Source organism: Vombatus ursinus, unplaced genomic scaffold (genome assembly GCF_900497805.2).
Source record: "Vombatus ursinus unplaced genomic scaffold, bare-nosed wombat genome assembly UNPS02000580.1, whole genome shotgun sequence".
NCBI classification, from domain to species: Eukaryota; Metazoa; Chordata; class Mammalia; order Diprotodontia; family Vombatidae; genus Vombatus; species Vombatus ursinus.
In genome coordinates, this window is record NW_020940358.1 from 11431685 (window position 1) to 11503773 (window position 72089).

General features: G+C 39.1%; 1 protein-coding gene across 1 annotated transcript; it reads right to left on the minus strand.

Annotated features, from left to right (window-relative positions):
- Nucleotides 1–1675: 1675 nt before the first annotated feature.
- On the minus strand, nt 1676–37796 carry LOC114034689. The gene is made up of 5 exons (XM_027850443.1): nt 37698–37796; nt 32760–32784; nt 7720–7813; nt 7540–7675; nt 1676–2713 (listed from the first exon to the last, which is right to left on the minus strand). Exons 1-5 carry the CDS (start codon nt 37794–37796, stop codon nt 1676–1678), a joined length of 1392 nt encoding a protein of 463 aa, XP_027706244.1.
- Between the last annotated feature and the right edge of the window lie 34293 nt (nt 37797–72089).

A 72089-nucleotide genomic window follows, 5' to 3' on the forward strand; every position in this document is an offset into this window, starting at 1 on the left:
GGTGCCATGATATAAATGTATAATAGGAGTCAAACATTTAATAATAAGCACATCATGACTTTGTGAATGTTGCTTGTCTGAGTTTGGTTTTCCAATTCAGACTAGTCTTTTCCAAAAGTAGCTGACATTGTATATTTTACTTTTGACATTCCCTGCAATCTTTCTCCTAGGTTGGAGGAGGTAGAGTAGGGAAGGTACAAGAATTCCAACCTGAAAATTTGGAACAAAGAAAAATATTATGATTAGCACCATTTTTTCCCTTCTAAAGAACTATGTGAAAATGTATTCAATGAGAATAACAGACATGAACAACAGGTTATAAATGTTATCCGAAATAAATGTGTATATTCCTTTCTCTCTTTATCCCTATTCTAAAATCCTACCTGTCCGGTTCTTTTGCCGGACCCCGAGCGAGCTCCTCTTGGTGGGTTCCGCTTCGGACGTCTCCGGATTCCCTCCCCGGGGGACGGCGGGCAGGGACTCAGTCAGACACTGCTTCGGGAGGCATATGTTTTATTAATTGCGGAGGAATCCCCCGAACAAGCTGGGGCGTTGGTCTATATAGGGTCTGTCTTCCGGGTGGCCACCCCAATCCGCCCCAAGGGCGAAACCTGCCACCTGTATGGAGCAAAGAGTCTCGCCCAATCCCATCCTTACACGTACCCCGTGTAGGGAGCCGTGTCTTTCTGGGATTGGGGGCTCTCACTCCCAGGGAGGTTCCTATCCGCTCAGGCGTCTAGGGCCGACCGCCCCTAACAACTCCCCCTTTTTGTTTACGCAGGAATATATCCGCTTTTACTTGCTCTAAGACCATACGCCAAAGCCGTACCACGTAAGATAGCAAGCAGGGGAGGCATATACACATGACCAAGAGAAAGAAAACCATGCTTCCCATACTCAGTACATAATTAAGCCAATTAGACAATTCAAGCTGGTTAAACCACTCGGGGAGAATGCCATGGTCCTTTTGTATCTGCTGCTTATATTGGTCTGTCTCATTCTTTATCTGTAGTACTATATCTTCTAGGCGTCTGAGATAGTCAGACATATTGCTATGCTCATTCAAGGTCCGGATTGCCTCATCCAGCTCCCTGGATGCGTTGTGCACGGCGGCCGTCATGCACATTGGCCTGGGTAGTACATGATGGCAAGGGAGGCCCTCTAGCACGGAGTTAACCTGTATGAGGGTGGCTAAGGCTTGCACGGCCAATGTAAGGGCCAACAATTCTATGGTCACCAATTTATTAATGTCTTGTTGGGCAATCCAGGCCTTGGTTGTGAGCTGCATAAAATCCCTAAGATTATCTTCGACTAGGCCTACTCGCTTGTAGAGGGTGCTAATCTCCACTTGTTCTATCAGACTGGCCACTAGCCCAATGAAGTCCACAGCAGTCACTTCAAAGCCCCTCTTACCCCGGTTCAGGACAGCCCGAAAGAAATCCGAGTCGGCAAAAGGCTTGTCCGTTCCTACCGGCAAGAAGGTCAGAGGGGGTGTCGTGAGCACGAACACCCGGGTCTCATTAGTTATGTTGATGGACATGAGTGTGTTGGTGAGCTTCCCCCCATTTGGGCAAGTCACGTTAAGCCCAAGGGAGGTGTTAGTTATGGTGGCATTCTCACAGAGGAGGAACATGTCCATATTTCAGACAGTTTGTGTATGAATTGTGAAGTTGTTTCAGTGTCCCTTGTGAAGGTGTTCGGTGCATGTGTATCCTTCTTTAAAGAGGCGGTCAAACCACGCTCGGTTGATCGTGGCATTATCCGCTAAAGGGGCGGAATTGTCCGTCATGTGGATGACCTCTCCGAAAGCAGCGGCGGCCTTCCACAGGTGGAGTTGCGTCTGCAGGGTGGCGTTATGCAGCACGTGTGGTACGGGGGCAGGAAAGTAGGGTCCGGGGAATCCATCCATGAAGTACACCTCAGTTTTCAATGTTGTGTTAAACTCGGGTCCCCACACCAGATGCCCTGTAGAACATACTTGCATAACATCAAACATGTTAGGAGTGGGATGACAAGGGGGTAATGGGGAGGATGGAGGGTCACTGTTCTCAAAGAGTGAGCCGGTGGCATTAAGCCAGTCCTTCCTGTTACATGGGACATCCGGCCTGGACTTATTGGACCCAGAGCAATTGCTCCCAGCAGCCTGCAGCAAGCGCTGGAAGGCTGCCGATCTATTCTTAGCTGCAATGGCCCACATATGTAAGAAATCCCCCTGACCAAGGTTGGAGTGGGGCCCGTGTGGCGTCTCTCTGATGGTCATGTTCTGTACCTGGGCACACCACGGGTCGGAGACAGCCTTGGTCAGGCATATGGGGAGATGCTTTGATTCCCAGGTAACTGTCTTATTAAGTACCCTGGCGACCACTGGGCCAAGGCTGCTATGGCCGCCCAGGACCAGGGAGCCTGATCCCGCCAACCTCAGGGGCACCGGGTCACCCACCCATGTCGCTGGTGCCGCATGGGGAAACCCTGGGATGACTGTCCAATACACATAGGGTGGTGTGGAGTTGGTGGTTCGGAGTAGGGGAATATGGGCCCCGGACGTTACCTGGAGGCTGCCAAGCAGCCCCAGGAGCAACATCAACTTATCCATTCTCCTTTTCTTTTCCGTGCGGTTCTTCCGACGCCTCCTCTTTTGACGGTGTCTCCTTCTTCGTCGGTTCGTCGGTGCACAATCTTGTGTTTTTCGTAGGTAGCCACTGGGGACCACGATCTGTTTGGATACAAATAAACCCCTTTCCCCTTATTAGGACCCTATTTGGGCCGTGCCACCGGCCTTCAGGGTCTTTCCACCAGACTGTGACCCATTCCTTTGCACCTGGTGTCTCCAGCGGAAGCGCTGGTGGACTTTCTGAGGACACGAGCAATTGTTTCATGGCAGGGGTAATGTGGTCTTCTCCTTCAATTAAAAAGTTCCTCGTAAACACTGCTTGAGCCAGTTGGGCGGCAGTGAGCCTCCCTGGCACTCCCCCTTTTTGTTTAATAAGGGTGCGTTTGAGGGACCCATTGGCCCGTTCTACGATGGCTTGCCCAGTCGGGTTGTAAGGAAGGCCCGCAATGTGCCGAATGCCAAAGCGAAGGCAAAATAATCGGAAAGCGGAGGAAGCATATGCAGGGCCATTGTCGGTTTTGATAACCTGCGGGAGGCCCTGACTGGCAAAACAGTGAAGGCAGTGAGCGATCACATGCCGGGCTGCCTCCCCAGGTTGGAGGGACGCCATTATTAATCCCGAGAAGGTGTCAACACAAACATGTATGAGGGAAGAGTGGAAATGGGTTACATCCATCTGCCAAATCTGATTGGGTGCGAGGCCCCGGGGGTTGCTGGGAGCCTGGCTAGGGGGGGGCCGGAAGGGGACACAGGCGCGGCATTGCTGTACTATGCGGCGTGCTTCTTCCCTGGTGATGCCATAAAGGCAAACTAGCATTTTTGCAGGTAAATGGAAAACATGATGGGCTTGTTGAGGGTCCACCTGCATAAGGAATAATGGATTAGCTTGGAGGGCAGAATCCGCGATATCATTACCAGAGAAAATGGGGCCACTGGCGGACTGATGAGACCGAACGTGGAGTACATAAAGAGGGTGTACACGGCATAATAGCAAGGCCTGAATATCCTGAAACAACTCCCTAATTGCGGAGGTGGAAACGGACAGATCTGCAAGAGCTAGGTGTTGTAATGCAAAGTAGCAATAATAACTATCAGTAACCAAGTTAAAGGGTTCTTGGGCACAGAGAGCGAGCGCCACCCGTACCGCAAAGAGTTCATTTTTCTGTGCAGAGGTGTAGGGGGTGTGGAGAACTTTGAGAAGGCGCTTATCGGGGATATAAATGGAAGCCTTATTCTTCTTTGTTGCATCAGTGAAGACATTGCACCCCAGAATGGGGTTTTGCATCACCGGGTTGGAAGGGTAGCGGAGGGGCAGCTGGACCCACCCCCTCATAGATGGGGGTAAGGTGCCCTGCGTAACCGGTAGTGAGGTGAGTAAGACAGCCCAAGGTTCGCTGTCCTGGGCGAGTTGTTGTAGCGCAGGCAGGGGCTGGGTGAGGAGCAGTTGTGGTTCTTGGCCACTAAGCACCCGTGCCAGGGAGGAGGCTTTGAGTAAGAGGAGGCCATCCGCCTCAAGGCGACTGGGTAGGCTCCCTTTTGGGCGGTCCGCATGGACCCACTGAAGTGGTCCCGTGACCTGGAATATAACGGCAGCCCGCCCCAAGGTATGGTGGTGTACCAAGGTGACATACAAGGGCAGTGTGACATCTACCCTCCTGACAGTGGCTTCCTTCACTATCTCTTGAATGTGGCGCATGGCCTCTAGGGCTTCGGGGGACCACGTGCGTGGGGAGGTGAGCTGGGAGGCCCCTTTGAGGATGTTATATAACGGTCTCATGAGGTTATTGGTAATGGGGGCAGTGTTCCTGAGCCATTGAATGGCGCCAATTAGCCTTTGAAAGTCATTAAGGGTACGTACCTGGGAGGTGTCAATGTTTGGGAGCTTGCTCACCCTGTCCTCCCAGACCTCGTACCCTAAATAGTGATATGGGGGCCCAGTTTGTATCTTCTCCGGAGCAACCTTCAAACCTTGTTCGGCCAGGGCAGCAGTAAGTTGGCCCAGCAACTCTGACACCTCGGGTTTGGTAGGTGCGGCCACTAGGATATCATCCATGTAGTGGATGATCAAAGCCCCTTTGTGTCTCTTCTGGACTGGTGCCAGTATGCGCGCTACGAATATCTGGCACAGGGTGGGACTGTTGGCCATTCCTTGTGGAAGGACTTTGAATTGATATCTCTTGTGGGGTTCCTGATAATTTATGGAAGGAACACTAAAGGCGAAATGCTCACAATCATTGGGGTGCAAGGGGATGCTATAGAAGCAGGCTTTAATATCAATGACTACTAAGGGCCACCCCTTAGGCACTGCGGCTGGGGTTGGTAGTCCGGGTTGGGTGGCCCCCATGGGCTCTAAGACTGCATTTACCCTCCTCAGATCCATGAGCATTCTCCATTTCCCTGACTTCTTTTGAATGACAAAGATTGGTGAGTTCCAAGAGCTAGTGGAGGGCTCAATGTGTTGGGCTTTAAGTAGATCACTTACTATTTCTTCTAAGGCCTGTAATTTGTTCTTGGTAAGGGGCCACTGATCCACCCAAACGGGTTCAGTAGTGCGCCATGTTAGGGCGATGGGTGTCGGCCCACCAGCGGCCCTCAGGGGTTTTCCGGAGCGTCGGTGGTAATGGTGACGCCCATGGCGGACAACACATCTCTTCCCCATAATGACGTGGGGATGGGGAGGCACAGGGGGCGGAATCTCCCTGACTGTCCCTTGTGACTCCATTTCAGGAATCTACGGGACTTTTTGGCTCGGGTTCCCCCCGAAACCCCTGTGAGGTTAAGTTCCTCCTCTGAAAGTTCCCAATTCCTGTCCCAATCTTCCATCGCTACGACTGAGACGTCCGCCCCGGTATCTACGAGCCCTCTTATTCTCTTTCCTTCCACCTCCACCACTATGGTGGGTCTGCCTGTAGTTATCGCTTGGGTCCAAGCTACAAAAGTGTTTCGGTATTGCGGTTCCTGCCAATTCTTATCAAGCCAGGGGAGTGAGATGGCGGTGGCAATGGGCTCTCCTTCTTTTAGGGGAATCGGGAATGCATGGGGGTTGGTAAGGGTTATAGTGGTCTGACGGGGGCTCAGCACCTGAGTATGTACAATAATTTGTGGCGCTTGGGCGGTGCCTATGATTAGACGTGGCCAATCTCTAGGGGGTACTTCAGCCGATGTAGTGGTCCATGGTTCCAACTCCTTCCCTTCTCTCAAAGTCAGAACCGCCGAGGGATTTAAGAAGTGGTTCTCGGAGCCGGTCCCTCGGTTTTCCGGCTCCAGTCGCCGTTTCCCGGCCCTTGCCTGGTCCCCTTGACTAGTCCCTTAATCCTACAGTGCTTCGCTATGTGTCCCGGGCGTCCGCAAACAAAGCACTTTATACAACGTTTGTCTTTGCTACGGCACTCAGATTGAAAGTGCCCGGACTTTCCACAGCTGTAGCATTTTCCCTGCCGCTCTCCTTTTCCCCCTTTCTCCCTGGCTAACATCACCTCTGTTAAAGTCTGAATTGACGTTTGTAATGAGTCTTGAGGGGGGCCCTCATCCAGAGCCTTGTCAATTATTTCTTCCAGTGAGGGGTCAGCTGGTAGGGTCGCCAGGATGCCCTTAGAGTGGGTGAGCCCTCCCTTAACTAGCTGGATGATCAATTGTTGGGTGGCGTGCCCACCGCCAAACTTCCCCTCTGCCGTGGTCTGCACCCTGCTTATAAATTGTAAGGCGGTTTCCTGGGCCCTCTGTTTTAGTTGTTGGAGGGGGAGAGCGGTACCCTTGGCCAGTTTTCCGAGGGCGCCGAGGCCACAGCGTTGTACTCCCGCTATCACCTCCTCTGGCAACCGCAATTGTGCGTCTATAGCTGTGTACTCCCCAAACCCTGTCAGTTGATTAATGGTTTCATCAATGTTATCTGGGGCTAGCCGTTCTGCCTCAAGTTTGGCCTCACGGCGCCAGTAGGCAGCCCAGGCTGTGAAAAGAGCCGGATCTAGTATAGCCTGCATGGTCTCCTCCCAGTCACCTGGGAGCCACGCTGCTACTGTTACTGAGGAGGCGAGTAGTCGTTTGACATAGGCTGAGCCCGCGCCATGAGACTTTACAGCCTCCCTAAGGTCCTTTATAAATTTGTAAGGCAGAGGTCGACGTACTCGGACTGTCTGACCATTCTCCACTTGTACAAACACGGGGAAGGCGGAGGGAGCTTGTGTTAACAGATCTAAGTCCTCCTCATCTACTGCCTCACCTCGCTCCAAAGCGGTATGAATGGCCTGATGGAGCCGAGATCGATGAGGGCCTGAGGGGGCCCCCGGTACTGGTGGTGTCTTAGCCTGAGAGCCACAGCAGCTGCGGGCCCCGCAGCACGATTTTTCTACAGCCAGCGGCTCTTCGGTGTTACTTTCGTTTTTGAGCGCAGCCGCGGCCGGCGCGTGGGGCTTGTCTATGATCTGCAGCGCCCGCATCTCTTGCCATGGATAAATAGGGGGTCCCTCCTCCAACCCTTCTAGGCCCTCCGGGCCCGGGGGGGTGGCCATTCCCCCTCCCCGCATAGTGAGGCCCCCGTCTGTACTTCTTGTGGCACTAGGCACGGAGGCGGTTCGGGCTTCAGAGCAGCTGCCACTGTGGCGTACAAAGTGAAATCCCGGGGTATCAAGTACTCGGGATCCACGTGGTGAAAAGAGGACATTTGGGTGCCCACTACTTGCCATTCCGTTAGACCTACCCCTGTATGGGCGATCCAAGGGGAGACTTTCAGGATCTTTTCCACCCACGCCCTGCACTCCTTTATATGTATTTTTATGCCTGAACTCTTACACAACGTAAAGATCTGACATGCTAATACTCCCGTATCCTCCGGCTTAAACTGTTTCACTACTCTGTTTCCCATGTCTACTTCTAGGTGCCCCGTAAACCTAGGGCGTCTGACTCTTCCCCTCTTAGCTAAGGGGGCTTACCTCGCTCGGCGGGGACGGAGGTCCCTGTTCGGGCGCCAGCTGTCCGGTTCTTTTGCCGGACCCCGAGCGAGCTCCTCTCGGTGGGTTCCGCTTCGGACGTCTCCGGATTCCCTCCCCGGGGGACGGCGGGCAGGGACTCAGTCAGATACTGCTTCGGGAGGCATATGTTTTATTAATTGCGGAGGAATCCCCCGAGCAAGCTGGGGCGTTGGTCTATATAGGGTCTGTCTTCCGGGTGGCCACCCCAATCCTCCCCGAGGGCGAAACCTGCCACCTGTATGGAGCAAAGAGTCTCGCCCAATCCCATCCTTACACGTACCCCGTGTAGGGAGCTGTCTTTCTGGGATTGGGGGCTCTCACTCCCAGGGAGGTTCCTATCCGCTCAGGCGTCTAGGGCCTACCACCCCTAACACCTACCTGTTGGGGGAATGAATTGAGATTATACCAAATTAGATTAGGCAAAGGTACTTGTAATTTCAAAATGTTTCCTGCTAAGCCTTTTAGAAAGGCTTTATATTAAGAGTATGTTGACCAATGTAGAGCTAAGATGGCAGATCAGGAGTGGCCACCCAGCAGAATTCTCCCAACATTTCTCTCCAAACAATATTAAAATAATACCTCAAATCAAATTTGAAAGCAGCAGAGCCAACAAAAGGTGAAGGTGAGACATTTTTCTGGCCTATGAAAACTTAAGAGGTCAGAAGGAGAAGACTAACACAGGGTGAAGGCTTATCTAAAATTGTGGCAACAGTGACTGCAGCAGCATAGCAGAGTCTTTAGGAGCTCTCAGCCCAGAGATGATAAGGAGGTCAGACAACTTGTCAGAAAGAGATTACAGGGGACCCTTTTCTGGCACTGGGTACATCTGAGACTGATTGGCAACTCTATTGCCTATATACAGTTCTAGATCACAGTTCCAGGGCAGAGAGGATCTCTAATGATCAATCACAAGGGAGCAGGAACCCTGGTCACAGTTCTAGAGCAAAGAGAAGTACTAGCACTTCTGCCTAGAGGGGAGCAGGGGCCTTTCCTGGGTAAAGACCAGAGCACAGACCAGAAGAACAGTGACCATGCCTCTCTCAGGATCATATTCCCTTAGAAGTACTAAAAGCTTTCAGACCCCCAAAACTAGTTCTGAAAACAGTAGCACAAAAAAGTGAAGCTTAGAACAGTGCTTTCCTGCCCCTAGGTGAGTAGAGCCCAACATAAAATTCAAAGTCAAGTAATAGGATGGGAAAATCAGCAAACAACAACAACAACAAAAACAAAAAGAAATTTATTATAAAAAACCACTAGGGTAGCAGGGAAGACTCATAAATAAACTCAATAATAATAATAATCATAATGTGAAAACAGTTTTAAAAACCCTCAAAGAAAAATGCTAATTGGACCCAAAACTACCAAGAATTCCTGAAAGAGTTGAAGAGATAAGGATAATAAAAGAAAAATTTGGAAAATAAATGACAGTGATGCAAAAAAATTATAAAAAGGGAATTAACAGCTTGGTAAAAGATGCACCAAAATACTGAAGAAAATTAACACTTTAAAAAACTAAATTGGTCCAATGGTAAAAGAAGCACAAAAAAATCCATTGAAGAGAAAAACTCCTTAAAAAACAGAATTGGCCAAATGGGAAATGAGACACAAAATCTCATTGAAGAAAATAATTCCTCAAAAATTAGAATTGAGCAAGTGGGAGCTAATGACTCCATGACACACTGCAAAACAATCAAACAATCTGACAAAGCTGAGTATAATCCTTCAGGGGGAAAAAATGATTTTTAATGAAATAGAGAATTTTCAAGCATTCCTGATGAAAAGACCAGACCTGAGTAGAAAATATGACTTTCAAATGCAAGACTCAAGAGAAGCATAAAAAGCTAAATATGAAAGAAATATCATAAGGGAATCAATAAGGTTCCAATGTTTTATATTCCTATATGGGAAGATGATACATGCAACTCCTAAGAACTTTATAATTATTATGACAGTTAAAAGGAAGTTTCATAGACAGAGAGCATGGGTCAATTATGTTGAGATGATCTCCAAAGAAGTAATGTAGGGTTGAGAAAGAGAAATGTACTGGAAGAAGGGGGAAAGGGAGAGGTAGAAAGAGAAATTTTTCTCAGATAAAAGAATCACTCAGGGAAGAGCTTTTTACAATGGAGGGGGGGAAAAGGGAGTGACAGACCATTCCTGAATCTCTCTTTCATTAGAATTGGTACAAAGAGGGAAAAATACTATACACACAGTCAATTGTGTGTAGAAATATAACTTGCCCAATCAAGAAACAGGAGGAGAAGGTGATAAGAGAAAAGGGGGGATGATAAAAAGGAAATACACTGCAATCATAACTGTAAATGTGAATGGGATGAGTTCACTCATAAAATGGAAGCAGATAGCAGAATGAATTAGAAACCAGAATTCAACAATAGGTTAAATAAGACTTGAAACACTTGAAAGACACATACAGAGTTAAAATAAAGCGCTGAAGCAGAATATCATATGCTTCAGCTGAGGTAAAAAGGCAGGGGTAAGCAATCATGATCATCAACAAAGCAAAAGCAGAAATAGACCTAATTAAAAGAGATAATCAGCTGCTACATTATACTAAAAGTTACCATAGAAAATGAAGTACTGTCAAAAAATTTTACAGCAAATTTCTTTGATAAAGCCTTCATTTCTCAAATATATACTGAGTATAGAACTAAGTCAAATTTATAAAAATAAGAGCTATTCACCAATAGATAAATGGTAAAAGGACATAAACAGGCAGTTTTCAGTAGAAGAAATAAAAATTATCTATAGTTATATGGGAAAAATGCTCTAATTCACTATTAATTAGAGAAATGCAAACTAAAACAACTCTGAGGTATACCTCACACCTATCAGAAATGACAGATGCTGGAGGGGATGTGGGAAAAATAGGTATGCTACTGAACTACTGGTAGAGAAGTGAACCTGTTCAAATATTCTGGAGAACAATTTGGAATTATGCCCAGCTGGCTCTAAAACTGTGCATACCCTTTGAGCCAGCAATACTACTACTAGGCCTATATCCCAAAAGAGAACAAAGAAAAAAGAAAAGAACATATATGTACAAAAACTTTTATAGCAGCTCTTTTTGTGGCTTGAGAGAATTAGAAATTGAGGAGATGCTCATCAATTGGGAAATGGCTGAACCAGTAGTGACGTATGATTGTGATGGAGGATTGCTGTGTTATAAGAAATGATGAGGGAGTGGTTTAAGAAAAAACATGGCAAGAATTATATGAACTGATGCAAAGTAAAGTAAGAGGAATTGGTTGTACATGGTACATTGTACACGGTAACAACTATTATGTTGAATGTTGGAAAACAATGAAAGACTTGGCTACTCTTATCAATACGATGATCCAAGACAATCTCAAAGTACTAATGATGAAAAAATAATATCCACCTCCAGAGAGAGAACTGATGAACAGAGTGCAAATTGAAGTATATGTTTCTCACTTTTTTTGCAATATGGCTAATATGGAAATGTTTTGCATGATTTCACATATATAACTGATTATATTGCTTGCCTTCTCAGTGGGTATGAGGATGGAGAGAATTTGGAACTCAAAATTTAAGAAAGAAAAGAATGTTAAAAACAAATTTTTAATTTAAGTATATATTGATGGATGATGGCATTAGGCCTGTGATTTCATGAGTATAGCGAATTCCAATGAAGAAAACTCCTTCTACCTATACAAATTACCACCCTCTCTACAATTTAACAGTCTTAGAATTTCCTGTGGCACTAAGAACTGAAGGATATGCATAGGATTGACATAGCCAGTAGGGGTCAGAGGTGGAACTTGAACCAGGTTTTGTGTCTCTGTGACCTTTACACTCTATTCCACAGCCTCTAAAGAAAGGATAAGAGATGATTAGAAATTCAGGGAATGCTAGTCTCAAAAGGGACCTCTGCAAGGGACCTTATCTAGTCCAAACCCTACCTATATGCAACTATTTGTATGCAATATTTCTAGCAAGTGATGATTCTAGCCTCCTTTTGACTATATTAAACACGAAGCTACTCACTGCTTCCTAAAGTGGGTGATTACTTTTCTGTAGGACTCCATTTACTGTGACATTTTCCACATACTGAGTAAAAAAAAAATTATCAAAGAATATGAACAAGCAGTTTTCAGATGAAATCATCAAAGCTATCTATAGTCACATGAAAAAATGCTCTAAATCACTATTGATTAGAGAAATGCAAATTAAAGGAACTCTGAGCTACCACCCCATACTTATCAGATTGGATAATATAACAGAAAAGGAGAATGACAAATATTGGGGGATGTGGGAAAAAAAAACACTAATGCTCTGTTGGTGAAATGGTTTACTAATTCAACCATTCTGTAGAGCAATTTGGAACTATGCCCAAATAAAATCATGCATACCCTTTGACTAAATAATGCCACTGCTAGGTCTGTATCCCAAAGAGATCTAAAAAAAAAAAAAGGAAAAGGACCCATATGTACAAAAGTATTTATAGTAGCTCATTTAGTGGTGGCAAAGAATTGGAAATTGAGTGGAAGTCCATCAATTAGGGAATGACTGAACAAGTTGTTAAATATGTTTGTGATAGAATTCTATTGTGTTATAAGAAATGATAAGTAGGATGCTCTCAGAAAGAACTTGGAAAGACTTACATGAAATGATGCAAAGTGAAATGAGCAGAACCAAGAGAACATTGTATACTGTAAGAGCAATATTGTACAATGAACCCTGAATGACTTAACTATTCTCAGCAATACAACGATCCAAGACAATTCTGAAGGATTTATGATGAAAAATGTTATCCATCTCTAAAGAAAGAAACTGATGGAGTCTGAATGCAGATCAAAGCATACTTTTTCTTTATTTTTCTTATGGTCTGTTTTCTTTCACAACATGACCAAAATGAAAATATGTTTTGCATGAATGCACATGTATAACCCTATATAGAACTGCTTACCTTCTCAATGTGGGGGTGGAAGGGAAGGGAGGGAGAGAATTTGGAACTCAAAAAAATTTTAAATGAATTTTAAAAATTGTTTTTACATGTGATTGGGAGAAATAAAATATTAAATTTTAAAAGTATCATGGTTTTTACATGTTAAATGGTTAAGAAATACATAAAAACTAGAACAAATAGTGGCCTAGTTCGAGACCTCAGGCTGCTGCTCAGCCTGAGCCCAGGGCTGCTTAAGCAAGCTGAGCAGTAACCTGAGCTATAGTCCACAGGCTAGAGAGAGTGGAAAGGGCTGATAGGGGTGGTGGTGGTGAGAACCAGCCCTTCTCCATCCACAGCACCTACTGAACCAGAAGACATATAATAAATATGCCCCTTCGCTTTGAAAATGATGTGAACAACAAGGGTGCTAGTGTCACTGGATCAGAAAGTAAATGGAGGGCAGTAAGGTATAAAAAGAATGGAAAGGTACAAGGAGGCAGGTTGTTAAGGGATTTAAATGCCAAACAGAGAAATTTTATCTTCAGTCCTGGAGGCAATAAGGGGCCATTGGAGTTTATTGAATAGGAGGGTAATCAGACCTGCACTTTTGAAGGCCAATTTAGAAGCCGAGTGTAAGATGGATTGGAGAAGGGAGACATTTGAGGTAAGGAGAGTAACCACAGGTTATTACAATTGTCCAGGCATGATGTCAGTGAGGTAAGGATGCCTTCACCAGAGTGACTGAACTAGCAGAGGAGAGAAGGGGGCACATTTGAAAACTATTATGAAGATAGAGGTAACAAGGCTTGACAATTGATAGGATATGGGAGTGAAAGAGAGTGCGAAGTCCAGAATGACAGGTAAAATGGGAGCTTAGGCAATTGGGATGATGGTTGTGTGCTCAACATTAATAGGCTATCATGCTTTGGCAAGGAAAAAGGTCACTTCTTACATGAAACGGGTGAAAGAGATAATAGCAGAAAGCATCTGCATAAGAGACGTAGAGAAGGGGAGAAGAGAACTCTAAGCAAATGGCACTCAATTTTTTCTCAGTGAAATATGAGTTAAGCTTCTCAACTGAGAGGGTGGAGGGAAGGGAAGATCAAAGAAGTACTAAAAATTAAGAAGTCTGGGAAAGTTGCTTAGATGAGTGGGAGAGTGAGTCAGCTGGGGAAGTATAAAAGGATTACCTTGATATACTGAAGGCCCAGTTGAGATTATGCAACATAAATTTATACTAGACCCAGTATGTATAGGTTTGGTTTGGTTTGGTTTTTCAATTTTCTTTAGCTTCATTCCTCAGCATTTAAATAAGAGCAAAGGAAGTGCATAGTGAGAGTAATCAAGGCTTAACAGGGCAAGATTCATGATAGGATAAAGAGAAGAGGAAAGAATGTAGAGTAAAATAGGTTCACTAACAACAAAAAAGGGAAGAAAGTGAGTTCATGGCAAATGGCCTCTATTTTCTCACTAAAGTATGAGGTTGTCTTCTGAAAGAATAGGGGAGGATGCAAAAGATGCCATGGAGTTAGGACTGATAAGGTCCGACAATTTTTTCCATGTGAATGGGAGGAAAAAAGAGTTTGAAATGCCACCCAAGTTGCAAACCTAGGTGAGTGGAAGAATAGCAGTTGCATTAATACAATGAGAGAGTTTGAAGGAGAAACTAATTTGCATAAAGGAATCCTCTAGTAATGAGAAAATTGTGAAGTAGCTCATTCCTTTTTTCCCCCCTAATGGTTAGGGAGCTCTTCCTTATATTGGGCTAAAATGTGCTGTACCCATTGACCCCACAGGTATATATGTATATGTATGTATAGATATATACATGCACATGCTTACACATATTTTAGCATGTAACATTGGTGGACAAGAAATTGGGCCAAGAATTAAACAGAAGGTTGTACTACATTTGGGATACTGTGCAGTGTTTCAAAAGATTGTAGACTATTTGCTCATTGCAGTAAAAGCCTACCCTTTTAACACCCATATTTTCCCAGTGAAGCTACATAGTAACAAATCATGGAAAACCATAATCTCTACAGAAGCAAAAAAAAAAAATTATAGGGAGTCTTAAGGGCAATGGAATGATGCAAGATAGGTGCAACATACTAACAAATAGGAGTTGCCTATGCAAAAGAGAATGAGAAAAGGTGTCATGTAGCAAGAGTACATACACATACACATAGACACAAAGTTATCTACTCCAGTGGATTTTTGATCTCATGGATTTTCCATCAATAATGGAAAAAAATTGCAATAGATACATTCCTGTTGACCCTATGTGACTCTCATCCCAGTCATCCCATAAATTCACTACTGGGACTTTCCTTGTGCTCTCTTGACATTTCATAGATGTCAATGAAGTGTGTCTTTAATATACAGAGACTGAAGAATTCAATGTAATTGTCAGCATAAAGTTGTATCAGGATCTCAGCATCTTTATTTGGCCTAACGATATCTTTTCCTTATTCGTACTTTTTCTTCCACCGTGGATATCTGAGATCTCGTTTGCTATATTACACAGTTTCAGAACTTTGTGTTTCCATTGTGTTTGCATTCTAAACTTCATTTTGACCCTGCCTGTTGCTTATTTGCACATGTTGAAATGAATCATTTCACTAATAATTTATTCTATCTGGGGTGAACACAGCATATGGTAACAGAAAGCATTGCCCATACCTGGCAACTGACAGCTATGCTTTATTAATCATATGGCATCCTAGTAACACGTGAGCAGCTCTCTCTCTCTCCTCTCTCTGTCCATCTCTCTCTCTCTCTCTCTCTCTCTCTCTCTCTCTCTCTCTCTCGTTTATCACAGTCATGGCATGACATGGAAGCCAGAAAGGGCAGCATAAAAGATTCTCAGTAGAACACATTACAGTAATAAAATGTTTTATTAGTCCTACACACATGCCCAACATCAGTCCGGACTTCTGTTTGTTAACTACTTCAAGGAACTGATCTGTCTATATGACAGAAACAGATGTTTTAAGAACCTACCTAGAGTTCATGAGCCTATCTATCTAAATTTTTATGACTTCAAACTCAGTATTTTTGTTATAGATGTAGGTATGACTTCTAAATTATGTGGCAAAATGGAAAAATCACTACGATTCAGTCAGAAGATCCAGGTTTGAATACTACCCAGTTCTGTTATTTACTAGCTATGTGACTTTAGACAAGTCCCTCACCCTTTATGCGTCTCATTTTCTTTATTTGTAAAATGGATAAGACAACAGCTATAGAACCTATCTCACAAAGTTTTTGTAGGGATCAAATGAAATCAAGGATATAAAATGCTTTGTAAAACACAAAGCACCGAACAAATCCCTGCCATTATTGTTGTTGTTTCCATCTTTTGTCTTTGAAAAGGACCAATGACATAATGGTGTAATGTCTTGATTCTCAGATGAATTAGAGTTAAGTGAGGCACAGTCATCAGCCTCACTCTCTCTTCCAAAATCATCAAAGTTCAGTGGCAAGACAGAAGTCGAGACAACTGGTGATGATCCTACATGCAGGGAATGGCCTTGGCATCTTCAATGTCTGACCAAGCTCTAAGCACTCCACAGCACCTGCTTCAGTCACCTTCATGGCCCTTGAAACAAACTGTTCTCATCCTCACAATCCACTGGGGAAAGTCTTCACATGCTTGAACTGACATTCCCCTACCTCACTGATGGATTTGAGGCCTACTAGTTACCCCAACCTGGTTTAGCCCTTCTGCAAAGATGGTTTTACCAGTGCTACAGCTTCTTGGAGTCACAGGTGAGAACTGAGTGCCAGGTGGACACCAAAGATGGATGAGCAGCCCTGAAAAGGATTCTGTAAGCCCTCATACCAGAGCATTTATGGTTGAGTGGTCCATCTTGCAGTTAAAAAATACTGATGATGATGATGATGATGATGATGATTAATTGAAGAATCAATTAATTTAATGCTTAAGTAATCTGACTGTGACTTTCAGGTTGCAAAGCTTTCATCTACATAATTCAGTCTGGTTTAGAAACTGGAAAGACTAGAGAATTTGATTTTTATTTAAGTGAGAAAGGTATTACTAGTGTGTATAGTAATCCATAAATCTATGATAAAGGACTAAAAACTTGAACAATCCCTGTTATGAAGCTCATTTTGGTTAGGTTCATCATATTTTTAGGCCATATTTTCTTTGGGAATGATACTCCCTAAGTAGGGAGTAAAGAAGTGAATTGCCAGGTTAAAATAACAATGCCAGAGTTGTCCCAGAATTGGTCTATATCTCTGTCCCAAGGCTCCAAGAAGCTGTAGCATGGCCAGGGGCCACACCCAAGTAAAACTCTCTCAGTAGATGGGCTAAACCATCTTGAGGGTGACCAACAGGCCTCAAATTCATCTGTGAGTTAGGGAAATGTCTAGCCCCCAGTGGAATGAGTAGATGAGAACAATTTGTTCCAATGGCCATGAAGGCAGCTAAAACAGGTACTTTGGAGCACTTGGAGCTTGGTCAGACATCAAAGACACCAAAATCATTCACTGCATCCAGACGCATCCTGAGTTATCTTGACTTTTGTCTTGCACTGGACTTTCATGACTCTGGAAGAGAGAATGAGGCTGACAAGTTTATACACCTCTGTCTCACTTAAATCCAATTCAGACACAAGTCCAGACATCAACCTATGATATCATTAGTGCTCTTCAAAAACAAAGGATGAACAACAATAACAAGGAGAGAGAGGCTAAATTGTCCTATGTTGAAGAAAATGTGATGTGTCCCTAATTCCCATTCCCATTAGTCTGCCAGGGGCTAGGACAATGTGGACATCCCTAGTCAGGGGACAGTCTCCCTCCTCCCACATAGTGGATATATCCCCTCAAAAGCTTTTGAAGGGATGATGTTGATTCTACTGTTCCACAGTGACTAGCAAGGCATAAAAGAGAACGGATCTCTTTAACAACCAGAGAATTGCAGTCAGGACTAAACCAACTAAGTTAGCCTGAGGCTTTGAGGTTAGAAAATCTCAGTATGCCCTCAGAAGCTGTCAGAACAATTTTACTGTTAGGGAACTATTCCCCATACAGAAATGTAAACTGCCATTGCCTGAAGCTCTTTCTGACCCTATGGATCAGAGCTCCTGCCTTTAAGGTTGGCTTAGGGCCTTGACCTACCTTAAACTTTGTTCTCCTTACACAAACTAAACCCTTTGTTCAGCTTTTTGCCTTGACCTCAATGACCCCTGGTACCAGCCACCTCTCTGGACCAATGGCCTGCCTGACCTTAACTAAATCTTGAGCCATTTGTATACCCTGAAAGTCATCAAGGAGCCAGTGAATATTTTTGAGCAGTGATATAAAATGATTAGGATTGTTGTCAGGAAAACTTCCATGCCTGGCAATATGAATGGGATGTATGGGAGGGGAGAAGAAAGAGAGAGAGTCTAGAGGCAGAGAGATCAGTTCAGAGGCTATTCCAACAGTAAAGGCAATATTTAATGAGGGCACAAAACAATTAAAAAATCAGCGCTCCAAAATTACAATGAACAAACATGGCCTCCAAAAGGAGATATGAGAAGACAACCTGATCCTCTTCTTTGTCAGCATAGAAGACCCACAGTTGTAGGATATTGTATATGTTATCCAGCATTTTTAATGTGTTAGTTAATTTTGCTGATTTTTTTTCTGCTTCCTTTTTTTTTAAGAAAATTGTTTTTATATGATATAACTCTCTGGAAGGAGAAGGGTAGTAGAAGAGATTATCCTGATTAAAAGCAAAAAATAAAATCTTGGGTATAGAAAGAAAGAAAACAAGCATTTATTGAGCATCTACTATGTGCCAGACACTGTGCTAAGCACTTTACAAATATTATTTCAGTTTGTCTTTACAACAGCTCTGAGAGACAGAAGCTAGTATTAGCCCCATTTTACAGTTGAGGAAACTAAAACAAACAAAGGTTAAGTGACTCGCCCAGAATGTGACAGCTAGTAAGTAGGCCAGATTTGAACTCAAGTCTTCCCCACTCTAGGTAAATACTCTATCCAATGTGCCACAAAGTTGCCTCATTATTAAGAAGCCTTCTGATGTAAGAGATTCTGTAAAGGAACAAGGTGGGCAAGAACTGGATTCTGAATGGAGGATCTAAAGATAGGTAGGTCCATAAAAGGTTCATAACTGAACATAAATGAAGACAATAGCTAACTGCCCCCTGTCCTGATATCTGGTGTCCTGGGCATGCACATACAAGAGTTCTCAGGGATATATTGGGATATAAGGAGGTTTATTTTACTGTTATCCAGGTGATTATGATGGCAAAGAGGATGGTGGCCATAACAAAAAGTCCATTTTTAGTTTTTTTATAAACCCAGAGCTTATCCTGCTACAGAGGCGAAGTCAAACAATATATTCTTATGATTGATAACTGTCCAGAAGAATGTCAAAGCACACTACCAGTCAGCTACATACTCAATTCACCCAAAAAAGCATAAGGCCGCAGCACCAAGAGAATAATGGAACTTCCAGGAGCCAAGATGATGGAGTAAGTAGTATCACTGTTACTCTCCCATATTTATCTCTGAGCAAACATAAATAACACCCTAGAACAAATCCTGGAACAGTAGAACTAGCAAAAAGATAGGGTGGAGCAGTCTATTAGCCCAGGAAATTTGGAGGATCAACAAGAAAGGTCCAACTCACTTGAGTAAAAGGGGAGCACGTTCCAGGACAGGAAGTATCCCAGAAAGCCAGCAGCAAGACCCACCTCAGCAAACCAGAGGGAGATCCTGAGCCCCAGTGTGGTGGAGCAGCAAAATTCCAACACCAGAACCTGCCTTAGCATAGCCAGGGGAACCAGCAGACTCCAGCTCAAAGAACCATCACATGTTTTAGTACAGCCCAGGGCAATCAGGCATCATCTAGTTGCTGTTCCTCCCCATGCTTTGGCACAGCCCTTGGTCAACAGGCATCCTCCAGTGGCCAGACCTCCATGTGCTTCAGTATAGCCCAGGGTAAATAGGCATCCTCCAGAGGGCAGACCACCATGTACTTCAGCATAGCCCTAGGGAAATGCAGAAAAACCCCTATGTGGCCTCAACACACAGCAGAAACATCACTAGGACCCAGCTCAGCACCAGGTAAGCTGCTACACATCTATAGCATCTAGCTGCCAGCACCTGAGGCCCCAGCACATAAAGCCAGTGACCAGACACCTGCCCCCAGCACAAGAAGCTTAGGACAGTGCCTTCTGTGCTCTAGCAGGAGAGATCAACTTTAAAAGCCAGGAAATAGGCAAAAAGATGAGCAAGAAGCAAAAACAAACATTGACCATAGAAAGTTACTACATTGACAGGGAATATCAAAACACAAACTCAGAAGAGTACAACATTGTCAATATACCTCCATCCAAAACTGCAAATGGAAATATGAATTGATCTCAAGTCCAAAATCCTTCTTGGAAGAGCTCAAGAAGGAGTTTAAAAGTTAAATAAGAGAGGTAGAAGTAAAACTGGGAAAAGAAATGAGAGGTATGCAAGAGAGAATCAACAGCTTAGAAAAGGAAGGACAAAAATTGACTGAAGAAAACAATTCCTTAAAAAATACAATTGGCCAAATTGGGGAGGTGAGAATCCACTGAAGAAAACACCTCCTTAAAAAGTAGAATTGGCCAAATAGAAAAGGAGGTACAAATGCTAACTGAAGAAAATAATTCCTTAAAAATTAGAATTCAGCAAGTGGAAGCTAATGACTCTATGAAACATCAGGAATCAGTCAAAGACTGACGCTGAGTGAAGTGAGCAGAACCAGGAGAACACTGTACATAGTAACAGCAATATTGTGTGATGACCAGTTTTGATAGACTCAGATCTTCTCAGCAACACAATGATCTAAGACAACTTCAAAGAACTCATGATGGAAAATGCTATTCACGTCCAGAGAGAGAATTATGGAATCTGAATGCAGATCAAGTTTTCTTTTTTTTTGTTTTTTTCTTTCTTTCTTGTGGTTTTTCCCTTTGGTTCTGATTCTTCTTTACAACATGACTAATGTGAAGATGAGTTTAATATGACTGTACATGTATAGCCTACATCAGATTGCATGCAATCTTGGGGAGGGGGAGAAAATTTAGAACTCAAAATCTTATAAAAGTGAATGTTGAAAAATAAAAATAAATAAATGAATTTTAAAAATGAAATTAAACGGGAAAAATAATCAAACAAAATCAAAAGAATGAAAAAAAGAAGAAAATGTAAAATACCTCATTGGAAAAACAACTGGCCTAGAAAACAGATCCAGAAGAGACAATTTAAGAATTATTGGACTACCTGAAATCCATCATAAAAAGAAAACCTGGACAGCATCTGTCAAGAAATTATCAAGGAAAACTGCCCTGATATCCTAGAACCAGAGGGTAAAATACTCATTGAAAGAATCCACCAATCACCTCCAGAAAGCGATCCCAAAATGAAAGCTCCAAGGAATATTGTAGCCAAATTCCAGAATTATCAAGTCAAGGATAAAATACTGCAGCCAAAGAGAAACAGTTTAAATATCGAGGAACCACAGTCAGGATTAAGTAGGACTTTGCAGTTTCTACATTAAAGGATTGGAGGGTTTGGAATATGATATTCTGGAAGGCAATGAACTTGGATTACAACCAAGAATCAAATAACTAGCAAAATTAATCATAATCTTTCTGGGAAAAGATGGATATTCAATGAAAAAGGGGAGTTTCAATCATTCCTGATGAAGAAGGAATAGAAAATCTGATCTCAAATACAAAACACAAGAGAAGCATAAAAAGGTAAAAAGGTAAATGGGAAAAAAAAAAACATGTTATTCAATGATCTTTATTATGGCAGTTAGAAGGTGTATACATAGACAGAGGGTGTGGGTATAGTTAACTTTGATATGATGATAAAAATAATTAATTAATTAAGGGGTGAAAAAAAGGTTGTACTGGGAGAAGAGGGAAGTAGAATAGGGTAAATTACATCACATGTAGAGGCACAAAGACCTATTACAATAGAGGGAAAGAAGGGAGGATGACAAGCATTGATTGAACCTTACTCTCATCGGATTTGACTCAAAGAGGGAATGACATACACATTCAGTTGGATATAGAAATCTATCTTACTCTATAGGTAAGTGAGAGGAGAAAAAGGAAAGAAAAGGGAGGGGTAGATAGAAAGGAGAGCAGAAGAGAGGGAGGAAGTAGTACGGGAAAGGGGAAAGAAAAGGGGGCACTGATGGAAAGGAGGGCAGATTGAGGAAGGTGGTGGTCAGAAGCAAAATGCTGGTAAGGAGGGAAAGTGGGAACGGGAGAGAAAAGTATAAATGGGGAATGGGAAATAAGATGGAGAGAAAGTTAGTAATCATAACTGTGAATGGGATGAACTCTCCCATAAAACAGAATCAGAGAGCAGAGTGGATTAAAAATCATAATCCTACAATATATTGTTTATAAGAAACACATTTGAAGCAGAGAGACACTCAGAGAATAAAGGTAAAAGCCTGGAAAAGAATATATTATGCTTCACCTTAAGTAAAAAAAGAAAAAAAAAGCAGGAGTAGCAATCCTGATCTCAGACAAAACATAAGCAAAAATAGATCTTATTAAAAGAGATAAGGAAGAAAACTACATCTTGCTAAAAGATACCATATACAATGAATTAATACCAATACTAAACATATATGCATCAAGTAGAGGAGAAATAAAGTGAATTACAGAAGAAATAGACAGCAAACCATACTAATTGGAGACCTCAACATCCCCCTCTCAAAACTATATAAATCTAACCACAAAATAAACAAGAAAGAAGTTAAGGAGGTGAATAGAATTTTAGAAAAGTTAGATATGGTAGACCTCTGGAGAAAGTTGAATGGTAATAGAAAGAAATATACCTTTTTTATTAATTTATTTTAATTTATCAACAATCACTTCCATAAGCTTTTGAGTTTTAAATTTTTCTCCCCCTCCCTTCCTGCCTTCCTCCCCAAGATGGCACGCAATCTGATATAGGCTATACATATACATTCCTATTAAACATATTTTCATATTAGTGATGTTGTAAGGAAGAATTAAAACCAATAGAAGGAGCCATAAGAAAGAGGAAACAAAGCAAAACAGAATTAAAAAATAGCAAATAGTATGTTTCGATCTGCATTCAAACTCCATAGTTCTTTCTTTGGAATTGAATAGCATTTTCCATCATGAGACCTTTGGAGATGTCTTAGATCCTTGCACTGCTGAGAAGGGTTAAGTCTATCAACATTAGTCATTGCACAACTTGACTGTTACTGTGTACAACGTTTTCCTTGTTCTGTTCAGTTCACTCAGTATCAATCCATACAAGTCTTTCCATCTTTCCAGGTTCTTCAGAAGTCTGCCTGCTCATCATTTCTTATAGCACAAACCACAACTTGTTTAGCCATTCCCCAATTGATGGGCATTCCCTCAATTTCCAATTCTTTGCCACCGCAAAAAGAGCTGCTATAAATATTTTTGTACATGTGTATCCTTTTCCCATTTGTATAATCTCTTTGAGATACAGACCTAGAAGTGGTATTACTGGATCAAAGGGGTTTTATAGCCATTTGGGCACAGTTCCAAATTGCTCTCCAAAATGGTTGGATCAGTTCACAACTCCACCAACAATGCATTAGTGTTCTAATTTTCACACATCTTCTCCAACATTTATCATTTTCCTGTTTTGTCATATTGGCCAATCTGATAGGTGTGATGTAGTACCTCAGAGTTGTTTTGATCTGCATTTCTCTAATCAATAGTGATTTAGAGCATTTTTTCATATGACTATAAATGGCTTTAATTTCTTCATCTGAGAACTGCTTGTTCATATCCTTTGACCATTTATCAATTGGGGAATGACTTGTATTCTTATAAATTTGACTTAATTCTCTGTGTATTTTTGAAATGAGGCCCTTATCACAGACACTGGTTGTAAAAATTCTTTCCCAATTTTCTACTTGCCTTCTAATCTTGGTTGCATTGGCTTTGTTTGTACAAAATTTTAGATTTTAGAGGAGATTCATGCTTCGAATAAACATCGAACTAAATGACTTTTGAGTGGCCTTCTGCTTTTAAGATTATATCAGTCCATAAATATTTTATTTACTTTGGTCACAAAGATCAGGCTTGAGGGAACTGGTTTAAGTACCAAGCTCATGTGTTTCACTCCACAAAGGGCCAGGAGTTTTGTTTCTTACCTGCCCCTGCTCAGGATGGGCCACAGTGGGAAAAGTTGATGTTCTAAGAACAAGCTATAATAGAAAATTGCCATGCTAGTAGTTAAATTGTGTGATCTTATCACAGGATCGCACTAAAGTACTCAGAATGAATAATCTAAATTACAGCCCAATTTGTAATTTTTTACAAACTGGGGTTCAGGCTGTGGGGATAATAAGTAATAATCATTTAAGATCAGTTGAGCCCCAATAAGGGCCAAAAGCCTGAATTACTTGTTTCTTCCTGAGTGAACTAAGAATGCCCCTTCCTGTGTCAACAGCTAAAGCTGATCCAAAACATTCTTCTGTTTATGACCACTAAGGTGCCCTTAACCCAAACACTACCTTGATGGTGGTAAAGGAAACACAGATATCATGGATCTGATGTTTGCCTATCAATTAACACAGACATCCTGAGTCAGGGTTTAAATGTCCTGCTAAAAGTTCTTGTTCAGTCAGAGTTAAAGCTCTGGCTCCATGTACATGTAACCCACTTAAGGGACTAAGCAATATGGATTTACTTATCACCTACCTTGTCTCTTTAACCAACTTTCAGGTCGACAGTAATGGTGCCGTGACTTTGGATGGAACTGAAGAAGTAGATGAAAACAACAGCCCACCCTGGCAATGCTAGTGGCTCAGGCACCTCAGGATTTGTTTTTCCTGGAGTCCTAACCTTGACGGGTTCAGGTAAGTTTCTCCTATTCACAGCTTCCATGGACCTCCCACTAGTTTAGATTAAGTTCAAAAGAAAATTCCCTTTAAACTAGCTCTGGAGTTAGGAATCAAGTCGAGGTTCAGAAACTCTGGCTACTGTATCAATTAGATCCCCTTTAGTAAAGATCAATCTAGAGAAATTGGTTATGGGTCAGTCAGAAACTAAAACTAGAAATCTGGCTAATAAGACTGCCACCTCTTATATGTCAAGCCATTTTCAATCTGGTGATCACAAGTACTGCCAGCACTGATGTCAGCTAACTACAGATGCCCCAAATTATGTTGGCCACAATGGGGTTCTTTTGACAGCTCAAAGTTCCAAATTAAGTGTAAAGGCCAACCAAACGTCTAGCCAGGAGTGGGAATGTTTTCATCATTGAGTTGCTGAGATGGCTGAGGGAGAAGGAAAGGCAGAAGGCTCTTCTCTTAAGGCTCTCAAAGCCACTTCAGCACTCTTTCCCAGGCTCCAAATAATCCCCTTCCCCCTCCCTTTTTCCCTTAAAGGCTGTGGTCCTGACAGGGACTCAGATCCCTAAACTTAACTTCATTGGGAATTCCCTTTAAATCTGCAACCTCAGGGGCACTTTGAGGAAAGCTTGCAAGATCCAGTTACACTATCAGGTCTTGGATCCTTGCAAAGTCCCCAGTCCCCTTCCTCAGAATAATAATAATAGATAATTCATGATGGGGGTTTTCTAACAAGCCTCTAATTCTCTGTGTGTGTGTCATTAAGTGTGCACTATGTTTGTATTTGTCCTGTCAGTATGTCCTATCAGTGTGTGTCTCTGTGTCTGTACCTTCCAAGATTTTAAATGCAGCCAGAGACTTCTAAGGGCTGCAGCTAGGAAAGCAACAAACCTGTAAAACTCCTTTCCTTGTGGTCCCAGGCTTGGAAAACCTAGACCTAGAGTGAAAAGTTAGATATAGCTAAAGACATTTTAACAGATTCTGGAGGTTTTGAAATTAATCATTAAGAAGTTGGGAAATTGATCATTTTGGGACTGTTGGAGAAAACTTCTGAGACTGGGGGTAATTCCAGGAGCTCACCCTCTGCTAAAATGCCTCCTCCCAATCCTGATTCCTCAACATTTCCCACTCCCTCCTCAGAGATAAGTATCTCAGTATGTGGATTGTAAAAGAGAAGAGAATGCTGCAGAATTATAGGGAAAACTTAGATCAGCCTTCCCCATTTGGCAAAAGGAGGGGAGGGGCAGCTATCACAGACTAGCAATGATAGTTTGCTATCAGCTCTGTGCCCCACGGCACCTTGCAGCCCACCCCTCTAGGCAAAGCCTGGGAGTTACATCCAGGTTCAATACAGTCTGCCCACCCTGCCTCAGCAGCTGCAAAAGGCACCAGCCTCAGTAAATTCTGTAGCTGTGGGGAGGGGAGAGGTGGACAGGTCAGAACTACGATGAGATTCCCTAAGCCCTGCCACCAAGAATTATCACCACTGGGAAGGTCCTGGCATCAGCCACCCAAACCCCTGGAAGGCCTGGCAATAGCATTATGAGGCGAGAAGCCAACTTCTACTCTTGGTAAGCCCCATACTTCTCTGTTCCAGTTCTGGAATTTATGGCAAGTTATTTTATCTCTGTTTGCCCTGTTTCCTGATTTGTAAAGCGAAAAATAATAATGGTTGTTGTCATGGTATCAAAATGATATAATGATTGTAAAGTGCTTAAAACAATGACTGGCATGCGTTAGATGACATTATTATCTAAATTAATGTAATTGTTCCATACCTGATAACTTTGAAGTGGTTTTTAAATAACAAAAGTAATGAGATCAATAATTTCTATATGTGATAATCTGGAAATATAACTAATGTCTTCTAAAGTTTATTGTTTGTGTTGTTATTATGTTTCTAAATTGTATTGTATTTCTAAAACTCTCTTAGATTGTAAAATTTGAGAGACCATTGTGAGGTAGAAATGGTGCATATGGATTGGTCTTTTACAAGGATGTGATAAGGGGCAGCTAGGTGGCTCAGTGGATAGAGCTCCAGCTTTCAAATCAGGACAACCTGAGTTCAAATCAGACCTCAAACACTTGACAATTACTAGCTGTGTGACCCTGGGCAAGTCACTTAACCCCAATTGCCTCACCAAAAATCCAAAAAAAAAAAAAAAAGGATGTGATAAAATTTGATAATTTGAAAACTTAACATTTAATAAGGTATATTTGGTTATAAGCAAGTAATAATAATACTAATATTTACTATGAAAGCAGATTTTTTCATTTTAAATCTTGACTATTATAAAATATAAGATGGTTTAAGGTTATGCTTTCAACATATTAATGATGAGATGAATGATTCTCTGTGCAAAGTGATTTGGAAGTGCATTCATCTAATGAGTTGTTTCAAATTTTATTACTATTGTGGAAGTAGTATCTGTTCATACTATGTGTCCTTTGGTACAAACATATTTTATTGTGAACAACTTATTGATATGCACTGTTTTGGAATTAATTAGCTATTCTCCCATATATCAGGGCCTCAATTTTTAAAAAGTGTGAATTTATGGATAATAATCTTTTCTTTTAAAGTGCTAAGAGTATTGGGCCTTAGAAATTAAAATTGTTACCATCAGTGATTATAAATCCAGATCTGATTTGCTCATCCAACTAAATTCAGGTCACCTGATGGTAATTTATTGGTTCTGTTTCAACTTTTAAACATATAATAATTGCTTATGGTATGGTTATATTTCTGAAATTTCTTATATGGTATAATCTAGTAAACAAATTGTATCAGCTATGTTGTTGAAAAAGCAATTTCTCTTATGATCTAGAGATGTTACATCAAGAATTGCACCCCTTCCAAAAAAATAGAGGAGAATGAATGGGTTAGAAGTCTTATTTACCTTTAAGAGGAAGTTTCACCTAAAATTCTTATCAATTCTGTGTAAAAGTTTCCTGTATTGTGGAATTTCTGAGTAAATGAGAATCCTGGGGACACATTAATTTGGAGATTTACAGACTACTATATTCACTATCTATGTGAGATTCCAGAATGTAATAGTTTTTCCTAATTTCTAGAGATATATTTAAAGACAAAGGAGAAAAAAATAGGGTAAATTTTTAAAGGCTTGATAATATTTGTTATTGTGATAAGTTTAATTTAATTCGGTATGTTCTTCATGCATTATAAAAACTGAATTTCTTCTCTATTACAAACACCTTTTTGACTAAGGAACTTGGTGATGTCTAGGAATTCTGTAGTAACTAGGAATTTAGTTTGTTATAGTACTTTGGGAATTTATTTATGTTACCTGAGGGCATCTTACACCAACTTAGTTTTAATGAATTCCAATTTTAAAGGTTTATTTTTACTTTAAGGTGGAAAATAGAGATATCTATCATTTTGAAAGTTTCCAACTAATGTTCTTCATAAAAGTTTAGTGATTATTCTTCTTAATATCAGGATAAATTTTACTGTTTTTAAAGAAGGGAAATACTTTTACAAGAAATGTCTTGTTTGATTTTTTTGAAGGCCTACTAAATTTTCATTTGCAAGATAATTTATTGCTAAATTGTTGTAATGAGCTGTAAAGCAGAAGGAATCTTGCTGTTTTCATCTGACTCTGTAGTCATCCCATGGCCTAAGCAAGAGTTAAATTAGTGTTTGAACTTATATGTTTAAGGTTCAAATCCTGAAGTATCTCATTCTTCCAAAGTGAGTATAATTAGAAAAGAATAAACAAGCTTGTGAACAAGGACATAAATCCATCAACTTTTGAGGTTAGTTAGGAGTCTCTTTGTTTTGCTTAAGGAATGAGATTCCAATACAGATAGTCATGTTAGTGAAGAGTAGTAACTTATGAGCTTCTTTGTGTTAACTTAATGGGAAATCTAATATTATTTTTAATCTGGAATTAGAACATGTGTAGAAATTATGCAAACTGCTGAAGACTCACCTTAAGATGTTCCCATTGTTTAAAGGAATTATGAAAGCAGTAATATTTTTCTGTGATCAGTCTCTTACTGTTACCAATGTGAGATTAAATTCTTATTATCTAGGATATATGACTTTATGGGACAGCAATTCACTATTGTTTTGAGCTTTGATTACAGGGATAGTTGTCTGAGCTGTTGTGAAGCCAATAGTAGAATGACGTGTGCTGCAGATGAAGAACTGCTAAAGGTGGATTTCTGTGCTGGGAAGAGTTTTGAGGACAACCTTGGACAAAGCCTAGGTAGGATCTTCCTGACTCTATTTCCCAATTGTGCTATTTCCTTTCTGAAGAGGAAAATTCCTCACCTGATTAATCCTGAGGTCTGCTTTTAACATCCAATGACTACATGATTGGCTATCAGATATGACTCATTCCTGGAATCAAATAGAGCTAAGGAAGTCTTTTCCTTCTGATGTGATATATGACATTGTCCCTCTTTTTCTTTTATTGCAAATTTCTATAATCAAGAAGCTCTGTAAGCATAGTACTAAATTTATTTAAAAAATAGATGGATACTGGAACATCTGAGTTATCATAATAGGATGCAAGTCTGAATAGTTTACAATTTTAACTTATATTCATGGCCAAATAATAATAATATAGGGATAACATCCTCCTAAGGAGGAAATGTTTAGACAAAGTAATAAGACAAAGATATAATGTGACAGATGTCTAAAAAGGATAGCGGGGGTGGAGCCAAGATGGCGGAGTAAAAGCTGTGACTTGCTTGAGGTCTCCCCCAAATCCCTCCAAATACCTATAAAAATGGCTCTAAACAAATTTTAAAGCAGCAGAACCCACAAAAAGACAGAGTGAAACAAATTTCTAGCCCAAGGTAACCTGGATGGTTGATCAGAAAGGTATATCATGCCAGGCTGGGAGAGGAACGCAGTTTGGCGTGGGCACTCAGTGACCTGGAGCAGGCCTCAGAGGACTGAATTGTGGGCAGCTCTGGCAGTTTCCAGACTTCTTAACCCATGAATGCCAAAGACAACTTGGAAGGTCAGTGGGAAAAGTCTGTTTCTGCAGTGAGAGAGAAGGATGGATCCCAGCCCCATTCCCCTAATTGGTCCCAGGCCAAGGAAGAGCTCAAAAAGGATTTTGAGAAGCAAGGAAGAGAAGTAGAGGAAAAACTGAAAGTGATGCTAAAGGAGACGCAAAAAAATACTGAAGAAAATAACACCTTAAAAAATTAGCCTAACCCAAATGGCAAAAGAGGTCCAAAAAGCCAATGAGGAGAAGAATGCCCTAAAAAGGAAAATTGGACAAATGGAAAAGGAAGTCCAAAGGATGACTGAAGAAAATACTTCCTTAAAAATTAGAATGGAACAACTGGAAGCTAGGGACAATTTGAGAAGTCAAGGCACTATAAAACTAATCCAAAAGAATGAAAAAAATAGAAGAGAATGTGAAACACCTCATTGGAAAAACAGCTGACCTGGAAAATAGATCCAGGAGAGAGAACTTAAAAATCATTGGATTATCTAAAAGCCATGATCAAAAACAGAGCCTAGACATTGTCTTTCAAGAAATTATCAAGGAAAACTGCTCTGATATTTTAGAACCAGAGGGCAAAATAGAAATTAAAAGAATCTACCTATCACCTCCTGAAAGAGATCCCCAAAGGAAAACTCCTAGGAATATTGTAGCCAAATTCCAGAATTCCCAGGTCAAGGAGAAAATATTGCAGGCAGCCAGAAAGAAACAATTCAAGTATTGTGGACACACAATCAGGATATCACAAGATTTAGCAGTTTCTACATTAAGCGACTGGAGGGCATGGAGTATGATATTCTGGAGGGCAAAGGAGATGGGACTACAACCAAGAATCACCTACCCAGCAAAACTGAGTATAATCCTTCAGGGTAAAAAAATGGTCATTCAAAGAAATAGGGGACTTTCAAGCATTCCTGAGGAAAAGACCAGAGCTGAATATAAAATTTGACTTTCAAATACAAGACTCAAGTGAAACATGGAAGAGGTAAACAGGAAAGACAAATCATAAGAGACTTATTAAGGTTGAACTGTTTACATTCCTGCAGGGAAAGATGATATTTGTAACTCATGAGTCCTTTGTCAGTATTAGAGTAGTGGGAGGGAAAAAATTCTATGTATGTATATATAGCTAGCTAGCTAGATAGATAGATAGATGGCACAGATTGAGTTGAAAATGAAGGGATATCTGGAAAATAAAATTTAGGGGTAAGAAAGAATTACACTGGGAGAAGGAGAAAGGGAGAAGTTGAATGGGTAAATTATCTCACATGAAACAGACAAGAAAAGGCTTTTACAGTGGAGGGGAAATGAGAGAAGGTGAGAGGGAATGAGTGAATCTTATTCTGATAGGATTTGGCTTAAGGAGGGAATAACATACACAATGGAGTATCTTACCCTATAGTAAAATAAGGGGGTAAGGGGACAAGCAGGGGGTTGATAGAGGGGAGGGCAGATTGGGGGAGGGGATAATCAAAAGCAAACACTTCTGAGGAAGGACAGGGTCAAAAGAGAGAATAGAATAAATGGGGGGTAGGATAGGATGAAGGGAAATATACTTAGTTTTTCACAACATGACTACTATGGAAGTGTTTTGCATGACTATACTTCTATAACCTGTATTGAGATGCTTGCTTTTTCAATGAGGATGGGTGGGGAGGGAAGAAGGAGAAAATTTGTAACCCAAAGTTTTAAAAACACATGTTAAAATTTTTTTTAAATTTAAAATTTAAAAAAATAAAAATAAAAGGATAGCGAATTTTGAGATAAGCAACAGGGTTAGACTGATTCCTCTAAGAATTATATACATATATACATAAATATATATATATATATATATATAATTGGCTTCCAAAATGTATCTGTTATGGAAATCCAAGTTTTAAGCATGGTTTGGTAATAGGATCTCAAATTTAGATTTTTTTACACCAAAAATTGTATGGGATAGTGGTAAAAGTAAGTAAAATTATTTCTCCTTTATTAAAGTATCTGTCTGATAATTTTAAAAGGCAAAAGAACTCATTTTATGGTTGGACCTCACATTTTAAAAGATTCTGATACCAGGTACAGGATTTAGGTAAGAACAGAAGCAGTAGATGATATATAAACTGAAGTTTCAAAAATGGAGAACCAAATTTAAGTGACTATATTAATGTATACTAAATCAGAATTATCTGGGAAATTCTAGATCTAAACCAAAGAAGCAAAATTCCCTTTATGAACTGCCTAAGAATAAAATCTATTGTACATGAGCAAGGAACTTAATGTTAGTTAACCTTGGTAATAATGATTATATTGATTTGTATGGTTCATGTTTAAGGTTTTCTTGGTTATCTTGGTAACATGTAAATAGCCCTTCTCAAACTAGTCTATTGTGAACCCTCTAAGTAGTTTAATCTGTACCTGACTTGATGTAATTACACAATTTTTTGAATTATGAGAAAAACTTTGCTGTATTGTTTGAACCTAGCCCTGCATGGCTGGGAAAACTGAACCATCTCTATGTGCCTTTAACTAAGGACTTATTTTATGCTGTTTTCTCTCAATTATCAACTCATACATCTTCTAAAAGCCTCGATCAGATCTATGTGACTACTCCCATAGCTGCCAACTTCTGAATGTGGAGTCTGGGATCATCTGAAGATGCCTATTCCAAGTGAACATCTCTTCCCACCCCCCTGAGGAAGAGGAGGGTTTTTCCCATACCTTCCTTAGTCTGTAGATGAAGCCTTCAACTTATCTTTGACCAAAAGGAGGAAATGATAATCATTTAAGATTAACTGAGCCCCAATAAGAACCAAAAGTCTGAATTACTTGCTTCTTCCTGAGTGAACTAAGAATGCCCCTTCCTGTGTCAACAGCTAAAGCTGATCAAAAGCATTCGTCTCTTTATGACCACTGAAATGCCTTTAACCCAGACACTACCTTGATGGTGGTAAAGGAAACACAGATATCATGGATTTGACATTGGCCTGAGTCAGGATTTAAATGTCCTGCTAAAATTGCTTGATTCAGTCAGAGTTAAAGCTCTGGCTCCATGTACATGTAGTTAACTTAAGGGAAAAAACAATATGGATTTACTCATCACAAAGCTTGTTGTCTCTTTAACCAACTTTCAGGTCAGCACAAGCATAGAAATCCAAATGAAGTCACGCCACCAAGTTTTAGCTGAGAAATAGAACATTAGATTAAATGCATCATATCCCCTAAATTGTCAAGATGCTAGTGATTGAATTAGTCTAATGTGGGTCATGATTTGCTTTTTTTTTTCACTTTTACTTATACTTTCCCAATGAATAGTTTTACACTTACAATGATGCCACTGAAATAATTCTTTGGAATTTGTGCCTTTTATTCATCTACCCTTTACCAGCATTCTCTTCAAATGCCACATTCTAAGGGTAAAGAAGACCCCAGTTCAGGGGTGGGGAGGCCACAGGCTCCTCACCCCTGCCTTGGTTTCTCAAGGGCTCCTCCAGGATATTGTAAGAAATGATAGGTTCTACCAAGCTCAAGAAATAGAATATGTGATGTGCACAGTTAGACCGGCAATTAGTCTTAGAGAGATTCATCACCACAGGGTTGAATACCAGTGATGAATTATTTGGCTAGGATAGCTCTTGAAAGTAGCTACAGTGTCAAGTAAGAAGCATAATCTGTATTAGTGAAGGGGTTACCTACAACAATGAAATCCCAGACTTAAAGTATTCAAATTTTTAGAGGGAAACATTAACATGTCTTAGTTAATTCAAATCATTAAACATTTACTAATTTATTATCATTTACTCATTGTATTCCTATATTATAACATCAATAAATGCTTATTAAATTGAATTAGTCCATTAGCTACATTTAAAAAAATAAAAAGGTTGAGAAGCTGTTAAGTTTGTCCAAAAGATCTGCAGAGCTGGAACGTAGTAGTAATTCTCTTGGTGACAATGCTCAGTACTGATTTTTTTCTGTATTTTATCAAGGACAGCAGACTTTCTCTTGCCATATAGGTTTCTAGCTCCAATTTAGAGGTGACACAGTAGGTAAATTTGTATTCAGGCAATATAACCATGCTGATGGGAACCTTAGGGGTAAGTGACCATTCCCTCTTAGAGTTTATGATAGAGAAAATGAAGGAAACCAGGTATAGGTTAACATGTACTACAGATTTTGGAAGAGCAAAAGGATTCAGAGTAACTAAAGATAGAATTCTAGAGATTAAAATTCTACAGGGTAAATCATCCCAGGAGAGATGGGAAGAATGAAATTCTGATGACACTAAGAAAAGCTATGATACTGAAGAGGAGAAAGAAAGTTGCCTGAAAAAAAAGTCAAAGTGTAAGTGTATAAACAGTGAACTCCCAACCAATTTAGATGTTAAAAAGACGTGTAGAAAATGGAAGCAAGAGAAGGTAACTGAGTATGCTATGGTCCCAAGAATGATAAAGCTCAGTAGATGCTAAGGCTGGTCAGAAAAGCTAAGTATCAAAAAAGGGAAGTGGGGAAAGGAATTTTATTTTTGGTTTGTTTTGTTTTTTTAGCTTTACTGGAAGGAAAGAAGACCAAAGTAAGCATAAGGCTACTGCTCAGGGTGCATGGAATAATGATAACCTTTGACAAAGATAGGAAGCACTGCTCAATTCCTATCATGTTGTTTTCTCTGCCAAGGAGAATGACTTTTAGGCCTGAAAGGACTGGTTGGAAGTTGGTTCTCAACTTCCTAAAAGGAGAAAATGGAGATAATAAGAGAGCATCTATGTATTATAAATGTTTTCATTTTACCTGGCATATCTGAACCATATCCTTACATAGTGAATGAACAGACAAATTTGGTTTCTCAGCCACTGTCAGTGATGTTTGGAAGATTGTCAAGAATGGGAGAAGTGCCACAGGAATGAAGAAGGCAGAGTGTTTAAACACATATTTGATCCAAGAAAGCACAATGGGGAAAGTTACAAAGAAGACAATTTAAGCCTGATGTAAAGAAAAATTGAGCAACTAGAACTAACCAAATTTAAGTGGGATGCAGTAAGAGGGGATGGGCACTACCTTCTTAGAGGTCTTCAAGTACACTGGTCGGTGAGCTTTTATTGAATGTCATGATTAGGCTTCCTTTGTGAGTATGAGTTGAACTAGTTGGCAACTGAAATCTCTTCCAATGCACAATATTCTGTGACTCCATGAGTATTACACAGTTCTCATAATACCACACCCAGAGATTTTTCCACTATTCAGCCAGGCTGCTGAAATCATGAATATCAAGGGCAAACAACAATTACCATATCTATCACTTTAGGTTAAAAGTGACTATAGATATATGTGTATGTATACACACACATGCGCACACACGCAGACACACACACACACACACATATCATATCTTTGGATCCTCTTAGCAATCCTATAAGGCAGATACTACACTTACGATTTCTGTTTAACAAATGAGGAAACTGAGCTCAGAGAAGTCATACAAAAGCAAACCAAAAGCTGGATTCAACTCCAGGAGCTTCTTGGCTCTGTCTGAGTCCAGCAATCATTCCACCATTCCATGTTGCCTCTCTTAAAGAGGAATAGACACAACAAGTATAATGTTAGATGGAGGAGGTATTTCATATATGTTATTTTGGTATTTTCCACTAAGCTTCGAAATTCCATTATAGTATGGACCATGTGTTTCCTTCCTGTCATGCACATAATAGGTCCCAGAAACCCTCCCTGATAGATGATTATGTTCTATAAATAGCCAAGCCTACCATAGTGAAAACAACCAATTTTGTTCTCATTTAAGCAAATGGGGTAGTTGTTTCAACTGCCATTCTCTTTATACTTTATATCTCAAATGAATATTGTCTATTTAGAAATCTGGTTTTGATATATCTCTTTTTAAGTGCTCTCAATGTCTCCAAATTGCTTATGTTTTTTTAATTATCAAACTGTATTTTTTTCAATTAATAAGCATTTCTTTTCTCCTCCTCCAACCACTTCTCTCACTAAAAAAAATAATAAAAACAAAACCTTTATAGTAAATAAAAACAAAATAAATTCCCAGATAGTCTATTTCCAAATAGTATGTCTCATTATTCATACTGAGTCCATCACTTGTCTCTCAGGATGTCTGTAACCTTCTTCATCATCTGTCCTCTGTAATCATGGTTGGCCATTCTGTTGATCAGAGTCCTTAAGTCTTTCAGAGTTTTTCATTTTTATAATGTTGTAATTGCATAAACTGTTTTCCTACATCTGCTTATTTTATGATGCATCACTTCATACAAAGTCTTCCCAAGATTCTATGAAATTGTCCCTTTCATATTTCTTATGTCACAATGATATTCCATTACTTTGATATGCCACATTGCTTATGGAGTTCAAATCTGGCAACGTAGAACTTGATCTGGTACAATCTGACACTACCTTTCCTTTTATCTTGCCAATCCCTTCCATATATTCTGCCCTCCAAACTGGCATAATCACTGTCCTCCCCATATACACTCTGTGCTCTCCCACCTCTGTGTCTTTGCTCACACTGTTCCCTAAGCCTGCAATGCTTTCTGTTTCCCATTGTCTCCCTGTCCTCCACCTCACCCTACTGAATAAATACATGCTTTTTAAATTCCAAATAAAATAGTACTTCCTCCAAAAAAAAATTTCCTTGGCTCTTATTAATTGATAAACACTCAGATATCACAAAATATGCTTTTTTCAAATCACTTTTGTATGGCTATGTGCCATTTCATAGTATGCCCATTTGTATATGTCAAGGTTTGTGTCTAATCTAAACCTTGTATCTCCTCAAGGATCTAGCATAGTACTATGCTCACAATAGGCACTTAATAAATGTTTGTTGAATTGCAAAAGCATTTAATTGAAGGTGGCCCAATACCTTTAGGTGGTTTTAGGAAACCTCTTTCCCTGAATGAAACCAATTTGGCACAGCTATGATGATTGAGCCTTCCACGAAAGTCCTCTTCTGATGCCTCATCTTAGTATAAAGATGATCCTGGGTCCTCAACAGCTATTCCAGCAGAGCACAAACTCTGGGAGTATCTATAAAGCTGGGAAAGAATGTTGATTATACTTGCACACTGATGAATTACGTGTTTTTGGTCCATGTACCAATCCAACTAATACATGCAGAGATGTTCACTACCCAAACTGGCTATGAAATGATGATTTTTTTTGGCCATGGCAATTCTCAATCACTTTTTACTAAGTCATGAAAAAGGTGTTATTTTCATTACTGGAGGGACTACCCTACTCCATTGAAATTAGAAATCCTTGAATTTAAGGTTGCAGTGATAGCACACTTTGCCCGAATACCCAAACTTTGCATGCTTGAGTACAGGCAAGAAACATGGCAGATGCAAAAGAAAGTAGGGTTTCCATGTGACATTTGAGACTTGGCCTCTGAAACTGTCCCTTCCCTCTCATCCTACCAGCCCAAGTTTATTCTGTGAGGGACTATTCCTACAATAATGCTACTATACTTACTAATTCATAGTCCATGAATATTTGGGGGTGGCAAAGTTTGGGAAGGAAATTAATTTTGAATTTTAAAACTGTGTAAATTTAGCTTGTAACCTAGTGACCATGTCATGGATTGTGTCACCTCTACTCTCTTCTACTTTAGAAATAACAGACATCAGGTTCTGCAATCAGGATTCTCAAGCAAATTTAATGCTTTGGAGACTATTGGTTGTTTTTTAAATAACACCTGCAGAACAGCCATTAGAACCTTGATTAATTCTGCTGTCATATGGAAAAATGAAAAAAGGTCTTTGAGAAAGCTGCAGGGTTTTTAGTGTGAATAATTTGTTGAATATTCTAAGAAGGGATTACTGTGCTGAATATGCAACACTGCAAATATTAGAAAGAGATTCTTTAATGAAAAACTTTTGCTTCATTGTACATGACTAGACTATAAAAAATTAAGGAGACTTGGTATCTTGGTCCTAGGATGAAGCTATGCTGAATGACAGCAAGTATGTCAGTATAAATAGATTGTTGAACCTGGGGTCAAGAAGATCTGGGCTGAAGTCCCACTTCCGCATTAACTGTGTGACTAGGGCTATGTCTCTAGCCTCTCAGCATCAGACAAGGATTTAAGACTATAAGTTATCCAGGATTGTGTGTTCACAGGTGGAAGTTCTCAGACAGACAAAAATCTCAGGTTCTCAATATTATTATATAAAAATACACCAAGTTCTTTAATTCAATGATGATTGGAGAAGACTGGGGTGGGGGAGATGGATGAGGGAGGGTAGAAAATTACTACTTTGCCTAAGAGGACCTAAGCCTCTCAGCTATGGAATTCCCCTACCCTGGGACCATGCTCTCGTGATTCATGAGAGCCAGCCCCAGACATGCCTTTGCTTCTCCCTGGACGTGTTCTTGCCATCTTCACTGACACCCTGAGCATCCACCCCCTCACTAATCCCTCTCCAGTACCTCTTGCTCTTGAAAGGGTAGACTACAATTGCTTCAGGAAATTGTGTCAATTTCCTGCCCTATTGTTTCACCTACAACCCCCATGACTTCTAGAAGAGGAGGAAAAGGAGGAAGAAGATCATTATTAAAATTAATGTTGTTCAGAGATTCCTTCATTGGGTGGGTGATTGGAATAGAAGAGCTTTAAGGTCCTTTTCAACTCTCCCATTCTATCTAGAGGAATACAAGAGACTAAGGTGTTAAATGCACACCTTAACAAATACAAAGGACTAGCCAATACGTATAAGTGTAGGTATCAAGTATTTAACCTGAGATATACATGCATAGGGTACAGATATAAAAATTTCAGGTCCCCAATATTATTGTACCACAATAAGCTAAGTTTTTAATTCAACAATGATTGGAGAAGAAAAGAGTGAAGGCCGAGGAAAGGTGGAGATACTGGTAGTGAAGTAATCCAGGTTATCTTCTAAATTGGGTGTTCTGTGCATTGTGGAGAATTTACAGCCACAAAGTAATTTGATAAGTTTTTACTGCACTCAGGAACCCAGGCATTAAAGGGTCATGTTAGAATTATTCATTTATTCTAACAACCTTTCAATGTTTCATCAAGATGTGGAAATAATAATAATATTAGCTGATGTTCATTTAGTACTTTAAAGTGTTGAAAAATGCTTTATGTATTTCATTATCTAATTTTATTCATGTTATCTCCCATTTGATGTTCACAACAACCTTGTATGGTAGGTGCTATTATTTCCCCCATTTTACAGATATGGAAATGGAGGCTGACTGAGGGTAAGGGAAAACAAGCATTAATTAAGTGCCCTCTATGTGCCAGGCACTGATAAGCATTTTATAAATATTGTCTTATCTGATACAACAACCCTGGGAAGTAGATCCTATTATTATCCCCATATGACAGTTTAGGAAACTGAAGCAATCAGGTATTAAGTGACTTACCCAGGACTACACAGGTAGGACATATCTGAAGCAGGATGTGAGATCAGATTTTTCAGCACTCTTCTTACTGCACCAGCAAACAAGCTGGGGTGCTTAAAACCTACGCAAGCAGATAACAAGCTGAGTCAGGGCCTACCAGACTGGAAAGTCTTTGAACATGAGTCTGACATCAGATTGTGGAAAACCTCATCACTAAAGGTAGTCACCAGACAATGAAGGCCTTGACCACAGGAACTCACTAAGTATTGAAGCATCACATTTTCTGGCTTTTGATGGAGTAACCTACATCAATGAAATCATAGACATTTTGAATTCTTGAAGAATCTTAACAATATATGGCTTTATACATTCCAAAATGGGACCAAATGCACATACTGCAATCAATAGGTAACAACATTTAGCAATCAATAACACTGAGGAAATGTAGGAAGTGGTTCAATGCTTGTTGACTTGACATGACTTGACTTGGATTTGAATCTCAGTTCCACCATTTACTGGTAACATCATCTTACAAGCTAGTCAAATTATATCTCAGAACCTCAGTTTCCTCATCTGTAAAAGAGACAATGATACTTGCACTCTATACTTCTACTGTAGCATGTATTATAGGAATATAGGGAGGAAAACAATATCAAGTGTTAAAAACTATAGAATTGGAAGTTCTCATTTACTTCCTTCCTTTGTTACATGAGTTGCCTTAGCCAAATAATTCATCAGGAAGGGACCAGTCTATTGGTGTAGTAAAGAGCTTTACACAGGAGGGGCAAGTATGACTGGGTTGTGATCTGGACCACTGATGGGAATGCCCATAATGATGAGATCCCATGTTCATTGTAGTATAGGGGTATTATTTCTTCCTAGTTTCTCATAAACTAACAGAATAGGATAAACATTTTCAATCCCTTCTCATGCCATACTATGAGCTCCATTTATCCATAGCTACCTTAGGCTCTGCTACCACAGTTCATCTTTATTTTGCATGAGTTATATACTGATTCCAAATTTAAGAAGTTAAATGCCATTGTGCTGATAATCACTACTCCATAGTCTCCTGCAAGGTAAGCCTACCCAAGCCCTCTGGAAAATGTCAGATATTTCATTAACTATGCTAATGTGAGTGTACTACATGATGGGGGCCTGTCTTTTCTTGAATGAAACTTCCACTGATGAATGCAAACAATAAGGATAGGATGGAGGAGGGTTTTAAAACACCTTCCCTTTCAATATCCACACAATTTCTTTGTCTATTTGAAGCATTTGAGAAAAGATACTGATTTTCTTTTCATTTTTGTTGTTGAGTCATACCAGTCGTGTCTGACTTTCTGTGACCCCATTTGGGGTTTTCTTGGCAAAGATACTGGGGGGCTTGCCATTTCCTTCTCCAGCTTATTTTATAGATGACAAAACAGAGGCAAACACAGTTAAGTGATTTGCCCAGGGTCACACAGCTAGTAAGTGCCTGAGGTCAAATTTGAACTCAGGTCCTCCTATCTCCAGGGACACTTCTCTATCCATTGTGCCACCTAGCTGCCCCTTTCTTTTAATTAGTAGAAGTAATATGTCATCATGGCCTACTAGATAGAGTGGTGGCTTTGAAGACCCGGATTCAATTCCTGCCTCTGATATTAATAAGATCATCTCTATCTAGAGAGAAAAGACACATAAATGATAGATCAATAGATAATAGATCCAATGTTTATATGTCTATGCTTTAGGGTATAAGTAACTGATTTTCTCAGTGTGGGAAATATATACCAGTGAAGAAATGTCATCTATGTAGAATGAGGCACATATATGTGTGTAGGTATGCACATACACACATATATTGTTTTTGTTGTTTGTCCTTCATACTTGAAGAGGACCAATGACATCACGATGTTGGGGTCAAGATGCAGTATGTTCGACTGTGGCTGATCAGTTCAATACAAGCTCTGAAGGCTCTAATACAGATTGGGCACAAATAGTCTGTTTGAACATTTGGGATGGAGGTGTCTTTACATTCGTCCATGTCACACTTTCTTTGTGCTACTGCAATTCTGATTTTCTCACGGAATACAGCCCCTTCTTTGAAGTGGGCACACCACACTGGGCAGGCCCATACTAGTATCTCCCATGTCTCACAATTGATATTCAAATTCTCCAAAGAGACCTTGAGAGTGTCCTTGTACCACTTCTTCTGACCTCCATGTAAGGATTTGCCTTGTGTGAACTCTCCATAAAATAGCCTTTTAGGTAAACATATGTTTAACATTTGGGCTACATGGCCAGCCCATAGGAACTGTACTCACTGAAGTAGAGTTTGAATGCTTGGCAGTTCAACTTAAGAAAGAACCTCAGTGTCTAGTACCTTAGCTTGTCAGGTGATTTGCAGTCTTCCTAAGGTAATTCAAATGGAGGCAGTTCAGTTTTCTGGCATGGTGCTGATGGATTGTCCAGGTTTCACAGGCATACAACAATGAGGTCAGCACAATGGCTCTGTAGACTTTCAGATTGGTAGGCAGCCTAATACCTCTTTTCTCCCACACTTTCTTTTGGAGCCTCCCAAATGCAACACTAGCTCTGGAAATGTATACGTCAACATCATCATCTATGTGGACATATCTTGATAGTATACTGCCAAGGTAAGTGAACTTATCCACAACATTCAAAATTTTTCCATTTGCTGTAACTGATGATTCCACATATGGATGGTATAGTGCTGGCTGGCAAAGAACCTCTGTTTTCTTGGTGTGGATTGTTAGGCCAAAATTAGCCAAAGGGGAAGAGAATCAATCCATACTCTGTTGCATCTCAGCCTCAGAGATTGCATTGAGTGCACAATCATCTGCAAACAAAAAGTCACATGCCAATTCTCCTTCCACTTTAATCTTGGCTTGTAGACTTTTCAAGTTAAGTAATTTATAGTCAGTGTAGTAGTTGATCTTTATGCTCTTTTCCTCCTTATTGAAGGCATCCAACAATATCTCTGAAAACATCATGCTAAAAACCATGGGAGCAAACATATAGCCCTGCTTCACTCTGTTGGTAACTAGGAAAGCATGAGAACATTGTCCCTTATCCAGAACCCATGCAAGCATGCCATCATGAAACTGACATACAATATTTTTTTGGAGAACCAAGCTACTCTATGATCTTCCACAATCCCTCATACCTGACAGTATCAAAGGTCTTGATTAAATCAATGAATGTTGTGTATAGACCTCTGTTCTGCTTCTGGCATTTCTCCTGGAATCGTCAGGCAGCAAACACCATGTTGACCATTCCTCAGTCTTTTCTGAAGATGGTAGATGACCATCTTCCAGGTGAAGGATCAGTCTATTAAGGAGAACTCTGGCAAGAATCTTGCCAATAATAACTAATAGAGAGATCTTCCCTTTTTGTCACAGGATAACCTATTTCCTTTTCCTTTACAGAGATGGACAATGGAGTCATCCTTGATCTCTTGGGGATAATCTCCTCTTGCCATCTAACCTGGAAGATTTCAGTCAGCTTTTGTATGAGCAGTGAACTCCCTCCCTAGCAGATCTCTGATGAGATGCAATCACCACTAGGTTTTTTGCCACATGAAAGGCATTGAATGGTATTCAAAAATCTTTTTCAGATGGAAGTTCAGCTAGAGAGTGACTGACTTGAACCCTCAGTATCTAGTCAATGGCTTCAGCATTAGTTGATGAAGGTCTGTTGAGAACACTATGGAAGTGTTCAATCCATCTGTCCAGGATCATGTCTTTATGCTTATCAGCTTGACTCCATCAGTGCTGAATAGTTCAGATGCACAAGAGGTCTTTGGCCCATGAATAATCTTCAAGGCATCACAAAGTGCTTTCGATTGTTGCTATGGCTGTAAAACTGAATCTTATATACCTTCTGATTAAGCCAAGAATCCTGTGCCTCTCTAAGCTTCTCTTGGACTTTACTTTTGATGGAGTTAAATGCTGCTTTCTTAGAGAGAGATTAACTTTTCTGTGGAGTTGTTTTCTGTTTAGCAGCTTCTGAATTTTCCCATCATTTTCATCAAACCAATCCTGATGTTTGCAACTACACATATATAACATGTGTGTATGTGTTTTCATATAAACATATGAGTTTGCATGTTTAGAAAACTGATCTTGGTGTCAGGAAGCCTACTGTCTAGTCCTGTCTCTGACACACATTGGTTCTAAGACCATGGTGAAGTCATTTAAATTCTCAGTAACTCAAGTAACTCTCTAAGATTGTAAGTTGAACAATGTCTGCTGACCTGCATTGGTAGAGGTAGTTTCCTCACCATGAGTACTCTACACAGATAAAATCACAAATTTGAACCAAAAGAAAAAGTATGTTTATGTTTGTGGCTTTGCGTCTATGTGCACATGTTTAAATACTATTAGAAAGACAAGGACAGAGAGACAGAGACAGAGACAGACAGCGAGAGAGAAACTATGTGTGTGCATTGGCATGGATCCAAATAGTAGATATTTGAATCAAGCATATTTGAAGGAACTTCCATGTAAATTAGGGAGGAAAAAGGTAATAAGTGGGGATAGGGCTAGGAACCAGACTTTTGACTTCTTTCATATAGGGACCTCTAAAATGAGGAGACTCCTTCTACCAGTGCAAGTTGAATTAAGCCACTGAGAGGTTAAGTGACTTGCCCAAAGTCAAACAGGCCAATGTATAAGAGGCAGGACTTGAACCTCAATGCTCCTGACTTTAAAGCCATCTCTTTATCCACTACTTCATACTGATAATAATTACTGAGAGATCAGATATATACATATATATGTATGTATGTATACATGTGTGTATATGTATATGTATGTGTATATGCATGCATTATGTATGTGTGTATATGCATACATACACACAAATACACCAGAAATGTTGTGAGAATATAGGAGAAAATGTAACAGGAAAGATGGACACACCTGAAATAAAGGATGTATGTATATATTCAAAGTCTCAGAATAATTATTACAATCTGCTCAACATGGCAGAGTCCTTGCAATATGGGTTCATAAGTTAAATCATAGGCTTGGTAACTCTGCCAAGGTCACTGGTATTATATAACATTGTATAACATGCATGCTGATGCAGAACATAGCATATATGCATATATATACACATTTCAAATCTCTAAACCATTCTGATTTCCTGTTCTTCATCAAGGCCTTAACCAAAGGATCATACTCTGCTAGTAGACATGAGCTCCATGGAGTTCAGTGCTAAATTTTGATAAGTAAGGCATGAGACAGAAGTGGGCTTGCATGTTTGGCCTGCTCTGACTAGTTCAATAAATAACTATAATGATAAAATGATAAAATAACTATAATGATAAAAATGATGATACTTTACCTCTATGTCACACTTTGCAGTTTATAAGATGGTTCCAAATACATTATCTCCTATGGCAGTTATTATTTCCATCAAACCAACAGAAGACAATGTGGTATAGCAAACTGAGTCCTGAACGTTGAGTCAGGAAAGTCTGGGTTCTAATCCCATCAGCATGAATAGGGCACAATCTTCATAGTTGGAGGGAATTTCTGAATTGATGGGATCACAGATGCATTCAAAAATTTGGATGCAAAGCATGGCACTAGGCAATAGGATCAGAAAGACCAGAGTGAACCAAAAGAGACAAAATGGACATACATAGATACATAAAATCTATACATTTTTATAAAAATAGATGCATTTAGGTAATGGGGGGAGGGGTCAATTGCAGCTGGATAGATTGTGATTAATTGTTCCATGGTTTAGGGAACTAGACTGGCAGTCACCAGATAGGAAGGAAGGTCCCAGGGAGAAAATACTTCCAGGAAGTGGTCTTTGTTGTGGGTCATTGAGGAGGTTATGGAGGCTTCATGTAGAAGTTGGCATTTAAGTTAGAGCCTTGAAGGAAAGTAGGCATTCTCAGAGGCAGAGGTAAGTAGAGAGTACATTTCAGTCATTGGGGAGAGCCATCAAAAAGGTGAACAAGAGAGAGATGGCATGCTACTTATAAAGAGTAGTAAGAAGGTCAGTTTGGCAGGACCATTTTAAATATGAGGAAGCCAAAGCTTGGAAAAGTAAGCTAAGGCCACCCAACCTAAGTGATACATCACTCTGTTGTGGGTCAACACACAGGCCAGGAAAGAAACTTTTCTGATTCAAATCCCGGCATGCTTTCTGCTACTTACCACCCCCTTTGGAACAAAAAGAGAATGAAAGACTTCCTCTAATTCTACTTCTGGTTTGACTCTGATATCCAGTTTGCTCAGACTGAGCGGGTTTCTGGGATTCCACAGACTCTGCGAGTTTTCAGAAGCCCCTGACTGCTTAGCATCATTAATGAACTTAGTTGTCTGAGTTCAGAGCTCTTCCAATCAGACCCTGAAGAACTCTGTTCTTCCATCCATATCTCACTTGAGGGTGCTCGCTCACAGGGAAGGGAGATTTGTTCTCTAAGACTTTTATGGAGCAATTAGTGTTGTGAGGGACTTTCATTGTGCAATTAAGATGAATGTTCTGCCACGTTAGTTAATTACCGACACACCAAAAGACCATAAGAGGCAGAACATTCCATCTTGAAAATAATTGAAGATTCACTTAAGCTGGAGCTTCCAGAACTGGAAAACTGACAGCCCTAAAAAATAGACTTTGTCTCTGATGTCTAGTCTAAGGAATTAGATTCAATAGGAAATGGTTTTTCTTTCTGCTTTGAAAGTTACATTTAAAAAAGAAAAAGAAAAAAGAAAGATAAAGAAACAGGCCCCAAGCTAAGAGGGCAAAGGTGGTTATTTTTTTTAATGATTCTTCTTTACAAGATGTAGTTCTTAGGTTAGGCTCAAGGGATTGTCACTAATCTGCTTCATGTAGCATCTCTTGACATTTCTAATCCTGCCCAGAAAGAGAGGGAATAAAGTTGTTAAAATCAGAAAGTGCTGAATATCAAACAAGGAAAAAAGATCCTTAATCTATTCGCTGATAAAATGGAAAGCTCACATATATATTGCTTCAAAGTCATCTCCTCACAATGCTGTGGGGTGGGTATTAAATGAATTATCCCCATTTTACAGATGAGGAAACATGCTCACAGTGACTAAGTGGCTTGCCTAAGGTCATGTAGCTGATAAGCAGCAGAACCAGGAATGTAACCAAGGTCTCCACATTCCAAGTCCCACACTCTTGCTCCTCTCCCACACCTCCTCCACAACCTCCTTAATGGCCCACAACAGAGAACACATTCTGGAAGTATTTCCTCCCTAGGACCTTCCTGTCTTGTCTGGCAACTGCCAGCCTAGTTGGCTGAACCATGGAACTATGAACCACAATTAAATCAATTCTGCCATTGTTGGGCTGTACCCATCTACTTCTCTACAACTCACCATCTTGGTGAGTACAATTCACCATCTCTGTAACTTTCCTGACCAAAATGCCCCTCCCTGGCTGCCATCTCTCTCTGCATATTTTCTCTCTAATTAGATTCCACTAGACTAGAATATAACCTCTTCAGGTCAAAGCTTATCTTCATTTTTGTATTTACATCCACAATGCATGGAACAGTAGTTGGCACATAGTAACAAATTCTTTCTCACTCATTCTTACTATTTTTCTTGCAGAGATGAAAACAACTTTACAGAACTTCCCAAGATACCATATTGAGGAATAGTCTGCCTTTTTCCTAGAATTAAAAGTATAGATTGCTAATAAAGTTGAAGGGGGCTTTATACATCCTCTATCTCAAACCACCTGATTTTACAAATGAGGAAACTGAGGACCAGAGAAGGGAACTGACTTCCTCAAGATCACTTAGGTAATAGCAGAGCTGGGAATTGATTAGTTCTCCTGTGTCCCAGTTCAGGTATTCTGCCATTCTTTTCAGCCATTCCTTTCCTCCTTTGCCCTTCTCTTCTTTCCCCGCCTTTTTCCTTTCCCAAATTTAAACCTTGAAGGCATCACACTCTTCCTAGAGTCAGCATATGGGGGGGCGGAGCCAAGATAGCAGAGGGAAAGCAGTGGCTATCTTGAGCTCTCTCCCAAAGCCCTCCAAATACCTAAAAAAATGGCTCTAAACAAATTCTAGGGCAGCAGAACCCACAAAAAGACAGAGTGAAACAAATTTCAAGCCAAAGACATCCTGGATGGTTGATCGGAAAGGTATATCGTGCCGGGCTGTGAGAGGAGCTCAGTGCGGAGTGTGTGCAGGCCACAGAGACCCTGGAGCAGGCTTCAGAGGGCTGAATCACAGGCAACTGTGGCAGTTTCCAGACTTCTCAACCCAGGAACGCCAAAGACAACTTGGAAGGTCAGTGGGAAAAGTCTGTGACTGAGGTGAGAGAGGAGATAGGTCTCAGCCACAAGTCTTGAGCGCAGCCCGGGACAGCGACTGTTGCCTGAGCTTCTGGCCCACAGGCTGAGGGGGAATTGAGTTGCTGATTAGAGGGGGATTGCAAGGATCTCTTTGCCAGTGCTGAGGCAGGAATCTCTTGCTTTACTGGTGCTTGGATCTGGGTCACAGCTCTGAGGGGTGGTCCTAGGGCTAGGAGGAACGCTGGCGTGGTGAAGCTTGTTGTGGCTGTGCAGAGGAAACACCTTGCCCCTTATCATACCACCTTGGAAGAATTGAAAATTTACAGGTCCCTAGAAGTAGCTCTGAAAACAGCTGTACAAACCCCCGAAGCTTGGGACAGTACACTCTTCACATTGGAAGCAGACTTTTACCTTAACAAAGAGTTTAAAACTCAAGTAATTGGCTGGGATCATGAGTAAGCAGCGCAAAAAGAGTCAGACTATGTTATCTTACTTTGGTGACAAAGAAGATCAAAACATACAACCAGAAGAAGACAATGAAGCCAAAGCTCCTACATCCAAAGCCTCCAAGAAAAATATGAATCACTCCCAGGCCTTGGAAGACCTCAAAAGGGATTTTGAGAAGTGAGTAAGAGAAGGAGAGGAAAAACTGAAAGTGATACAAGAAAATCATGAAAAACAAATCAACAGCTTGCTAAAGGAGACCCAAAAAAATACTGAAGAAAATAACACCCTAAAAAATAGCCTAACCCAAATGGCAAAAGAGGTCCAAAAAGCCAATGAGGAGAAGAATGCCCTAAAAAGGAAAATTGGACAAATGGAAGAGGAAGTCCAAAAGATGACTGAAGAAAATACTTCCTTAAAAATTAGAATGGAGCAATTGGAAGCCAGGGACAATTTGAGAAACCAAGACACTGTAAAACAATTCCAAAAGAATGAAAAATTAGAAAACAATGTGAAATATCTCATTGGAAAAACAACTGACGTGGAAAATAGATCCAGGAGAGAGAATTTAAAAATTATTGGACTATCTGAAAGCCATGATCAAAAAAAGAGCCTAGACATCATCTTTCAAGAAATGATCATGGAAAACTGTCCTGATATTTTAGAACCAGAGGGCAAAATAGAAATTGAAAGAATATGCTGATCTCCTCCTGAAAGAGATCCCCAAAGGAAAACTCCTAGGAATATTGTAGCCAAATTCCAGAGTTCCCAGGTCAGGGAGAAAATATTACAAGCAGCCAGAAAGAAACAATTCAAGTATTGTGAAAACACAATCAGGATATCACAAGATTTAGCTGCTTCTACATTAAGGGACTGCAGGGCATGGAATATAATATTCTGCAGGACAAAAGAGATAGGATTACAACCAAGAATCACCTACCCAGCAAAACTGAGTATAATCCTGCAGGGGAAAAAATGGTAATTCAGTGAAATAGAGGACTTTGAAGCATTCTTGATGAAAAGACCAGAGTTGAATAGAAAATTTGATTTTCAAATACAAGACTCTAGTGGAACATGAAGAGATAAACACAAAAGAGAAAATCATAAGAGACTTATTAAGGTTGAACTGTTTACATTCCTGCATGGAAAGATGATATTTGTAACTCAGGAGACCTTTGTCAGTATTAGGGTAGTTGGAGGGGAAAAAAATTATATGTACGTATATATAGATATAGATAGATAGTTAGAGGGTACAGGGTGAGTTGAAAATGAAGGGGTCATATCTGGAGAATAAAATTAAGGGGTGAGAGAGGAATATACTAGGAAAAGGAGAAAGGGAGAGGTAGAATGGGGTAAATTATCCCACAAAAAAAAAAAACAGAAAAGAAAAGGCTCTTACAATGGAGGGGAAACCGGGGAAGGTGAGAGGGAATGAGTGAATCTTATTCTCATAGGATTTGACTTAAGGAGGGAATAACATACACACTCAATTGGGTGTGGAAATCTGTCTTACCCTATAGGAAAATAGGGGGGAAAGGGGACAAGAGAGTAGGGGAATGACAGAGAGGAGGGCAGATTGGGAAAGGGAGTAATCAGAAGCAAATACTTCTGAGGAGGGACAAGGTCAAAAGAAGGAATAGAATAAATGGATGGGCAGGATAGGATTAAGGGAAATAGAGTTAGTTTTTCACAGCATGTCTACTATGGAAGTGTTTTGCATAACGGCACATATACAACCTATATTTAGTTGCTTGCCTTATCAATGAGGGTAGGTTGGGGAGGGAGGAAGGGAGAAAATTTGGAACCCAAAGTTTTAAAAACATATGTTTTTAAAAAAATGTTTTCACATGCAACTAGGAAATAAGAAATACAGGAAATGGGGTACAGAAATCCATCCTGCCCTACAGGAAAAATTGAAGGGGAAGGGGATAAGAGAAGGGGGGGGCAGAGATAGAAGGGAAGGCAGACTAGGGGAAGGGGTATTTAGAATGCATGTCATCTTGGGGTGGGGGAGGGGTGAGATGGGGTGGAAATTTGGAACTCAAAATCTTGTGGAAGCAAATGTTGAAAACCAAAAAATAAACAAAATATATACAAAATAAAAAAATGAAGGATGAACAAAAAAAAAAAAACAGTGAAAGACTTAGCTACTCTGATCAAGACAATGATCCAAGACAATTCCAAAGGACTCATGATGAAAAATGCTATCCACCTCCAAAGAGAGAAATGAACTCTGAGTACAAATTGAAGCATATTTTTTAAACTTTATTTTTCTTGTGTTTGTGTGTGTGTGCTTTCTTTGGCAACATGTCTAATGTGGAAATTAAAAAAAATATCCACTATATTGCCAGATTCTTGAGGAATCTGAGAGTCTGTGAGGTATTGGCTAGATTCTAAGAATCTGAGCAGTGGCTAGATTTTAGGAATCTGAGCATCTTAATGGAAACAAGATGAACCTTATATATAAAAAGACTGTGGGAGGGATCTAGAGTGGCCAAGTAGTTTGGGGTGACTGGAGGAGGGGTCTAAGGAAGATCTGAAAGGAAAAAAAAAAGAGTCAGCATATGGCACCATATGCTTCCCCATCAGACTGAATCAGCTCCTCCTGAAATATATGTGGGTCAGCACACCCACAATGACTGGAAACATAGCTTCTGGACAGATCAAGTATAGATTAAAAACCTCCTTTTTTTAACAAATCTAGGATGTCAAGTGATAATCTGCAAAGAAAGATGGGACTGAGAAAAGGCATGCTGTGAGCCTGCTAAGGAAGGGGGGGAAATCAAATAAAGATTGGCAAAGGGTAGAAATTGAGAAATAATGAAAACAAGCTTTCATCAAACAGATCAACAACATAATGAGCCAGCTCTCCTTGGGTCTGGAGGAGGTTTATGCACAAGGACTTTGTAGTAAAGGGGCTCCAGAAAGTTATACTATACCATAGACATGGTAGTAACTTGGTATGTTTCTCTAGCTGGGATTTAAGCATCTCCATATGGCACAATATCCTTGAATGTCTCAATATGTATGGCCCTGGTATACACCAAAACTTCCCTTGATCATATTGGAAAATCAGATCTTCATAATTCAAAACACTATCACATGGACAAGGCCATATTTTCCTATAAGCACCCAACACTGGACAGATCTCAAATCTCACATAAAAAGAAAAATACTCCCTTAACAATAGAATGACAGAACAAATCAAAGAATGCTACACAATGTTCCAATGGAAGAGAGATACTTAGATGAAAATAGCTAGAGAACAGATGAATCTATAAGTGTAGTCCCTGTCACCAAAAGAATCCTACCAATCCTCTTTCTCCCTCTGAGACAAGACTTCTAGTCTATTCTGCCTACAACTCTGCCCAAACTATCTAGAAAGCCTATCCCATTGACCTGCCTGCTTACCGCATCAGCCCCTTAAGCTCAACATATCTAAAAATGAATTTTTGTTCTCCCGTTATACTGTCCCTCCTCTACTTCTCTTAACAGCACCACCCTCCCAGGTACCCAGGGTTCTAGCCCCAGCAATGATACTATGAACTCTGTGAGCCTGAGAAGTCATTCAATGGACACTGATTTCCTAAGCTATGAAATGAAGATGTTGGACTTGATTACCCCATAGTCCCTTCCAGCTATAAATCAATGATCATATGATTTTGGTCGTCTCAGCTTCTTTATCTGGACAATAACAACGATAATAGCTAACATTTATATGACACTTTAAGGTTTGCAAAGCACTTTATAAATATCTCATTTTATCTTCACAACCACCCTTGCAGGCAAGTATTATTATTATTATCCCTATTTTACAGATGAGAAAACTGAATTAGATAAAGGATAAGTGATCTGGGTAGTCACACAGCTAGTAAGTGCTTGGGGTTGGATTTGAACTCAGGTCTTCCAGACTCCAGAGGTCAGGCACTCTCCACTGTGCCATCTTCTGTCTCATAAGATTGTTCTGAAACAAACACCTCATAAATCATGAAGTTGCCATAGAAATATAAATTAGTAGCAATAGCAGTGTGTTTGTGTACTTGTCCTCCACACTACCATTAAAATATAAACTCTACAAAAGTAGCACCTGTGTTATAAAAACCTTTGTATTCTTCAATCCTAGCACACTGTCTGTCACATTGTAAGTGTTCAGTACGTGTTTACTGGATTTAATTTAATGTTTCATTCAAAGGAAACCAAGGGTAGACGGAAGCAAGATGTGATATAGACACTTTTCATGTGAGGAATCTTTAAAAAAATACAATAGCTCTCCACTCACAGGGCAATTATATTTTTTTACTTAAATATTGCATATTCTCCATTAGAAAATCTCAAAAATATTCTTTTAAGGGTCTCATGGTAGGAGGAATATTAAAGTTGTTTGAGCCTCCTATTCTAACTTTGCCACTTTTCTCACTCCTCGTTACCTGCATTAGACAGTTATAATTGCCATTATGTAAATCAAGGAACAAGCCAGATGACAGTATTTTCTCCAGAGATTTAAAAAAGAGTCGTGAAACCATCTTGTGACTGTCACCATCCAGTCAACACATGGCTTTGGACAACCAGGAGACAAAGCTTTATTATAAAGAAAGAATTAATATAAAGCTGAGATGTTCAGGAAAAAGAAAATCTATTTCAAGCTTTAGTGATAATTCTTCTCTGATGACTCCAAGTTTGTATGACTTGTCACCCAATAGCAGCAAAAATTCATACCTCTACTGCATAACGGACTACCAATACATTCCACATTACAACACAGATCATTACAACAGTGAAATCATCTGTCAAATGCCATAATATCTGTCTTATAAGGCTGAACAAATTTGCCAATCTACTCGCGAATGTGATAATGGTGATGAATTCATTGACAGGATAGCAAGGAGTAGAGTTCCACTGAAGGGAAAGAATCCCTCAGTAAACCAAAATGTGTGGTTTTAATCAATAATAAGTAGACTTTCCATTTAGGTGTTTTGCAGTTCAAAAGCATGTTCATGACCATAATCCCATTTGATCTTTGTGAAGTTAGCAATGCAAGAATTACTATTCTAATTTTAAAGATGTGGAAACTGAGGTCTAAAGCAATTAAGTGACTTAACCAAAATTCACATAGCTGATATATGCCAGGAGTGAAACTTAAACTTAGATCTTTACATTTCGAGTCTAGGACTTTGGCTTATATAGTGACATTTAAATAGCTGACATTTACATAGTGCTTTAAGAATTACAAAACATTTTTACATTTTATATCATAATCTTACAGAGTTTGAGAGCTTAGAATGGACTTCATGGACTATTTAGGGAATTCCCGCTATAATATACCTGACAAGTAGTTAACCTTTCTAAGCAATCAGTTACGTTTTTGGGTAGTACTAATCATTAAAAAGTGTGTGGGGTTTTGTTTTGTTTTGTTTTCCCTTACACTGAATATAAATTTATCTCTTTGCAATTTGTACCCACTGTTCTTGTTTCTATCTAATGGGACTGAGCAGAACAAGTCTTCTTCCGTATGACAATGCTCTAAATACTTGGAGACAGCTATCATGTTTCCTGAGTCTTCTATACACTAAACATGATGCTTTCCTTCAACCAATACTCATATCATTTAGGTTTAAGACTTTATACCATTCTTGTTCCCCTCTTTTTGACACATTCCAGCTCATCTCATTTGATCCTCACAAAATGGTTTTATTATCCCCATTTCACAGATGAGAAAACTGAGGCTTAGAGAGATGAAGTGACTTTTCCAGAGTCATATAGCTAGTAAGTATTGGAGACAGAATTTGAGCCCATTTCATTTACTATTCCTCCCTACAGGAAACTTCTACTCTACCCCTGAATCTATCCTGTTCCCTGATAGGTGAGCTTTCAACTTAGCTTGGCCAGATCAAAGGTAATTATACCTCACTGCATGGCCATCTCCAAACCATTCTGCCTTCCCTTCTTCTTTCTAGTTTTGTTTTATACATTAACTTTCCTCACTTCAATGTTAAGTCCTTGAGTGCAGGGACTGTCTTGCCTGCCCCATCTATATGCCCAATGCTTAGAACAATGCCTGGCACAAAGTAAGGGTGTGCACTTCCTCTCTCTCCCCTTCCCTGCCTCTCTCTCTCTCATACACACACACACACACACACACACATACACACACACACACACACATGTGTGTGTGTGCACTCTCTCCCCTCCTGCCTCCCCACACCCCCAAAACATTCAAGGCTTTTTTTTTAATTCTACCATGAAGTCTCTTCATTCTGTCCATTGGATATCCCAGAATGCAAGGAATATATTTTGGCATGGGGTCTAACTAATACAGCCCCATGGATGTATAGTTCCTTGATGCTAAATTTATGATCTTATGAAACCACAGTGACTGATTAAAATGCTAAATACAAACTGAACAATGAGTTGGAAAAAATGGACTTTCATTTTCGGACATGGCAACATCTTACATTGTTTAGCTATAACCTAGGTTTAACATTTTCTTCCCTTTTCTCAAAGGTTTAAACTAAAGATGCATACTCTAAGTCAAACCTCCCCCAGGTAATTTGGGTAATATCAATTTTTCTTAGTGAAATTAATTTCCCACTTTTTTTACACTTTCTTAATTTCTAAATTAAATTTTAACTTTTTTTGCAATTAATAAGTTCTTATTTTCTCTTGCTCTCTCAAATCTTCATAGTCAAGCAAAATAAATTCCCATATTGGTCATGTATAACAGCGTATGTCTCATTCTGCCTATTGAGTCTATCACTTTTTTCTCAGAAAGTGAGCAGCCTTTTTCAATATCAGCACCCTGGAATCATACTTGGTAATTATGCTAATCTTAGTTTTTCAAACAGTTACTTTTTACAACATTATTATTATTTTATAAATCGTTCTCATGGTTCTGACCTCTTCATTCTGTTCATATAGATCTTCGCAGGTTTCTCTGAAGCTATTACTTTTCTCATTTCTTATTACAAAATCATACTTCTACATTCATGTACCATAATTTATTATTTCCCAATTGCTAGGCACCCCCTTGATTTCTAGTTCTTGGCTACTATATGATGAGCTAATATACATACATGTATGCATATATACATCATGTGTATATATGGGAGTTCTTATTTCTCTTTCTTTTGATCTCTTGGGGGGGCATAGACCTAGTAATGGTATCACTGGTCAAAGAGCATGCATATTTTAGTAACTTCTGGGAAATAATTCCAAATTGTATTCCAGAATGATTGAACCACCAAGAGTATGTATCAATGTACCTGGTTTCCCCCAACCCCACCAACATTTGTCATTTTCACATTTTCTTGAGTACTACTGATTCTCTTAGGCAATTTAGTGGATTCCAGGGGAAGTCATGAGAACATCCCTGAATAAGTCAAGTCAATAAGCTCTTATTAAGTGCTTACGTGTACCAGGCACTGCACTGGGTTCTGGGGAACAAAAATACAAGCAAAAAAGACATCAAGGATCTTATATTCTACTAGTGGAAGACAACAAATAAAATAAAGTTTAAAAGAAGGGAGGGGAGAAAGTATCTACTCAAGGACATAAAGAAATAATAAGCAAAACCTTGTTTCAGCTATCTTGAGCAGGAATTATATGCATGATTCCCTTGGAACTAAGCAAACCAGACCCAGTCACACAAACCGGTTCAACTTATCAGGCAATTTAAAAATTCTGTGAATGATAACGTATTTATTAATATTAATAACTGGGGCAGCTAGGTGGCACAGTGGATAGAGTACCCACCCTGGAATCAGGAGGACCTGAGTTCAAATCTGGCCTCAAGACGCTTAATAGCTGTGTGACCCTGGGCAAGTCACTTAACCCCATTGCCTAGCCAAAAAATAATAACAATAATAAGAATATTGTATATAGTACTTTTAAAAATGGATGCACAATTCTGTGTTATCATGAATGTTATATAAGGTTTTATTGAATTTCTTTGTTATATACAGAGTAAGATAGCTTTATCCTCTTCTGCTCATTGATAAGAAACCAGCTTCTTAGAATCTGACTTCATCTTGTGGACAAAATTCTCTGAAGGAATCCTATGCTGAACTACTGTTGCCTTCCCTCTTGTTGGGATAATAACACTAAATAAATGCTTCCTCCCTTCCTGTTTTCCTTCCTCCCACACTCCATCCCTTTCTTCCTCCCTACCTCCTTCTCTTTCTTACTTCTTTTCTGTTTATCTACCTCCTTCATTCCCTTCTTTCCCATTTAAAGTCCTTCACATCCCAGCCTCTTTCTACCTCTCCATTCTTCTTACACTTCACTTCCCTCCAGCTACATGCAACACTTAGCACAGTACCTGGAACAAAGTAGGCCCTTAATAAATGTTTATTTATTTGATTGATTCTATCTATATTGGCCTACTCCTTATATCAGATTCCCCACCTCCTAACTTTATTCTTTTTTCACTGACTAAACTCCAAGCCTAGAATGTTCTCCCTCCTTCCATCTGCCTCTGAACTTTCCTGGCCTCCTTCATGACCCAGCTCAAAATCTCCTTTCTCAAAAAGTCCCTTATATCTTCCCTCTTCTATCCCTTCCCACCACTATTGCTTTCCTCTGAGATTACTTTCTATTTACAATTATAGTCAAATTGATATGATGTTTATGATGCATTTGGAAGAAAATGAGGAATAATATTAAAAACTTTAAAAGTTCATTTATGGCTTGGTGAATTAACATATCCCTTTTTTTGATGTATGTATTTGTTTTCACGATATCTCCCCAAATAAAACGTGAACTTTTTGAGAACAAGGAATCTTTTTTACTCTCTTAGTATTCTCAGCCCTTAGCACAGTGCTTGGTTAAGTAGTGAGCAATTAATAGATGCTTTTGGGCTGTTCAACTCCAACAATTTTACAGAAGAGGAAGCTGAGGCTCATAAGACTGAAATGTCTTGGCAATGTTCACACAACAATTAAGGGTCTGAGCCAGGCTACAAAGTCTGCTGCCCTTCCTCCTACACTATGCTAAAAACAGACCATGGAAGAAAAATGAGAGCTCAAGGCTAATTATACCTATTACATTTTCTCGGCAAGCTGAAGTGATATTTAGGAAGCATATTTTTTAAAATATAAATATGATTCAGAAAGAGGCTATCCACAAATTCTAAATAACAATTGTCTTGATGATAGGATAGCTGGATATGGTGCAAAACCACAGGTTGTCATTTTGAGATACTTTAAAAGACAAGGAAAGTCTACAATGTATCACTTCATGGCAACTCTCTGAAACAGAGAGTGCAATAAACGAGGTCTCATACTCCAAGTCTCTAAGGCAGGGCTTTTCTCAGAATCAAGTCTTCAGATTAAACAGTGATGTTACTGAATGAAAGGAAATAGCTAGTTTTCTTGAATGGTAGAAGAGGAAGAAGGGGAAAGTCTGAGTGCTCTCAGAGGTTCTATTTAATAGGAACACAACAAACTGAACGATAATCTTACTGTACAACTTCAAACTCATTTTACATTAAGTGAATATCTATTAAGCACCTACTGTATACAAGCACCATTCCAGTCACTGACAGCAAAACAAACTGAAGACATAACACAGTTGTTTCCTCCTAGACTTTACACACTAAGAGAGATAAAGCATAAACACCATAGTATATAAATGCATTAGAGACATTCAAAGTAAAATACTATGTGAAGTCCAATAGAGGAGTCTATGACCAGTGGTGGATGCTCTGGGGTAAAGCAGTAAAATCTTATGTCATATTTCTTAAATATTTCCTATATGTTTATCAAAGGCTTTTTAGTCACTTTGAAGAGATGCATTTTTATCTCATAGCAGAATTTCATGCTTCATTATTCTGAAATGATAGTAACTTGTAGATGGTCATTATTTATCAAAATAAAGGGACAGAGGAAAATGCAACATTTAGGGAAAATTAATTTGATCCTCTCTGCTAAAGTTCACTTCTGAGGCCTCATCCCAAGGACTATACTAGAAGGACTGCAAGCTTTGTCCAGTCTTGCCAAATTATAATGGCTTTGAGAGGGGTTCCAGGTATAGATTTCAGGTCAGTCATTTGATGAACAACCTAGGTGAGGGCAGAGAGGTACAGAAAAAGAATTTTGGCCAAAAGGCAATGCAATGGAAGTTGTTTCCTTGTTGCTGTTGCTGGTTGAGGGGCTGGTCTTTTTTTCTGAGCCACAGAAGTTCACATCTAGTAAGATGAGGTAGGTTTTAGGTCTGTATCAATATCTCAGTGATGTGGCTATTCCCTCTGCTGACGTAAATCATGTTGCCTTCCATCCCTGACCATCCTATCTGACTCCTTACACTGATCAAAACCACACAATTTTTTTCAGAACTACTAAAGAAAGTTGTTTCCATTTAGAAAGACTTTGAAATTAATGTTGCCAAGAAGGCATACTTCCCAAATCTGACACATGTAATGAAGGTATTTGCTAAACAAAGGCAGGAATAGAAACCTTGAATATGCTTTACATAATTTGCATTTTAAAATTGTATGATTTTTAAAGTGTCGTTTGGCTGATTTGCCATACTGTAATTCAGACTATAAATCTTGCCTGTAATATATATATTAAATGATTACTCGAGAATGTGAATTTCTAAGTACTAGTGAATAATTTTGAATAATGTGGCTGCTTTCACCAATTAACAGAAAATTAAGACTGTGGTGCTGCTCTATTGAGGAGTGATTGGGTTACAAGGATGAAGTGAACAGCTGCTTGGACTTCTTAGGATGGCTGGTAACATTCCTCCCTTTAAAAAAATACAAAAGAAATCCAAATTACATATGTATTTTACAATAAAAACTATTCTGACACAAAAGATCCAAATTTGAGAGAGGCCTTAGGTTCCTCTTTCTTTTTTTCCCTTTTTTTTGGAGGTAATAGGGGTTAAGTGACTTGCCCACAGTCACAAAGCTAGTAAGTATATGGGGCTGGATTTAAACTTAGGAGGAGTCTTCATGCTCCATCCACTGTGCCACCTAGCTGCCCCTCAGTCTCTTCTTTCAATCATTTGGAGTTATAATTTTCTTGGAAATTCTAGAAGGACAGAGCTAGTATCTTGTTAGTCAGGGTACCAACAGGCTTCCAAACTATGAATGGAAATAGAAATGTCAAATTCTTGGAAATAGAGTTATCTACTCTGGGGAGACTACAGTATACTAGACTGAGTACTGACTCCGGAGTCAGAAGACATCAATTCAGATTCATCCTCTGATACTTTTTAACAGTATGACCTCATGTAATATAAGATGACTAGACTAGATGAACTCCTAAGTCCCTTCTAGGTCTACAACTTCGATCCTATTGCAATCAGAGAGGATGACTGATGAACAAAGCACTTTCCTATATCTTCTTATCTTATAAGCATCTATATTTGGTCAGAATATGAAGGACATATTTCAAACCAGTCAGCCATACTAACCATGCTCAGAGATGCTTCCCTCATCACGAGAAGTGTTCCTCACTTGCAGTGAAATGTTCCAGCATCTTGAGAAAACAATATAAATTGCAGAGGCGGATGCTTTGACACCTAGACCTCTTCTCCTGCTTTTGTTTGTATGCAGCCAAGTTGGGATGATTTGTCCTTGACAGATACAGTCCTTAGTTAAAGCTTTTCAAAATATAACTGGTCCTCTCTTCAGCAGTTCAGGATTCTCAGCTGAGAATACACAAGGGACTATTTTCTCTGCCTGTATGTAAACTCAATGACACATTGTTTTGGTCCATGTAAACTGGTTTCAGCTAGGTGCCAATTGTCTAATATTTAAAGAATGTTTTTATTTTTTAAAAAAGCCTATGCAGATACTTATGTAAGTTTAAAATCAACTAATTTTCATAATGTTTCTTATTCCCAGTCACCAGATGGTAAAATATGTAGATTCTCTATTCTGATTCCAGGACATGGCTTAAGAATACCTACAATAAGGGAATCAATCAATATGTTTAATACATGTCTATTATAAGCCAGACTCTGTGGAACTGGAAATGGAAGTTAGGGAAGCAAAAGTAACTAATCATTACTCTCAAGAAGCATCAATTCTATTGTGGAAGAGAACATATACATATATAGGCATGTCCAATATAATACCAAAAAAAAGAAAAAGATGAAAGGTGATAGGAGGGAGGATACAAGCAGGTAGAGGAATCGGGGTGTTTGATGGGAGACTTGAAAGAAAGTAAGGATTCTCAGAGGTGGAAGGAAAAGTGAAGCATATTTAGGTATGGGGACAGTCAGTGCAATATGTCCAGTTAGAGGACATGATAGGGATGAAGACATAGCAAGGAAATTGAAGACTGATGAGACTTTATAGAAGAGGAACCATGAGAAATTTTTCACTGAAAACCCAAAGAGTAGTGAGTACTTGGCAGAAGAAGGCTGTCACCAATATTGAAACCTACAGAGAGGTCAACAAGGATGAGGGCTAAGAAAGAAACATCAGATTTGAAAATGAAGAGGTCATTGGTGATTTTGGAGGGAGTGTTTTCAGTTGAATAACATCAGATACCAGATGGTAAAGGTTTGGCAAGTGACTAAGAAGAGAGAAGTGGAGGCAACAGTATAGATAGCTTCTTTAGGAACTTGACTAAGAAAAAGAGGAAAGGTATAGAATGCTCCTTGCAAAAATGGTTTGTTGTACCTGAATTCTACAGATTATTTTGCCAACATTTCATCTCAATTAATGAGCTTAAATCTGATTCTAGACTCCAAATTAGTGTCATTAATGCCGGATCTATAAAGGTGAACTGAAGCGGCAAATTCCACAGCCACACCCCAAAGCCAAACCTTAGGCTAACAAGGAGTTTGCAGCTGACTTATTTAGCCAAACTGGATTGAGAATTTTTGTTTTAGACTTGATTTGTAATTTCACTTGGAACTCTCCATGAGGAAACTCTCCATCAATGAAGAAAGTGAGTTCTGCAACTCACAGTCTTAGGTCATTCCCTAAAGCACTGAGAGGTTAATGACTTACCTAAGATCACACAGTTAGCATGTCAGATGTGGAACATTTAACTTGGGGCTTCCTAATGCCAAGCAGATCTCTATCCCCTGTGTCATGCTGCCTCTACATTTCATATGGCAGAAAGCACACAATTCTCTTTGTTTCAATATCTGTATTTTCTAAAGTATATTTGGTTAATTCTCCCTGCACTATTCTATCTTGGCCTTCAATTATGCCCTTAGGGTAACGATAGGACAAAGTGTCAAAACAAATGTAGTAGTAGAATTGCAATCATGGCTGTTTCTAAAATGCCTTCTCATTACTAACTCAGCCCCTACTGGAAAAAAAAAAATGAATCAATCACCCCTGTCTGAATAAGAGAACGATGCCAAGAACGATGCATGGAACACCAGACACATGGAAAAAGGATATGTAAAAACTCGTTCTCCTATGCTTGCTTACTTGTCGGTGTCTCTAGGAGGAGACCCAGAAATACACACTTAAAGGGAAAATTTCTCCTATGAAACCCAGACAATGCTCCTAAACCTTTCTCAAGATCCAGTGCTTACTTGAATATTATTCTTATTTTAGTAACAATTTAAACTACCTAAAGGCACACACACACACACAAAAAAAAAAAACCAGCCAGAATACTTATTTTACTGATCTCTGATAACTTCCCTTCCTCTTGCTTCGATAATTTTAATAATAATAATGCAAATAATAATATCTAATATTTATATATCACTAATTATGTGACAAGTAGTTTATAATTATTATCTCATTTGTCCCTCACAACATCCCTGGAAGGTAGATGCTATTATTATCCCCATTTAACAGATGAGGAAACTGAAGCAAACAGAGGTTAAGTGACTTGGCCTGAGTAACACAGCTACTAAATGATTGAAGCTAGATTAAACCTTCCAGATGGAAGGTATAATGCAAATCAAGGTACAATAGCAAATTCCTTAATGTCTCTGGGCCTCAGTTTCCTCATCTGTAAAATGAATGGGGTTGGACCAGATCTCCAAAACCCTCCTGAATCTAAATTTATGAGTCTAATTGTAACAGGAAATTTACATAACACTTTAAGATTTGTAAACACTACACCAAAATGTGATTTGACGCTCACAAGCATGATAAATATTATTAAATAAAATATAAACATTATTAACCCCATTTTATAGAAGGGGAATAAGCCCAAAGACATTAAGTAACATGTTCAGCTAAGTAAGTAAGTAACATGGTCACACTACCAGTAAGCATCAGAGGCAGTATTCAAACCCAGATTTCTCTAACAATCTTCGCTGTTCTTGTACTAAACTAGTCATGTGTATCCTTAGGTCAGGGTGCTGACTGCTTTTCTATTAGCAGTGCTGGCTAGTATGATCATAATCTCCTAGTCCATTAGAATGTAAACTCTTTGAGCAGGAGCTATCTTTCACCTTTCTTTGTATCCCCAGAGTTTAGCATAACACCTGTATTAGCAGGTACTTAATAAATGATTGGCTGACTAAACCTTACCTGCTCTATCTTCTATCACTGTGTTCCTTCCTCTACTGCCCTGAACCATCAAGGGTATGACACCCATCTCTGCACTGTACTTGAGAGAAGTGAAAAACAGTACCCCATCAGGAAAAAGGTGGGGCTTCCTGGCATCCTTTATTTAGATTAGTAATAGGGCAGCCTCAGGTGAGATTAATAATTCCAAATGTATTGGAACAGCAAAGTATTGAGGCCTCATCAAAGTAGCAAGTTATGGTGGAAAGAGAACTAACTTAGAAAATTGTAATGAGTAAAAATGTAACAAAGGTAAACTGAGGCAAGTTTTCTGGGCAAGATAACAGTTTATTAGCAGTGATGCATATAATTTTTAATAAAATGGATCAGACTATTCCTCCCTCAGTGGGTCAGTGACCCCCCCCCCAAAGGGATTGAAAAGATCATATTTGTTGAGACCCCAAAGGAGAGCAGGGTTGGTACAGGGGGAAAAGTCTTATGATTAGCTGAAGCTGTGGAAAGTATGCTGGCCTTCAGGTGTGGCTGATCACACTCCCTCTCTGACAATTAAGGAATGTTAATTGCTTTATGAGACTCAGTTGCCTCTAGCAGTCTTGGCTAGAAAAACAGAACCACCTCAATCAGCTTTCTCTTTCCCCCAACCCCTTAGCCTTCCCCTTGGAGACTAAATCACTCCTAACTTTGAGGAGGAAAAACTGTCCCAGGAGAGGGACGTTTCCCAAGTTGGCTCTTCTGTTAATAGGTAAACAGAAGCAAGGGTCCCAATTTAAATTGGTTAATTATTGAGCAAATGCAGGGGAGGGATAGGAGTGATCACATTTCTCATCTGTGCCTTTAGTTCTGACTGCGAAAGGTCTCCTTTTGAGACAGACTGAGAAATAGGGTTTGATGAAATGGGAGTAATATTACAGAGTAATATTGGTTTTTAACTAATATAGTATAATTAATTTTTCTCAGGACATTCAATCAAATTGTGCCTCTGGTATGCACTACCTGTATTGATTTAACTCGCTTAACCTCCCTGTGTTTCCTGTTTAATAAAACAAAAACAACAAAAAAAAATTTTGAAGATCTTTTGTCAGCTCTATATTTGTGATCTTATGAATCTCCTAATATAGGAACACAAGAAATGGAGGAGATAAACCCTGGGGGCAAGGAGAGGAAAATGGGAGGGGGGAAGGTTCAGTGAGAATTGTGTTGCAAATTATTTATAATAGCAAACCATTCCTTTGAGGTGTTACTACCAGTGAAGAGGAAAAGGTGGCTTTTCTCACTGTTGAAAGTTTTTTTCCAAAAAGCACACTGGAGGGATACTGCATGGACAAATTTTGCATGACAGACAAGAAATCACAGTGAAGATATTCTAAAAAGGATTCAAAACTCATTGCTAGGAAAGACCACCATCAGCTCCCCATTACTGAAGCAACTTCAAGCATTTCCCCCTTTTCTTTGTTTCCTTTTCCAGATTCGAGCCATAGGGAATATGTACAAATACCTCCATGCCTTTGAAAAGAGAACTGAAGAATCATATCCAAAAGAGCATCTATATGAATATAGCTTTGCTGGCTCCTTACCATGCTGGAGAGGTTTGTCAGGATTTTCACAGTATAAACCTTTATTTTCAATTGGCCATAAAACCTAGCTTTGGAATGGAACTTGACTTTCCAAACATATTTGGCATGTAGAATAAGGTCTCAGCCCAGAAGTAGTTTACTTTACTAATTTGTTTTTTTGTTTTTTTTTTAATGTAAGGGTTGGGGGAAAGCCTGGGATGGTCATTTGTGATTACAGTTGCCATGAATGAAAAATATAAAAATAAAGACCAAATTTTCCCAAACAGTGATGGTGCCACACTTGAGTAACTAAAATGAGGCCCTGAATTTTAAGAGCCCAAATGAAAGATGGTAATTTCCCAATCATTGTTGGCCATCTGAAAAACAAACATGTGAATAAAAGCTCTGACTTTTTCAAGGGATTTTTACGTGTACCTAGAAAGTCATGTGTACTATATGGTGAGATCTGTTGTGATCTAGGAATTATGAATCTGCCCAGGGAATTGTAGTTAATCTCTGTTTTACTGTCACTGTCTCTATCATAATCAAAGGTCCATGTATATACGTATGTAATTTAAAATATTTATAAGTATATAGATACTTATAGCTGTCTATCTTATATATTTTCTGCCAACAGGAAAAAAATATTTCACTTTTTCCAGAGATTTTAAAAATAAGACTGGTTTAAAAATGTACAGATAAATATTGCAAAAGGATAATTAATTGATTGGAATATCTGGGCCCTAAATAGCCTGAAGAAGAGAAGACTCAGAAGAGAAATCCGAACTGTTTTCAAGTTTTTAAAGGGGTGTCACATAGAGGAGGGGTCAGACTTGCTCTGTTTGGCCCCAGAGTGAGAACCAAGAGCAGGGGATAGAAGTTTTAAAGAAGTGAATCAAGACTTTATATATAGAAATCTTCCCAATAACTAGAACTATTGAAAAGTAGAATGGGCTACCTAGAGAGGTGTTGGGTTCACACTTGCCAGAAGTCTTCAAGTAGAGGAGGCACATCCACTTTTCAAGGATGGTCTATTGAATGTTCTTTTTGTATATGGGTTGGATGAGATAGCTGATGAGATTCCCTTCCAACTCTCAAATTCTGTGAGGCTGTGAAATACCTACTGTTTCGATCAAAATTTGAGAAATTTGAAAAATTGAGTCAAAAGTATTTTCTTTTGTAATGAACATTTTTATTATTTTTTTAATCAGTCAATTCTGAATATACTTACCACCCACCTAGTGAGTCCTCCTTATAACAAACAAAAACAATTGAGCAAAATCATTTCTGATAGTAACATTCTGTAAGCATAGCATGTCATCACTCCAAGGAAAGGAGGAAGGGGAATTTCCTCACATCTTCTCTAGGGCCAAGATCGGTAATTAAAATGACACAACATTCAGTTTTGTTTTGCTGTTCTTTTTGTTTGCATTACTGTAATCAAGAAGGATATTTTTTCTGGGTCTTTATTTCTTTCAGCATCAGTTCATACATATTTCCCCATGTTTCTCTGAATTCTTTATATTCTTTGTTTATTATAGTAAAAAACAATTCCATGTCTACTACAATTTGTTCAACTATTCCCTGAGGAAGTATTTTTAAGGATGGCTAAGTAAGAAGGTTTGTCACTATACTTGACCACTGTTCTAAAGAACAATCTTAAACAATATTAACTGCAATAACATTACTGAGAAGCAGCATGGCATAGAAAACAGAGAGCCATCCCCTAAACCAGGGAGAACTGTGTTCAAGTCTCACCTCTGACACATATTTACTGTGACTCTGGGTAATTGACTCAGCATCTCAATGTTCTAGGCAATTCTCTAAGTCTATAAATTTTAGAGAAGATGCCAAACTGAAGTGGCAGATAGCATTCCCTCTCATAGAGAAAAAAAAATCACAACTACAAGACCTCTCCCAGAGTAGAAAGGTTTAAGTGATTTTCCTTAGGACTTCACTCAATGGTATCCTGAAAGATAGTGTTCAGTAAAGGTGAACAACATTCATTCTAACAATGTTAGTTGGTATGGGTCATGCTCCAATACCTTAATGAAGTACAATTTCATGAGTGTCAATACTCCATTCACAAACTCATAATGTAACTCCTCTATACCTTCATAGAAGAATTCAGGAATTCTTGTGCCAAAAGAAAACAAAACAAAACCCTAGAAGTAAGTCTTCTGTTGATGAGTCATGCTGAATTTAACTATGTTGGTGCTTGGATAACAGTCATACTAGTCAAGCTTCACATATATATTGGAGATCTTTCCAAACCTTAAGGACCTGCCATTTTTTCCTCCACTGGCAAGCCTTCGGTAACCTATGATCACATTAACATTATAATAATGTGTGAGTGTGGGGATCATAATAATATAAACACTTAATAATGAGCATGCTGACTTAGACCTAGGATCAATCCATCCCAGGAGCCTAACTCCCAATGTTACTAAGCGATCAACTTTATGAGGGCATGGCTTTTCTCCTTGATGCCATACCCAAAGGTCAAATATGAATACCAAATATGCTTTTCTCCTTTACTATCACATTATAGCTCTGTCATCCAGCAATATATCTAAATCTTTTGGGAAGCTATTTCTATCTTTAGTCTATACCATGACATGGATTAATGGTCTACCTAAAGCCATAGGATCACAGGAACATATATTTAGGACCAGAAAGGGCACTATCTACTCCAACCCTTTCATTTTACAATGAGAAATCTGAATCTCAGAGAAGTTAGATGACTTGCCCAAAAACCACACAATAAGCATCAATGATAGGATTTGAGCCAAGGTACTGATCACTACATAAACCAACTCTTCAGAAACTAAGTAGCATATATTTTCCTATCTTAAGCCCTCTCTGGTCAGTTGTTAAGAGGCCAGATTGAAATGGAATTTGTAAAACTCTGATTCTTCTCTTTCTCTCTCTCTCTCTCTCTCTCTCTCTCTCACACACACACACACACACACACACACACAAACCATGACTATAGAGCCCTTGATATACCCATTGTCAAGATCTGATTTCTAGACTACCTAGCATTTCTATGAAAATAGCATGTGGGGACCAACCTTAATGTAATGAGATATTTAAGAGGGGTTGGAGGGTGGGGAGAAATTCATATGGCATTGTAGTTGTTGTTCAGTCATTTCTGACTCTTCATGACTCCATTTAGAGTTTTCTTGGCAACGATATTGGAATGGTTTGCTATTTCCTTCTCCAGCTCATTTTACAGAAACTGAGGCAAATATGGTGAAGTGACTTGCCCAAAGTCACATAGCTAATAAGTGTCTGTGGATGGATTTGAACTCAGTAAGATGAGTCTTCCTGACTTCAGGCCCAGTGCTCTATCCACTGTACCATCCAGCTTCCTCAAATGGGGAACTGTTTACAAAAACTAGAGTCAGTCCATCTGGCAATGGGAAGAATTCAGTCTTCTGCTGACCAAAACGAACAGAAGAAACTCACCTGAAATCTTAGCAAACAACTTTACATTTTAACTCTGAAGGCAAAAGATTGTTTGTTTTAACTATGCTTGAAACCTTTGAAAGGGGGGTCTCAGTTCTTTCAAGGCCACAGATTGAATGATTGGAGCCTATTTCATAGATCGACGATTAATTTGTAACATTGTCATCTTTCTGCCATGCCAGCTGGGTTTTGGAGGAGAGGTGGTTGTAGTGGTGGTAATTGTTGTTGTTGTTTATCAGAACCCTTGTAACAATAAAAAGCCAACAAGTAAAAGAATGTTATGAGTACATATGTGCACAAAGACATTTACACTTAGTATGTGAATCTGCATTTTTAAGCATATAGAATAGAAAACATATTGCTTATAGGAAATATGAAGAAAATACTGAGAGGCAACCATGTATGCTAAACTTTTTTGTCAGGAAGAGCTGGACTTCATATCCAATCTTCACTAAACTTTACCAGCTGTGTCACCATAGGGAAGCAATTTAATCTCTTTGGGCCTCAATTTCCTTGCCTGCAAAATGGGTATAAGATTACCTGTACTGTCTGCCTCACTGGGTTGATCTGGGACCCAAATGAGATAACACACATAGTATGATTTAGAAATCATAAAGAACTATACAAATGCCAGCAATTGTCATTAGGATTAGCCATAGGGGGGAAAAAGACTGAACAAAATCTTGCTCTTTTGGGGGTCTTTTTTTTCCCTTATCAGAAATTCACTGAGCCATTTTCCACTGAATATATTCACTGATCTACACTATTCATTAAAGGTAATAGAACAGAAAAATAACTTTGATACACAGCCACTCTAACGTGTTATAGTTTAGAGCTTTCAGTAAATCACATTGTCAGAGTCCACTTTCTCTTACAATTGTGTCAATGTAGAAGAATGAGTTCTCTCTCTGAAATTTTCCTCTTTAATCCTTATGTGTTGCTCTACTAAGTTTAATACCTCAATAGTGCCAAACTTAATTTCCTCCCTGGAACACGTCATTAAGTATGCTTTGCTACTTGCTGCGTCCTCTGAACCATTGCCTTTTTTTTTAGATACACAGCCACACAGAAGTGGTCTCTAAGGGAAGACTTTTCTCAGAGTTTGGTATTTAACTGCAAATCATAATGCCCCATTTGCCCACCCATACAGAAATGTGCACATGTGGCCTAAGTATTTTGCATTCATTAAAAGTCAGCCATATGGCCACTCACATTTTTTTCCCTTCTCTTATAATAGATGGATTGGGAAATGATCAAAGGGGGCTTTCTATTTTGCAGGTGCAATAGGAAGGCAGTGATAAAGCAAATTTTGCCACCATGCGAAGCTGCTGATAGCCCACTGGGTGTAGAGTCAAGAAGACCTGAGTTCAAATGTGACCTCAGACACTTAGTAGCTCTGTGATGCTCGGCAAGTCAGTAAACCACAGTTTACTTCAGTTCTCCTAACTGTAAAATGGGGATAATAATAGCATCTACCTTCCCAGGGTTGTTATGAAAATCAAATAAGATAATATTTGTTAAAAGCACTTAACATAGTGCCTGGCACATAATGGACACTATATGAATGCTTATTCTCTTCCTTTCCCCCTTCTTTGTGGTCAAGGGATGCTACAGTCAGGTGGGAGCAAGCTGATTTAGGTTAAGTGTCGGTATCTCAGTCATTCACAAGATGATGGAATTTAGACCTCAGACACCAACCCCTCCATTTTACAAAGGAGGAAGTGAAGGTTCAAAGAGATTAAGTGATTTGTCTAAGACTATAGGAGTAGCCAATAGCAGAACACTCTCTCCACCAGACTAGCAGACAAAATATTGTCCTAGCCTGGGGTCATTAAAAAAAAAAGCTCCTGAAAACTGTATTTCAATATAATTGGTTTCATTTATAATCATATACATTTTGTTTCATGCATTTAAAAATATTTTTCTGAGAAGTCCACAGAACTCATCAGTCTGCCAAATGGGCCCATCACATACACGTTTAGAACACCTATTTTGTACTATGCTAATGTAACAAAGGTGTCAGTTCACTCATGTGGCTGCAGCCTGGCATTAGTTGATGCATACACTCAGTGCAGGAAGGACTCAAGAAGGAAACCAGAAGGACAAAGGACCTCAGGATTTTGCCGTGTGAAGATAGGTCTAAGAATCTAGACATAATTAACCTGGAGAAGCCAATGACATGATAACTGACTTCAAGGATTTGAAGGACTGCCCTTTAGAAGAGTGAAGTGACTTGTCTCATTTGGCCTCAGACAGGCCAATAGGAAAAGTGAGAGAAAGCTGCAAAGAAGCAAATCTAGGCTCAATGGAAAGGAAGCATTCCTGGTCAGGAAAGTTATGGATGTGGAGTAGGCTGCCTTGGGAGGAAGTAGATTCTGCCTCACTGGAGGTATTCAAGCAAAGGCTTGACCTCGTTGAGTATATGGTAGAGGAGGCTCCTTTTCAGGAACTTTACTTCTTTGAATAGATGACCCCTAACCAGGAAAGTGCTGGAGATAACTCTGCCTGGCTTGAGAGAGCCAATAGTTAAATGTTTTGTGTGAGCATTTATACTTCAAAAAATGGCAAAGGCTACAAATCAGAGTTTGATTAATTGTTTTGCTGATTGTCTAGAATTAAGACAGTGATGGAGAAAATGTAAATAATGTGGATTAAACTTACAAGTACATGACACATATTTGTCTTCTGGAGAGCTGGTTGTTAAACATTTACCATCTCCATTTACCTATCATCCATTCCAATTCTAATATTTTGTAACTCTGTAACTTCCCATTTGTGAGAAGCTATCAAAAGCAGAATTTTGGAATCTATATATGATATACTCTCCTTTTCAAATGTGAGGATGATGCTACTGAGTCATCATTTATTGAACAAGGGTTGATTGAGCCACTATTATGCATGACATTCTGCTATATGCTAGTAAGCATATAAGGATATTCCATATTAGAAAAAATGAAGACTTAAAAGAAATGGAAAACCATCAACAAAAGTATAAAAGACTCAAATTCACAGAACACAAAATAGAGATCTTAAACAACCTAACCTATGAAAATAAAAAATGAATGAGCTAGAAAGAAACCAAAGGGAAAACAGAACCCTGATACAGACAGATTTACAGATGAATTCTGTCAAATGTTTAAAAATCAATTAATATATTATTCTCAGAAACTGAAAAAAAAGTATTCTGCTGACTCCTTTTATGACAGAAACATAATTCCAGTGCCTAAAGCAAGAAAGGACAAAGCAAAGACAATTATAGACATATCATTTATGAATATCAATTCAGAAGTTTTAAATAAAATGCTGTAAAAAAATCTATAGCAGTATATCCAAAAAAATGTTCACCATGACCAAATAGCATTTGTATCAGTGATATGAGGATAATTCTACATTAGGAAAATAATTATAAAGATTTATCTTATGAAAAATAAAGGCTCCCAAATTACATGATTATATCAATAGATTCATAAATGGCTTTTGAAAAAGTGCAACTTTCGTTTATGATTTTAAAAAAATCTATAAAGTCTGGGCAAAGATGGGCCAATTTTTAATTTTAAAATAGTATATATCTAAACCAAAAATCTAGAATTATTTGCTATGAGAAACAACAAAAACTTTCCAAATAAATGTACCAGCAAAAGCAAAATTATTTGTTTTCTTTTTTCACTTTTCTTTTTTTGTTGAGGAAATCAGGGTTAAGTGACTTGCCCAGGATCACACAGTTAGTGAGTGTCAAGTGTCTGAGGTTGGATTTGAACTCAGGTCTTCCTGACTCCAAAGCTGGAGCTCTATTCATTGCACCACCTAGCTGCCCAGCAAGGTTATTTCTTTTCCCTTATGTCATTTCACATGGTTCTCAAAATACTAACAATAGCAATAAGAAAAGATAAAGAAATGAAAGTCATAGAGTAGAGATAAAATTATTGCTATTTGTTGATGACATGATTCTTTATTTTAAAAATTCAAGAGAAATAGCAAATATACTACTAATATATTTAAAAGCTTCAGTGAAGGATACAAGATATATAAGATGAATCCACAATAATCAATAGCATTTGTACATAGAAACAACAAAATACAGGAAAAATAATAGAAAGGAAAATTTCATTCAAAATAACTATAAAATGAACAAAATGTTTGAGTTGATCTATCAGAATGCAAGACTTTCATAAATAAAATTACAAAATAATCTTTAAAGAAATAAATAGCAATTATGTAATTGGAAAGATATTCATTGGGCTATGCCAATGTAAGAAAAATGGCCACACTATCTAAGTTATTTTGCAGATCTGATGCTATACCTAACATGAGGCCTTTATAAGGTTTTATAAAACCTTAAATATAATTACAAAATTAATTTGGAGGAATTTAAAGGCTTAAAATCTTTTTTTAACTTTTTTATTATTTTTATTTATGTTTTACTCAAACACCAGAACTCAAATACATAATAGGAAAAAGAAAAAGAAACATATCATAAACTTAAATATTGAAATTTAAATACAAAGTAAGAAAAGGGGGAGAAAGCATGTCATGTGCACAGCAGAACACAGAAGAGGATTAAAAATATATAACAATAAATTTTCATTTCAAGAAAGCCTGTATGATAAATCCTACATGTTGCATTGAGAGCTGTCCATCTTTTCTTTGCAAACGCTTAAAATCTTGAAGGAAATGGGGTGGAGGTAGGAGTAATGAAGGACAATTGTACTTGGACACATCAAATTATTTGACAAAGAAATAATCATCAAAACTATTTTGAAATGGTTAAAAATAGAAAAGGAAATGATTTGAACAGGCTAGAAAAGAAAGAATAAAAAAAAATTAAACTCAACCACCTATTGTTTCATAAACTCCAAAATATGACTTACTTAAGGAAGAACTTCCAATTTGATAAGAATTCCTGCAAAGCCAAAAATCGATGTGGCAGTATTGTGATTGAATCAATGTCTTGGTAGAAAATGGAAATGTGATCTAAATAAGAAAAGTCATACTATAATTAGAACATAAGCAGCACTGGTAAATTTCATAGATACACCTGAGGGGAAAGGAGGGAATTCTTAAATAAATAAGGAACAAAAGCAATCTCAAAAGATAAAACCAGATC

Bases quoted from the DNA above. Each gene is read 5' to 3' on its own strand.
- LOC114034689 (XM_027850443.1), bottom strand. From the start codon at position 37,796: ATGCTCAGGGTGTCAGTGAAGATGGCAAGAACACGTCCAGGGAGAAGC. The intron at 32,785-37,697 runs GTAGGGGAATTC...CTTTACCCTTAG, and splicing joins CACGAGAGCATGGTCCCAGG to AATGTGGCATTTGAAGAGAA. The intron at 2,714-7,539 runs GTAAGCCCCCTT...GTATCCAAACAG, and splicing joins CTCCGTCCCCGCCGAGCGAG to ATCGTGGTCCCCAGTGGCTA.